The 72,089-nt window shown below is 30.8% G+C and overlaps 3 protein-coding genes, 2 long non-coding RNA genes and 1 pseudogene across 10 annotated transcripts in view; 3 read left to right on the plus strand and 3 right to left on the minus strand.

Annotated features, from left to right (window-relative positions):
* Nucleotides 1–27,036: 27,036 nt before the first annotated feature.
* On the plus strand, nt 27,037–31,494 carry LOC111311268 (sulfate transporter 1.3-like). The gene is made up of 14 exons (XM_022910641.2): nt 27,037–27,166; nt 27,491–27,826; nt 27,939–27,987; nt 28,092–28,299; nt 28,442–28,616; nt 28,774–28,839; nt 28,925–29,038; nt 29,163–29,279; nt 29,402–29,528; nt 29,838–30,124; nt 30,222–30,412; nt 30,964–31,049; nt 31,174–31,250; nt 31,348–31,494. Exons 2-14 carry the CDS (start codon nt 27,500–27,502, stop codon nt 31,492–31,494), a joined length of 1,971 nt encoding a protein of 656 aa, XP_022766376.2. The 5' UTR covers nt 27,037–27,166; nt 27,491–27,499.
* LOC149520548 (uncharacterized) lies at nt 28,774–31,461 on the minus strand. The gene is made up of 2 exons (XR_016344887.1): nt 31,323–31,461; nt 28,774–28,992 (listed from the first exon to the last, which is right to left on the minus strand). It is a non-coding gene; the product is annotated as an uncharacterized LOC149520548 (long non-coding RNA).
* Nucleotides 31,495–40,562: 9,068 nt separating the features above from the next.
* On the plus strand, nt 40,563–42,158 carry LOC111312362 (uncharacterized). 5 transcript variants are annotated; one of them, XR_016344897.1, is made up of 5 exons: nt 40,563–40,841; nt 41,201–41,448; nt 41,524–41,652; nt 41,737–41,822; nt 42,022–42,071. XR_016344897.1 is itself a non-coding variant. In XM_089765218.1 (3 exons), exons 1-3 carry the CDS (start codon nt 40,718–40,720, stop codon nt 42,031–42,033), a joined length of 384 nt encoding a protein of 127 aa, XP_089621344.1. In that variant the 5' UTR covers nt 40,566–40,717; the 3' UTR covers nt 42,034–42,148. The 5 variants fall into 5 exon arrangements, 3 of the variants coding, with proteins under 3 accessions (XP_089621344.1, XP_022768289.2, XP_089621338.1); XR_016344894.1 differs by lacking the exon at nt 42,022–42,071 and having other exon boundaries at nt 41,737–41,832; XM_089765218.1 differs by lacking the exons at nt 41,524–41,652; nt 41,737–41,822 and having other exon boundaries at nt 40,566–40,841; nt 42,022–42,148.
* Nucleotides 42,159–43,395: 1,237 nt separating this feature from the next.
* Nucleotides 43,396–48,000, plus strand: LOC111312361 (uncharacterized; annotated as a pseudogene). Its single transcript, XR_016344890.1, has 9 exons — nt 43,396–43,730; nt 44,376–44,872; nt 44,979–45,069; nt 45,183–45,325; nt 45,420–45,663; nt 45,767–45,874; nt 46,072–46,251; nt 46,376–46,580; nt 46,669–48,000. The product of XR_016344890.1 is annotated as an uncharacterized LOC111312361 (transcript).
* Nucleotides 48,001–48,175: 175 nt separating this feature from the next.
* Nucleotides 48,176–49,101, minus strand: LOC149520549 (uncharacterized). Its single transcript, XR_016344898.1, has 2 exons — nt 48,490–49,101; nt 48,176–48,402 (listed from the first exon to the last, which is right to left on the minus strand). It is a non-coding gene; the product is annotated as an uncharacterized LOC149520549 (long non-coding RNA).
* A 15,684-nt stretch (nt 49,102–64,785) lies between these two features.
* The window catches only part of LOC111312363 (acetyl-CoA carboxylase 1-like), a 13,533-nt gene continuing 6,229 nt past the window's right edge, over nt 64,786–72,089 (minus strand). The window contains exons 20-32 of the mRNA XM_022912555.2: nt 71,644–71,754; nt 71,452–71,538; nt 71,174–71,350; nt 70,844–70,921; nt 70,627–70,749; nt 70,174–70,443; nt 69,747–70,087; nt 69,164–69,401; nt 68,716–69,068; nt 68,397–68,610; nt 67,759–67,935; nt 65,486–67,639; nt 64,786–65,396 (exon numbers count right to left, since the gene is read on the minus strand). Coding sequence (XP_022768290.1) covers nt 65,340–65,396; nt 65,486–67,639; nt 67,759–67,935; nt 68,397–68,610; nt 68,716–69,068; nt 69,164–69,401; nt 69,747–70,087; nt 70,174–70,443; nt 70,627–70,749; nt 70,844–70,921; nt 71,174–71,350; nt 71,452–71,538; nt 71,644–71,754 — 4,380 coding nt within the window. The 3' untranslated portion in view covers nt 64,786–65,339. The remainder of the gene's footprint in view (nt 65,397–65,485; nt 67,640–67,758; nt 67,936–68,396; nt 68,611–68,715; nt 69,069–69,163; nt 69,402–69,746; nt 70,088–70,173; nt 70,444–70,626; nt 70,750–70,843; nt 70,922–71,173; nt 71,351–71,451; nt 71,539–71,643; nt 71,755–72,089) is intronic.

Here is a 72,089-nt window from a genome sequence, read left to right on the forward strand (position 1 = left end):
AAATAAAGTATACTTTTAAGCTACCAAGCGTAATTTATTTATTGATTGCCTACAGCGTCCAAGTCCCCCAACGATCCAAGACCAACACGATCACACTCATAACTTCCTTCACTCGAGAACACCCACCAAATCCACTAGGTACACCACCTTTACATTTAAACCCCACGCTTCCAACGAACATTTGGAACCACGTTCTTCCATATAAAGTTCAATCCGGCAAACAACTGATAACTCCCGTAACCATTCCCCACCTCATCTCTCACGTAGCGGCCATAATCAATTTCTAAATCCCTAAGCCAACCGGTAATTGTAGTGAAAGTAGTGGTAATATCCATTCCAAAAGGATGTGATGGCAGCAAGATTTCGAACACCTATCTCCGGTCTTCTCTAAGACAGTCCAACAAGAAATCTATTTTCAATTCTCATATGAGAAGCCAGATTATTTAGTCTTTTTAGAATTATTTCAAAATAAAAGAAAAATATTTTTTTGAAGAAGTACCCAACAGTTTAGCAACAGCCTCTTTGATAATAAACAACGATTTTGTTCCAAAAATGTAGTTTAAGTTTCAAAGTTTTTCCGAAGATAGTTGTTATTTAATAATATACAACTTTTTTAAAAAAAGAATTAAATATAAAAATGATTCTTAAACTATATAAGTTTTTTTAATTTGATACTTAAAAAAATAAAATTATTAGTTTAGAACTTCAATTTTTATTTTCATTATCACATTGATATCTTGGATTAATGTTATTAATCCAAAATACTGAAGTGATATGAATATTTAATAACATGCTGATATTTATCAAAAAGTTAAGCCAGTGTCATATTATTAATGCCACATCAACATTAAAAAATTTAAATTTTTTTAAAAAATTTAAAAACATTTCTTAAAATTTCTTAAATTTTTTTATAAAATTCTTAACATTTTTTCAAATTTTTTAAAAGATTTTTATTTTTTTAAATGTAAAAAAAAAAAGTCTCAAATTCCTTCCAAAAAATCATAAAAATTTTTTTAAACCTTTCAAAAAAGTTATAAAAATTTCTAAAAAAATTAAAAAATTCAAAATAATTATAAAAATACTAAAAATTTTAATAATTTCTAAAAATTTCTAAAAATATTGCACAAACTAAAAAAATTTTAAATTTTTTAAAAAATTAAAAAATGAAATATTATTAAAAATTATAAAATTATGATAACTAGATAAATTCAAAAATATATGAAAATTTTAACTCAAATTCAAAAAATTCAACAACAATGAAAATTTTAATTAAAATTAAAATTTCTTAAAATTTAAAAAAAAATTACAAAAATTAAAAAACTGAAAATTAAAAAAATCTAAATTTTTTTTGAAAACTTTTAAAATTTAAAAAAAATTAAAAATTTTTAGAAAATCTTAAAATTTTAAAAAAATTTTAAAATTTTTTGAAAAATTAAATAATTGCAAAAATCTAAAACATTAAAATATTTATAAAAAATATGAAAAATTAAATATAAAAAATTTTAAATTTTAGTAAAAATAAAAAATAAAAATCGTTAGATTAAAAAATCAACAATTTTTAGAATTTAAAAAAAATTTTACAATTTTTAAAATATTTTTATATCTTTAAAAACAATTTTAGATTTTTTTATTTTAAATAGTTTTAAGTTTTTGCAAATTTATTTAATTTTAAGCAAATTATATTTTTTTATTAAAATCTTCTTTTTTAGTTTTTTCAAAAATTGTTTGAAATTTTTTTATTTCTTTAAATTTTGAGATTGGTTGAAAATTTAAAAAAAAAAATTTGAGATTTTTTGAACATTTTAAAGTTTCCTTACTTTTTGAAAATTTTTAAGATTTTTAAAAAAATTTTAGAATTATTTAGAACTTTTAGAATTTTTAATTTTTTTTATAATTTAAAAAATAGATTTTTTAAAAAATTAAAAAAAATTTTTTTTTTAATGTTGATATAGCATTAATGATGTGGCATTGACTAGATTTTTAATACATATTATTATCTTATTAGATATTCATACACATTAACAAGTTGACTGACGGTGCCAGTCTTAATACCAAAGTAAATAGTGAAATGAAAGTTGGAGTACCAAACTAAAAATATTATTTTTTTGGTACCAAACTAACAAAAAGTGTATAGTTGATCAAATTGTACACAAATCCCTGTATTTTAATTAAATGATGGAATTAATCCCTCCACCTTAATATATTTAAATTAGATCCTAATATTTCAATTAATTGTTGAATTTAGTTAAATTGTTAATGGTTCAAACTTTTTTCGTTAAAATCAATGATATAGCATTTCAACTTTTTTGACGTGGTATTTTTGCTTACATGATAGTTTACTTACTGGCGTGAAAAGTTTATATGATCAAAGATGATGATGTAAAATTTTTTGACAAAGAATTAATTTTTTGCACTTACTGTCCTTAAATTGTATGGTTTATCTCTATATTTTAATTAAATGATAGAATTAATCATTCTACATTAATGTGTATTCAAATTTGATCCCTATACATCAATTAATTATTAAATTTAATATTTCACCTAAAATAATACATAAAAAACATAAATTATTAATTTGACCGTGATTTTTTTATATTTAGATATTTTTTTGAATATTTGAATAATTAATTGGACTTAATTTGATAAATTGGATTAATTTCAAATTAGATTATAAGCCCAATATAAATTAAATTATATATTTTCTTTATCTTTCTTTTATTTATTTATTTATTTTGATTTTAATTTTTTTATTTTTTGCTAATTTTTATTTTTTGCTAATTTTTATTTTCAATATTTTTGAAATATAAAAAATTAAAAATAGATTAAAAATTTTAAAAATGACAAAAACATAAAAATTAGATGAAGAAACCCATAATCACCAAACCTAACAAACCTAGATACATAATCAACAATAAAAGTAATTGTAAACATCCCATTTTGTTGAAAATTTTTTTTGATATTAAATAGGCTTTAAATTTCATCTCAACATTATGTTCTAAAATCTTTTTTGGATGAATTGGGGTTTCATTGTGAAATTGGATTTTAAGTCCAAAATAAAGACTTAAAAGTATTTTATATTATTATTTATTATGTTCTTTATTTATTAGTATTGTTTAGTTGATGAAAGTTAAGAAGAAAAAGTTAGAAAAAAGCAAAAAAAAAAAATTGAAATTGAAATTGAAAAAACAAGGAAAATATGAAAAGTTTTTGAAAAGATTGATTTAGAAAAAAATTGAGAATTCAACAGTAATCGACAAAGTAACATAATAAAAACAAAAACAACTAACAAAAACAATTAAAACCAATTTTTTTGTTGAGAAATTTTTTTAGAAGTTTCCCGGTTATAATTTTTAAGGCATTATGTTCATTTTTACTTTGAACGATGATACAAAATAATGATGTCAATGATTGATTTATGGGTATTAGGGGGTTTATAAGATAAATGTTTTTCTATAATCGTTGAATTTTTTGATCATTGGATTCTAGAAATCTCATTGAAATATGTGTTTATTGAATAAGACTTGTAGAGAGAAGCAAGACAAAAATGAGGTTGAAAGAGAGCAAAAAAGAGGGAAATTAAAAAAATTTGTTTTATAACAAGTTAAAACGAAGTCATTTTAAAAGACGGGTTTAGTATAACTCATATATTAACCCATGTATTGACTTTGTTATGAATCGATCTATTTGTATTGAAAAGTATTTTATTTTTAGTTTTATTTTATTTATTTTAGATTAAATCTTAAATTTGATAATTACTTTATGTATAAGATCAAATTTGAATACACATTAAGGTGGAAAGACTAATTCTACCATTTAATCAAAGTATTGAGATGAACCGTACAATTTGAAAAAAATTGATATGAAAATGTTGACGTGACAAAAAAATTTTTGTACATCATCATTTTTACCACGAAAATTTGACTCATTAATAAAATCAACGATAACATAAATAAAAATGTCACATCATTAATTTTAATAAAAAAATTTGAACAGCTAATAATTTGATTAAATTCAACAATTAATTGAAGTATTAAAATTTAATTTGAACACATTAAAATGGAAGGATTAATTTCACTATTTAACTAAAGTACATAAATTTATTATACAATTTGACTTGTATAATTTAGGAGCCATTTTACATTTAACTCTTTCTAAAACATTGTCTATATGAAACTTTTTTCAATGTATATTTTCAACATATATTACATTTTTCATCTTAAAAACATAATTTTTTTTTTAAATTATAGCATTTTAAAAAATAATTTTTCAAAATTCTATATTTTCAAATAGACTTCGTTTTTTACTTTAAAAACGTAGTGTATATGAAAACTAAAATTTAAAAAAAATAATTATTTTTATTTACTTTGTAATTTTAAAAAACTAGAAAGCATAAAATAATCTTAAAATGTAATTAAATAAATGTAAATGGAGCAAAAATTTTACTTTCCCTCGAAAATCCAAAAAAAATCTTGGGAAGAGAAAAGTTTTTTATTCCCCCAACTTTCTTCTTTTTTTTTGGGCAATGTTTGGAATTTTAGAAAACTTATGAAATCACATTTTGTAAATCAAACTAAAGAATTAAATAAGTAAGATTCAGGCCAAAAATTTTATTTTTTCCTAAAAGCAAATGCTCCTTAAAAGGAAATCCTAAACACCTTAAACCCTATCTTTAAACCTCTCGAACCATAAATACTAAACCATAAATCTTAAATGAACCCTAAACTCAAACTTTAAACTTTAAAACCTAAACTCTAATTCCTAAACAATAAATAATATAACTTTAAACCCTAAAACTTAAAATATAAAACTTGTATCCAAACCTTAAATTAAAATCCTAAACCAAACCTTAAAAGAAGAAGTGACAAAAGAAATTAAAGAACAGCAAGCAAAACACACACAATAGAGCAAAATTTTTGTGCAAGAAAAGTTTGAAAAAATGTTACTCTGGCTTCCCCAATTCCTTACCGTAAACATAAAATTTTGTTTGAATTAATTGCATTGAGTCTCTAGTTTCATTCGTAATTTTAATATCCGATTTGGGCCATTTGACCATTTCAATTGAATTTTGCACAAATTTAAGTCATTTGGGCCTAGTTAGGTCTGATCACATAAGTCAAAATTCAATTCCAGATTGCATGGGTTATTTGGGTTACAAAACCCAGAATCCAAGATTATTTGGGCTAGAAAACCCAACATCTAAAGTATTTATAGTAAAGACCCAAATTACGATCCACTAACATTTTATTAATTAAATAGTTTTTATTTTTTTTATTTTTTTAAATAAAAATGTAAAAAAACTTAAAAAAGAGATGAGTGGTGCTATACACAGATCCATACCTGCCTCCTACCCATTCCTATGCCAACCACCATGATCAGTTGATTTTTAGCTGCTCACCTCCGGTGCTAACCACGATCATGGAGATTTCAATCCCTGAAATTTAGGGATTTGATCTCCAAATTACTTTATAAATCACCCCTAAACACACAGACATGTGGGAAGAGGGAACTGAAGTCCTAAATTCTACCAAAAAGTTCCCAAGGCTATTGCCGCCATCATTAGTTCACCCATCACCAGCCCGACGCAACCGTTGCACACCCAAAAAAACCCAACCCATTGCCACACTCACAGCCACCATCACTAGGACCTGAAGCACCCACCCAGACCACTATTACCCTCAAACCAAACCCCTATCCATCATAGTAACAACCAAAAAAAAGAAGGCAATAATCGATCACAATGCACAACAACCATAATCCAAAAAAAAGATGAGCGAGAAACTTCCTTTCTCTTAGGTTCGGGTTTATGGTGTTTTAAGGGGATTTGGGAGTTAAAACTGGCGAGGAGTGATAGATGAAACGAAGGGACATAGTAGGAGATTGAAACCATCAGAGCCGCGAAGGTTAGCATTTTTGGGTTGCTTTGGCCATGAATTTCGGTGTAGATCTAGGCTTTGGGGGGTTTAGAACGGTGATTAAGAGGTAAAAGAGAGCTTATGATGAAATTTTGGAGCAAAAAGAAATGAAAATAAATTTTTCAAAAAAATTTGTAAAAAATAGTTCATATGTATCATGATCGTCAATGTGAATCCACAATGATGAGATTTCAATAAGATCAAGCAGTGATTTTCAAAATTTCCTAAACGAGGAAGAATTCTTAAATGTTTTCAAATTATTATAGCATTAAAGAAAATTTCAAAACAAAATATTTTCATTTACTTATTAAAAAAATATAAATTATGATTAAAAAAAAAGAGTTTGAAATAATAAAAGGAAAAAATTTTACTTTCAATAAAATACATTACACTTAAAAAAAAAAAAAAAAAACTACTTCACTCGTATGTATCAATCATAGCGCGATATTGCTTTCAATAAATTAAGATTTATCATGATCCCATTGGTGCAAACTTTCGATATTTTTCTTCCATTGATACCCCTATCTATTTTGGAATCCATCCGATGGGAAACGCACTTGCCTATTGTGCACATTATTTTGTACCAGTGCATAAAAATTTATATTTTAAGAAACTACTTGGCTCCATAAATTAAAAAAAAAAAAATTTGATTGATTTGATTGCAAGAATAGAATACTTAAATAGTAGTAATTAATAGACACCTGCAAAATGAAAGTTACTCTTTGGCTCATTAGCCATTTCAAGATACCACTGATTAACAATAAACAAGCAATTATCCATATATATTTATTTATAATATGAGACAAGTACTATTTATTTGATTTTATGTATTATATTCGTAATTATCGGGGCTTTGAGGCAGCAATCACCAAATTGAATTTTTTATGTAAGTCACTGGTTTTCACTCATTTAATAGTTGTATATATATTTTATGTCAAACTTTGATTAAACTTTATAACAAGAAAACATTATTAAACTTTATAACAAGAAAACATAGACCACATGCCATATATGAAATAATATAAAATGATAATGCAAACAACTACTTATCGTTTGCTATTAGTGTAGTAGGAGAGGATCTCATGTCATCATCTAACTATTTGTGTCGAGCTTTGATATTCTTAGAAAAATAAAAAAGAAAGACGGTTAAACAGAGAGTTTTTTTTTGTGTTTGTATTCTAATACGCAAGTAAGAATAAATGAGGTTAGAAATAGAGTAGTAAGAAGAATTAGGAGTATATCAAACTTGTTTTAATGATGCTTAGTTATTCATATTTATATGTGAGAGATAAGGGATTATTGGAGGACAATAAGGACATGGCTAAGTTAATGTGGTACTGAATATGTTATGTTGACTTAACATGTTAGGTCAACACAAATGTCGAAATTACCCATGGTTGTTTGCTGGAGGCTTCTAATAAGGAAAAATATTACTATATCTTTTTAACCACTAAATGCTCCCAACATTTTATACTTGCTTCAAGTAGTCTAAATATCAAACTGTTGGGTGTGTGGTTGATGCACTTCATGTAGGTCAGATAAGCAAGTGAGGATGATGTGAAATTTGATTCTTTGCAGCCGATATTACTATAAAGGTCAACATTGGAAAACAGTTAGTGTTAAGTCATAGTCCGATCTTATAGGGGTCTGATCTTACGTGTATATCTAGGGTTGAGTACATAGCCTGCTTGAGGGTCGTCGTGGTGTTAATTGTTCAAAGTGATCCGAGATTAGTATTGAAGTTCATCTAGTCAACGTGATACTTTATGCTTTATTTCAAAAGTTTGGATTGGAGTCTCTATTTTAAATTCTAACAACGAACTAGGTGTTAGATCTATCTATGAGAGTTATCCGATTTGATCAATTTGACTTGAGGTTCATCCACTTTGGTCAATTTGATAGCATTAAATGAGAAAAGAGGTAGTTTGAGCAAAAAAAATTTAAAAAGAAAGACGAAAGACGTCTTCCCATCTTTGCTCCAACATTAGCGTAATCTGTGTCATTCATCTGATATGAGAAGTGGCTATATAAATAGCCATTAGGGCTTTTATTTTCCATCTTTTTGTTTTTTTTGCTATCCATCTTATCTAAATTTTTCGACCTCAAAAGCTTTTTGACCTTAGAGTTATTTTTTTTATTGCTTATTTTTTTTTTTGCTTTTTTTGATATGTACTTTTAATTATATCTTCTAATTTTAATTCTAGGGAGGTTAAGAGTTTCAGCGTAGAACCTAAGAGGTCAACTCAAGTAAGACAATGATGACTTAATTTTGTTAGTTATCAGAAGTCGTGATTGTTAGAAGATGGCCTTCTGGTTCAACCCAATGTCTAAAGAAAGGCAGCAACAAAATGATGACAATGCTCGGGTAAGAGAAGAATGAGTTATGAGCACATAAAAACTGTGCACTCAAATAGATTTTGACCATTAGAATTCACCTTTTTTCCTATCTCTCAAGTCGGTTCATCTTCTATGACTAACCTTTTTTCATTTTCAACTATTCCCTCTTTTGGGGTCTAATTTCATCAATTTTCTTCTTCTTCTACTCTTCCACTTATAGATGCTCATATTATCATTTTTATTATTTCTCGATCAGTTCTTGTTGAGATTACTTCTTCTCCTGAAAGGTCTCCACCTTGTCATTTTTTTCTCGAAGTCATATTACTCTCAACTATGATTCAATCTCAGAATCTTACTCTTGCTCATCGTTGGAGTTTTTTGGCTCAAGAGTCAGAGTCTTCTGTTGGTGAAGATTCTGACAATGAGGAAGTTTTCGAGGAGGAACAAGGGAAATGGAATACCTTGACTGGGGAAAGTGAAGGCAATGAAGGAAATCTTGTGAAGTAGGATGAGTTGGTCGATGTTCCTGTATATACTTCTTATAATCTCAGTATAATCTCTAAAGATATGATGAAAGAACTAAAGGGTAGGGCTAATCTTAAAATTATCCTAACATATGTTTAGCTCATCACGTCCACTATCTGGAGATGACTTTTTTTTTCTTAGAAAAGGGTATAGCATATTAATGTCAAACTCTTCAGATCGTCTCTAATAAATTGTAGCTACATTGGCTCTATATATATTGGAATTCATTCCTGGCTGATCTGATATTTTAACTTTGTTTTTTACTTGTTTCAATTTTAAATTCTTATAATTAAACTACCACCCAGTTCACTTCTAACTCTATATAGTATATATTAGGTTTTATCATTCTTTGTTAACATCTAAATATTATTCCTGCTATTACTCTGTTCAGAAAATTTTTTCGTAAAAAAATACTTCAGTGATAATAGGTGGTATTACATAACAGCTCAACATAATAAAAAATTATTCGTTGATTACCCAAGATTTATAAAAAATTAGAAGTAGCTCTTCCTTTACTTTCAAAAGCAAAAAATAAACAAAATTGTTGAGACTAAAGTTGAGGCTGCTACTGAAGTTAACGCATGAGAGATAATAAATGGGCTTGACATTTTTGTAGATGCACCAATAGTTTTCTTTATCTTGGATCTATTAGATCAGGATAAAATAATGGAGTACACTTATAAAAGGGAGTTCATCATTGATGCCCACGAGCTAACCTCCTCCAAAGTAATAAATGAGATGAAGTACTGGGGTGATGTGAGGTAACCTTATAAGATTTTATATTAACCTAATTTTTATCTAATTGTTAGTTCGATTTTATAGAGATATCCATCAACAAAGACTTTAACTTATTTTTGTTTTAGCACGGATCCAAGCCTAAAAGGGTCCAGAGTAAAACAATTTAGCTCAAGGCTTTTTCTCACGAAAGGGATAAAGTCACCAACCCCTTGGCCTAACACTCCCCCGTAGATCGAAAGACGAAGTCCACAGTTCATTGGTAGCTTTTTACAGCACCTTTTCCTACCAAAAAATCGAGGGTCAAGGTCTCCTTTTCTACCTTGAAAAATCTTGAAGCAAGGGTGTTAAGGCCTAGCTCAGATAGGATTTGCACAAGTTTGGAGTATACTTCTATCGATAACCCCACTGAGAACCTTGATGTGGTGAAGAGGTTTTGCATGGTGGTGATTCCTTCCCTTGGTAAGTACTATTTGACTATAGCTCGACTTTTTGTTGTTATTCATTTTCCTAAGTCTGAGTTGATTCTATGTAGTTTAACAGAAGTTCTCACCTCAGTCCCCTAAACAATACCAGTCAAGCCTTCCACTATACTTATTTTGCTATGGCCCACCTACTCAAGGTTGAAAAGAATGTAGCTACCTTGATTGAAGAGCATAAAAAGAGCTCGAATGCTTTAGGCAATGTCAGGTCCAACTTTAATACATTTCATAAGAAAAGAGGTTGAATAGAGAAAGAGGAATGATGAGGTGATAGTGAAGTTAGAAGCCATCTTAATTGAGAAAGCCTTTATCGATTCTACAAAAAAATAGGTTGAGCTCAAGTTTAATGATGCTCAGGTCAAGATAGCAAGGCTAAAAAAGAGAGAAAAAAAGATATGAAAAAGAAAGTTGTTAAGAATTTCAAGGCTTTTAGCAAATTCATCTAGCTTTAAGTGGAGTTCTCCAGGGCCAACGTGCTCGATGCCTTTGATTTGACCAATGACGAGATATAATTCAAATTTACCAACCTCAACCTTGATCTCTTTGATATTGATATCAATAATATCATATCAAGGCCTGATTCATGTCAACTCAAGAAAGAGAAAGAGGAAGAGAATGATGATATGGCCATGGATGTCAAACTCGAGGTAGCTTTGGGGGTCAAACATAAGGTGGATGAGGCTTAAGAGGTTGAGGTCATTGCTGTTTCTCCTACTGATAAAAGTGCTATTGCTACTATCGATGTAGCTGATACATAATTTTTATTTTTTTATTTTTTGTAATTTTTTAAAAAAATGTTGACGTTTGAGGTTGATTTTTATGGTAACCTTGAATAGGAATCTTTGGCTGATAATCTTTTAGCTAATAATTTTTGTATCAGTCATATTAATAAAGAATACATATTTTGTTCATTTTATTTAAGTTTTAGTTTAGTTCTATTATTATTTTTTCTTTATTTGTAGTAGTTTAAGCTCGGTTAATCATAGTAACATGAGTGCTATGGATTTGTGATAATAAGTTTAAGTTAGGGGTTTGATTTGATTGAAGTTAATTCTATCAAGATTGATTAAGTGGGCTAAGGATTTACCTGGTCGGTTAAGAATATCTTGAATTAATTAACTTGAGAATCTCAGTTTCAAGTCAAATTTTGTTAGATCAGTTAGGATATAAGCTTAGTTTAAGGGTAAGCGTAATCAGGTGAGCGTAATTTGATTTTTATATTCAAGTACTTTATATGAGTGTGAGCTTAGTTTAGTTCATGTTACTGGTAATAAGCTTTTAAGTTATTCATATTTCATGTCCTTGGAATGATGTTGCCATTTATATTCTGTAGCTTATAAGTCATATCATAGATGATCTCTTTGACTACATATGATCCTTCCCAAGTCATAGCTAATTTACTACCTCGATCATCTATTCTTAAAACTTTAACTTTTTTAAGCATTAGATCATCTTTTTTGATATGTTTACATTAGATTCTTTTGTTATAATTATTGGACACCATTTGTTTGTAAGCTGCTATTTATGTTAAAGCTACATCTTTTTATTCTTTAACGAGATCCAGGTCAATCCTTAAGCTTTTTCATTTTCTTTTTTTGACCCTAATTTGACCCTTAAGCTCTAAAAATTGATCTTAACAGGCACTATAGCCTCTGTTCTAAATGCTAAATGGAACGGAGTTTCGCTTGTTGGTACCTTAGTGGTTATCTTCAAACCTATAACACCCTTGGTAATTTGTTGGCCCACTTCCCATTTGCTTTGCTAGTCTCTTTTTTAAGGCTTCTAATATTATTTTGCTCGTTACTTTAGCCTATCCATTGGACTAAGGGTCAGCAACCGTCGTGAATCTCAAGTTTATGTGAAGGTTTGAAAATTATTCTTTGAATCTCATATTTTTAAAATTATTTACCATTATTTGTTATTATGGATCGAGGTAAGTTGAATCTACAAACTATATTTTTTCATACAAATTTCTCAACTTAGGCTTCTATCGTAGTGACCAAGGCCTCAGCTTCGAGCCATTTTGTGAAGTAATTTGCTACTATAAATACAAATTTCCTTTGACCCATGGTTGGGGTTAATGGTCCAAAGACATCCATTCTCCATTACATGAAGGACCACTGGCTGATGATAAGAGTAAGCTTAGTTAAAGAAAAATATTACATGTGAGCAAACCTCTGACATTTATCGTATCTCTTAACCAGTTCAATGGCATCTTTTCTGATGGTGGACCAATAGTAACCTTGCTTAAACAGTTTATAGGCTAATGGTCGAGGTTTGAAGTGATTTTCATTTTTTTTTTTTATGGATTTCTCAATGACGTAGTCTATTTTTTTTCTCATCAACATATCTTAGATAAGACAGGTTAAAAGATATTTTGTATAATTTTTCCTTAATAATCATGTACCAAAGAGCTTTCCTTATCAATGCTTTAGCTCAAATCCTATCTTTAAGTAACATATTCATGGTCAAATATATTTTGATTGGTGTCATCCACATTGTTTTTATTTTCATGATTTTCCATACAAACTTTTTCTCGATGCTTTTATGCTCCAATTCTTCTACTAGGGCTTGATTTGATCTTTTTATCATCATTCCTAAAGCCAACTTAGATAAGGAATCTATTAGTGAATTTTTGAATCTTAGTATATTTTTTACCTCGACCTTTATAAAACTAGCCATCAAGGTCAATGTTTTATCTAGATATTTTTAAATTCCTTCTTCCCAAGCTTTGAACTTCTTATTTATTTGATCGATCACTAATTGAAAGTCACTATATATGATTATATATTAAACAATCAGCTCAGTTGCCAATCCTAAATCAGCTATCAATGCTTTATATTTCGTCTCATTGTTAGATACCTTAACTTAAATCTTAAAGCATATGGATATTGCAATCATTCCGGGTTGATTAGAATAAGGCCAACTCCTCCACCATGATTTGTGACCAATTCATCAACAAAAATCTTTCAACTTTCCTGGTCTAGGGTTTGCTCATTTTCCTTGAGTTGTCTTTCAATGTAAACCGAGGTGAGCTCTACAATGAAATCTGTTAGCACTTGAGATTTCAAGGTCAACCTGGGTAGTATATGCAAGTCAAACTAATTGAACTTTACTGCCTACTTGATTAACCTTCCTAACATTTTTAGCTTTTATAATACCTATTTCAGTGGTTGATCGACCAATACATCGATCATATAGGCTTAAAAATAAAATCTGAGTTTTCTGGCCAAAATGACAATCGCATAAACTAATTTTTTTATACTACTGTAGTTAATTTTTAGCCTATCAATTCTTTACTCATAAAATAGATCAATCTTTGCTTTTCATCTTTTTCTTGGACCAGTATCGAACTGATGGCCTAGTCCGTTATGGCCATGTATAAGTTTAAGATTTCACCGGGTTGTGGCTTAGACAAGATAGGTGGAGAGGATAATAACTCTTTGATTTCTTTATAGGCTTTTTGGTACTAAATGATCCACCTGAAGTCAAAAATATTTATGAAAATTTTGAAAAATGACAGACATTATTCTATCAAATTGGATATGAATTGGTTTAGGGCGATTATTCTTCTAGTTAGCTTTTGTACTTATTTTATCGAGGTCGGTGCCTTTATATTTAGGATTGCCTAATCTTTTTTTGGGTTTTCCTTTATCCCTCTCTTATTAATCATGTAATCAAGAAACTTATCTGACATGACTCCGAAAGCACATTTGCTTAGGTTAAGCCTTATATTATACTTTTTTAGGGTGTTAAAAGTCTCTTTGAGGCTTTTTAAGTGCTTAGTCAAGCTTTTGCTTTTAACTATCATGTCATCTAATATACTTCCATGTTGCAGTCGATCTAGTTTTCAAATGCCTTATTGACTAGCCTTTGTTAGGTCATCCTTACATTTTTCAATCCGAGGGGCATCATTTTATAATAGTAAAGGCTTTTTTAGTAATAAAAGCTATTTTTTCCTTATTGTTCTTTAGTATTTTGATTTGATTGTAACTAGAATAGGCATCTATAAAGTTAAGAAGGTCGTGTTTGACACTATGATCCACTAACGAATCTATGCTAGGGAAGAAAAAGTTATCTTTTAGGCATGCTTTATTTAGGTCCATAAATTCAATACACATCTTTCATTTTTCAATATGCATTTTGACCATGACTATATTGGTTATCTATGATAAAGCCTGCTTGTAATAATCTATCACCTCTTCATTGATAACCCTTTATCTTTCTAGAGTAAAAGTTTTTTTCTTTTATAGAACTGATTTTACCTCAAGATTAGTAAACAGTTTATGAACCAACATCTTGGTATCAATTCTAGGTATATCAAATGGTGTCTAGGTGAATAGGTCGACATTATTTCTCAAAAGTTGAATTGAATGATCCTAGAATGGTATAGCTACAAGATCTTCAATCAGTTTAGGTTAATATTCATCTGAGTCTAGTCTTTGGTCAATTATCTCTTTTTGTTCGGTTAGGTGGAGACCATTTTCTACAAAGATAGATTCTGAATTTATGATTAGTATGTTATTGGTGACTTACTAAAATACATGGTTGAATTGGTACGTATTTTTCATTTCAAACTATATTTTGGTTGGTGTATTAGCTCGGTCTAAATGACATGTAACTGTTTATGTCCACTTAAGAGCTCAGTCATATTTAGAGTTACTTCAAAAATTTTAAAAATGAAACAAAAGATGTCTTTTTGTTAGAGCTTAAAAGCTCAGAGCGATTTAAGAGCATGCTTCCATCGGGTTGGTCTCACGTTATATATTTTTGCTTATGGTTTCCTATTTCTTTTTTGTTATGCTATTTGCCATTCCTCAGTGCTCTCGGTTTCGGTCAAACTATCAATTTATTTTCTAGTATTTTCTTTCATTATTGTGATATAACATTATCGTGTCATAGAATGATCTCCCATAACCTTTCCAACCCTATTGGGTGTTAAAAATTTTACTTTTAGATGGGGAGTTAAACCTATGAGTTGCATAATCTAATATCATATTATAGGTAGATGGGACATCCACAACCATAAATTCCATGACCAATGTGATAGTTTTTTATTCTGTTTTCAAAGAGATTAGTAACTTGATGGTTTTTTTCATTGGTACCTACTCATTCCCAAATCCCACTAGTGTTGTAGTGATCACTGATTCCTATTTTCTTCATGGTGCCATAGTTCATGTCATCAGTCGAGCTTCCATTATCGAACAAGATTTTTTTAACCACATAATTATTACTATAGTTGTGATTACTATGGCATCATCATTTATGTGTTGGATTCCTTCCAAGTCTTCTAGGTTAAACAAGATTTGTTCATCTTTTTAGTCTTTTTTTTTCTTTGTCGAAGTGCCCATAGCCATGATCATGCTTGGATTGAACTTTTTTTTAGTTGAGGTTAAGTTACCTCTTGTAATCATATTAATCACTCTAGCAATCGGCCTATTGTTATCAATTCGATCTTTTTCTCATATCTTTTCAAACTTTTTTTTTCATTTTTTGGTCTTCATTTCTCGTCTTAAATGGGCTTTTTTCGTTCTAGTCTATAATCTGTTTTAGGTTGACTTTGTCTTCATTGTTCTACAAATCTCCTCAATTGGCCTCTCCTAATCAAAGCTTCAATTTTATTTTTTTAGGTCAACACAGTTTTCAGTATTATAGCATATGTCCTTATAAAAAGCATATCTTTTAGTTAGATCTTTTTTTATGTTCTATCTTAGTGGCTTCGACCATCTAAGGTTGGAATTTCTTTCAATTTGCATCAAAATCCTCTCTTATGAAGTATTCAGTGTAGTGTAGTTCTTTTCTCCACTAGGGCTTCTAGCCCTATATTGTCTCTCTCTTAAAAGAGGATCGTAGAAATTATTTCCTTTCTTACAATTGAAAAGGGGAATAAACCACTCTCACCTCAGTTATTTCTTATTGTAGCTTCAACGTTTATATATTTTTTAACTATTAATAAGATGTTAGCCAGAGTTTTAAATGGTTTTAGTGAAAAGGTTAACTTCATGAGATGCTTTCTATCATTAAGTCCACTTTTTAAGGCAGTTATAACAGTATTTTGCTCCATTTTTTTACCTGCAGAGCTTCTATGTTAAAATGCGTGACATGTGTGACATAGCTCTTCAAAGATTCATTGCGACCTTGGTGGATCGACATCAAACTCAAAGTTATCTTTTTCATTCTTCAGCTATTTACAAATCAAGACAAAAAACAGTGGCTAAGTTCTTTGAACATTGCAATTGACCTTGGTTTCAGGCTATCGTACTAAGATCAAGCTGTACCATTTAGAGTGGTAGTAAGGCCCTTACACATCAAAGCTTCATCTGTACCCTGCACATCATGTTAGTCTTATAAAGTTTCAAATGATTGAAGGGGTGAAAGTATCATCGTAAGTTTTTAAGGTCAGCATTTTAAACCATTTAGGAGGCATAACTCTCTTAATCCTTTTAGTAAATGGTGAAGTCTTAAGAAATTTAAGTTTATCCTCGAATGCCACTGCCTTTATTTTTAGCTTTTTTTCTATGACCTGTATCTAAGCTTCTATGTCCTTGTTTGGTTAAGGTTCAAAGTTTGTCTATTTGGATTTTTTGGTCATAGCATGTGTTAAATTGGGATTGGATTAGTGGCGAACTAGGGTATTGTGCTTCTTTTCTTTAGAGGCCGAAAAGGCTTCTATCTCTTTATAACTTGGTTGTCTTACTATGGCTCATTGGCTATGAGTGATTAGGTCAGGCATTTTTAAGCTTGTGGTGGGGTTATGGTTTGTAACATTTGTTTGATGGCCTATATCTACTTAGTCAAAGCCCAGAATTGTTCTATGGTTAGATCGATTTCTAGTGGGGCAAGTTAGTTTAAGTATTAGCTATTGTGCATTTTCATCCCAATCGGGATAGAGGTCTTTCCTTTGTTTCATGCCCAGCTAGTGCATGAAAGAGGTCCCCTACCTGGCATGTCAAATGTTTGTGTCGAGCTCCCATATTAGGGTATTCTTGGAAAGATAGAAAAAAAAGATGGTTAAAGGTAAAGGTAAGAAGTGTTCTCTACGTTTGCACTTTGATATGCAAGTTAGAATGAATGAGGTCGAAAGAAGAGTAGTTAGAAAAATTAAGAGTAGATGAACATGTCTTAATGATGCCTAGACATTCATATTTATAAATGAGAGATAGGAGGCCATCGGTGATAATAAAGACATAGCTGAGTTGATGTGGCACCGAATATGTTCAGGTTGGCACAAATGTCAAAATTACCCTTGACTATTTATTGAAAGCTTATAATAAGAAAAAAGATCACTATACTCTTTTGATCATCAAATGCCCCTAACATTAACCAAAGAAATTTGCCACTCTTATTATTGGTTCCTTTTGCATTTTAAAATATAAATTACAAAATTTGACAATTAGTAACCAAAATTTTATGTAATTAAGTGAGGTATTATAAATTGCCTATGTTACAAAAACTATCCATAACAATTTTAATTTTATATTTTAGTGTGGTTAAATTATACAATTAGTCTCTGTACTTATAAGAGATTTGAACTTTAGTTCTTATATAATAATTTGCAAAAATTATAGTCTTGTACTAATTTAATTTAATAATGTTGTTCAAATTAATGACACTGTTACTTGATCTCCGTTAACTAATTAACGTGATCATTGACCATATTGACATGATCTTCATGACAATTAGGATTGATGAAATCAATTGTTAAATTATGCAAATAGTTTCTATACTCAAACAAAATTTAAAATTTAGTCCCTATACTCGTATAAAATTTGAAATTTAATCTATGTACTCATATGAAATTTGAAATTTAATCCTTCTAATATAAAAAATACTTTGAAATTTTTTAGTTTTTTTCAAAATTTTAAATTTTAAAAATATTTTAATTCCTCCAATATATTAGTTTTTATTATATATAACTAATTATTAATAATATCATCTTAATATTATTATTATCATTTATATTAATCAATTATATTATTAATAATTTAAATTAATGTATCAAAGTTAATATTATTTTAATTAGCATAAATATATCATAATAAGAACTTTCAATTTTTTTGGTTTTCGTAAAAAAAAAAACTTATTTAAATAATTAAGTTTAAATCTAATTTAATAATTTTTTTAACAAAACTGAGAACATGAAATTAATATAGTAAAAATATATTAAAATAAGTAAAAATTAATTAAAAATAATATAACTAAAATTTATATAATTTATAAATAAACACACCAAATATTGGTTGAAAATAATTTTTGAAAAAATTAAAAAAAATTTTCTAATTCTAAAATTTTCGCATTTTGTGAGCATTTAACTTATTTTAAGTCACAAAATCTCTAATATCTCACAATTTTTAGTGACAAGGGAAAGCATGAATTAAAAATAAAATTGTAATACTACAATTTTGAATTTTATTTTGGTAAAAATGACTTTCAAAAGTTTAGGTTTTGTAAATAAAAAATTTGCAAATTATCATAAATAAATTTAAACCAATCTTATTCTTCTTATTAAAAAGCTACAATTAGGGTGAACAAGATGAGGATGTTTATTATCCAGCTGAGCAATCCGAGAAAATCAATTCCAATGTTGTGCCATTGAAGTCTTCTTCTCTTCTCTCTTTTTTCAATTGTAATCATAAAGCTATTGATATTTTTCTCTTTAGCTTCAAGATGTTTTTGTTAATAGATTCTCTAAGGGATCGATTTTGTGAATAGGTTTCGTCACAAGAGTTTGTGCCTTTGCTTGTATGAGTTTGTTAGTGAACTGCAATTTGCAATTGAGTCTTTTGGTTTCATTCTATTTAGAATCATTTTAAGACAAAGGAATAGTTTTCATCTCACTATTTTTATAAATATTCATTTTTCTTTCTTTCTTAATCTAATACGAGGGGGATAAATACGTTTATATGCGATAATATCATTAGACAGGTCAATCAGTGACGTGGTAGGAAGCACCTTAGCTAATTTTTTTTCTTTTTCGTCAATTTCATTTTATACTCATATTGGTTATTAATTTTTTTTTTATTTTGTGAATAATTTTTATTTTGACCAAAAAATTTTATAAGCATTATTATATTTGGGCACATAAGTGATAATATATTTTATGCATATAGACAATTTGTGTAGTCAATATCTTATAAAATAGAAAAAAAAAAAAAAGACAAGCCAAATTTGATAAGCTTCAAAACAAAATGCCTTGAAATATATTCCTGATAACTTATAAGATCACACTCATAACGAATCATTTAATATTTCACAAGCTATACAACTAAATGTTAATTTGAGAGCAATTATGTTTGTTCAATGTTTAGCAAAAACTACATGTAACATATATTCATATAAATTAAGACTCTCTTGCATTATTATAAAAAAAAATAATAATAATAAAAAAAACATTCACATTCATTAGCACGTAATAAGATAATAAATTTATTGGCATATAATTGTAAATAATTGACTCGTTGTAAAGATAAAACCTCTACCTAATTGATTGACCCTTCATTTTAAAAATTTTTAAAATTGAATTTACATGTATATTTAGTGTTATTTAACTTTTAAAATTGAATGTATTTCATATTTAGTGTTATTTAACTTTTAATATTTTGAGTCTAAATTTATAGTTACTATTGAGTAATATAAATAATCATGAATCAAACTTAAATTAAATGAATCTAATTGATCACATAAATTTATATTCATGGATTTATGAGATCTATGAACCTAATTAATTTTGGATAAATGTACTTGGCTATTAGTGTAATTTAAGTTTAAGATATCTATTAGATAATACAAATACCTATGAATTAAATTTAGATTGTTATATTTTAATTTTATTTTTTCTTGTTTGAATATATTGTAAAAATATAAAGTTATTGGTTTTTATTATTAGAAACTAAGTTTTAATTTTTAATTTATGCTTCAATTGAGTTTCTTGTTCATACTGAACAAAATTACCTCTGCAACGAAGTTGGGTAAATTCTTCTATTAGTAATCTAAAAAATGCTTATGAAGAATTTTAAACACCAAAAATTTAGTAAAAATATTTTGATTAACTAAATTAAATATTTAATTGGTTAAATAAATTTACCTGTGTGAAACTCATTTAATGTCCAATTACATTATAGTTAGTTTGGCCCAAAACCATCGTCCCTATGTTAAAGGCGTAAATAATATATCAGTACTCGTAAGTTATTTAGATTCGACCTAGATAAAATTTGAATTCACTTCTATTATTGTTGAGTTGAGTTTGAGCTCAAATAATTCGACTTATCGAGCGATCCAAACTCAACCTTCTTAATGTCTAGTTCGAGTAGCTTGCAAACCTAATTGATTTTTTATATTTTAATATATTTTTTATTATTTTAATTAAAAAATTACTATTTTACTCATATATATATATAAATTTGAGCTTAAGTTCGAACACAAATATTTGAGCTTGAAGTTGAGTATGAAAATCAAAAGCATTTTTTTATTTGATAAATGAGTCTAATTAAATGAACTTAAGTAACTTGACTTTTATCTCGAGTTGAGTTCGAATTTAAAATTTAAAACTCGATTTAACTCGAATTAAGTTTCAAATAACGAATTTTGAGTAAAATTAAAATATGAATTTCTCATTGTATCGACTAAGTTCGGTTCAATTACACCCCTACCTTATACTACACATATAGAGTTACCAAAATCTTAAATCATTTCTATATAAAGGAATCACGACTCAATTATCAACCAAATTCCAAAGAAGAGAAACCTCAGCTCCTTAGAGATTCTCAAGTCTTAAATATTTACTTGGAACAAGGAGTCTCGATGATTGTTTCTTTGAAGATTTATCAAGCCTTTTCAAATCCAAACAACAATTAAGGAATTATAAGCTTTTAACCATTTTGTTAAAGGTATGTTCACTTTTACCTTTTTGTAATCAAGTTTTCATCTACGAAAATAGCTTAAGTTTCTTTTCTATGATATAAAGACGTATTCGTTTTAAAGATTTACCAATCGCTTTATTCAAGATTAAGCTGTTAAGATCAAATTAAAAAATTATTTTTTTTGTGCAAAAAATATTAAAATTATATTCAATATTAGATTTAATAAAATTAAATTTTGACACTTTATTTCTTCCTTAATTTCAAGGCACTAAATTATGTGTACAAACACTTGTTAAATGATAATGTTATAAGAGTAAATATATATGTATGAAAAAAGAATTTTGCTAATGAGTTCACTACAAGCACTCTTTAGAGTTACTATATTAGAAAAATATTATTTTTCACATTAAAATTATTATATTAACTATCTATTACTCTATTAAAATGCAAAGATATTACATAGAAACTATGTTAACTAGCATTAAAAGAATTCTCTTAGATCACTGGTTAGCAAAACCTAAAAAAAAAAAATGCATGGCATCCTGTCCTTACAAGAATTTTCACCTACTCAAATTGTTGGTAATTGTGGGCTGTTGATTGCCAATGACCCACTAAAATAGACGTTAGTGGAGATAGTAAAAAGAGTAAAAGAATATTCATAAAAAAAAATGTAAAAGGAATATTAACGTAGCCCCAAACCCAATAAATTCAAATCACCACAGTCCAAATAAATATAGAGAAAAAAGTGTACCAAACCTTAGAATTCTTAAAAAGTGAAGTTACCCTTCAAGTCATCCAAGTTCAACCATTTCAGTCTACATTTGCAGCCATGTCAACCTCAAAAGGAAATCAAAATTTTTTTTCTTCGTGGTGTGAAACGTTTGACAAAGACTGGAAAACTAGTTAAAGTAGAGGCCATGGCTTCATCTCTGACTTTTTGGGTAACAAACAAACAAACGTGGAAATTATATTGCAGTTCTATAAATATCCCTATATTTGGCTTTGTTTCTAACTTTTGGAACTTTCAAACTAACATTAGTTACAGCTCAACAACCTAAATTGAAGTTAAATCAAAGGTTTGCCCTACCTAGGCTCATTCCATAAGATATTGTCTAAGAAGAAGTTAACAGTATTGTGAATATGCTTCTCTTTTGACCACCACGTTTGGTTGCCTGGAAAGGTTGAAGCCGTTAATTTTGTTGAGAAATCAATATGTACATACAGTATCCACATACAAAATAATAAGTTTAAATCAAAAATAAAATATATAAATATATTTATTTTGATCTAATTGAAAACGGTTTACTTTAAACATAATTTACTAACTAATAAATTTTTACAATTGTGAGACTTTTAGAACGAGAAAAATTTTTAAAAATTTCTTATTCAAAACTTAACCAAAAATTCAATTACACCCTTTTAATAGTTTATTCACCTAGCTATTCTCTTGATGTTTAACTATTTGGGACTACCAAACTAAAACTAAAATATCTTATTTATAAAGGTAAAACCCCTTATAACTTTACTAAACTCCTAATGTAGGATACAAAATAAACTCAAACTCACTTAACTTTCGATGTGGAATTATAAGATTCAAGACAAATCTCAACAAATCCTTCCTTAACTTGAATCTCCAAATAATTCAACAGCATCTGCAAAGCTGACACGCTTGCCTTTCTTCTTTTCTTTCATCATAGGAATCCCAGCAACTGAGTTTTCATCAAGCATATATAAGTGATTTTTGACCCTATTTTCTTGTAAAATCACACTACCATTCTTGTACATTTTCAATGAATCATTATTATCATAATATATGTACCTTCGAGAAGTTAACTCACCCAAAGCAATCAAATTGTAGCTATAACTTGGTGCATACCTTACATGATGAAGTATCCTAACAACATCATTATGAAATCTAAGGTGAACACTCCCAATACCTTGAATCTGCACCTTTTTGTTGTTAGGAACCACAATATCCTCATACTTTTCATTCTCATCCAACTCCACAAAGCAACTTCTATCATTGTAAATATGAACTGTAGCAGTTGAACTAAAACCCAACTTTTATCACCTTTCAAAGTCTGAGTTTCATTCATACAAGTTGTCAAAACAACATCATCATCATCAGACATAATGGCAGCAGCATCACTCTTTTCTTCATTTGATTTCTTCTCATCATTCGCCCTTTTGAAAGCAAATATATTCCTTTTCAGCTTCCTGCAGTGCACTTAGATATGTCTCTTTTCACTATAGTAAAACATTTTATGTCACTGTAATCTCTATCTCTTGACTTGGATATTTTTCTTGATCCATCAATTCTCTTTTGAGTCTTCATTCGATCAAAATCCTCTACAGCTAGTGTACTCCCCCCAAGTGATGAGTTCTGAGCTTCCATAAACCTTTCGTTCTGACGCAACAGGACGTCACATCATCCAACTTCAAAATAGACTTACTCACCAATAAAGTCTGAACTAAAGGCTTATAAGACTTGGATAAAAATGATAGCAAAATTAGAGCCTTCTCTTCATCTTTTAACTCATCAACAGAAATCGTCAACAATTAAGAAATCGATTTATTAAACTCATTCAGGTGATTATGAAGACTCGTACCTTTTTTCATCTTTAGATAATACAAATTCATCTTCAAACATAATCTATTAGTCAACTGCTTCAAAGTATAAATACCTTCAAGCTTATCCCATAAACTCTTCGGAGTACTCTCAATCAACACACTATACTTTACTTTTGGAGCTAGCGTCAATCTAATAGTATCAACAGCTTTCTTTTAAATTCTATTCCAATAACTGTCAGATATTCCCTCAGACTTACTACTCTCTAATGCTTGATCCAACCCTTGTTGTACTAACAAATCTTGAATCGTACTTTGCCATAACATAAAATTACTCTTTTCATCAAATAACAAAATCTCAAACTTAAGCATGGGCATACTAGACATACTTTCTTCAGATATCTTGAAATATTGCTTCATAATCTTTTGGGCCTATGAACCTTCACAATCTCTTGGGCCCACGAACTTTAAACCTTGAATCTCGCTCTTATATCACTTGTTAAGCTAAAAAGTCTCAATTCAATCAAGCCAACGAAAGTGAAATCAAACAATCAACTAATTAAACAATCACACAAAAAATAATAATTTAACATGGTTCGATCCAACTAACCTATATCCACAGATGAGAAACAAGATCCACTAGTTGTAGAGAATTATAAACATACATCAAAATATATCAACCACTCAATAATCAATACCAATAGACTTTCTTAATCTCCTCTAGTCCACTCACAAACAAACATACACACCTATAAGATGTAAAGTCACAGTACTCCTATTGGGTGTCTATCTCACAAAATTCTACAACTCTTTTATATCTTTTTCTCATATCTAATGTTGTAAAGACTTCACCTATTTATAGCCATACAAATTTGCCTATTAAGAATCTTTTTCTTCTTAAAATTCTTCTCCTGCAAGTTAAACTTACCTATTAAGAATCATCTTTCTCTTAGAATTCTTATTTTGCAAGTCTTTTTATCCATCAAGCACTATCTGGCCAATTTTTAAAAAAATTTCTTATGGGATTTGAGTTATTATTCTCAATAATCTCCATCTTGACCCAAATTTCATCAAATTATCTGTCTTTCTACTAGACATGCTTGGCTCCACTGTAATAAAAATCTCATAATCATCTTCTCCTGTATGCCTTCACACTTCATGCAAATCAATCTTCAAAATACGAACTCAAACTTCTTCATTGAATTGAGCTTCTCTAAATTTGCCTCTTCCCATGTGTCAAACCATGCTCTTTCCACGTCTTAAACATTCAGCTTTTCTCATGTCTCGAACCTTCGACTTTGATACCATTTGTTGAAAAATCAACACACACACACAGTACCTACATACAAAATAATAAGCTCAAATCAATAATAAAAACACACAGATATATTTATTTCGGCTTAACTCAAAATGGTTTACTCCAAACATAATCTACTAACAAATAAATCTTTACAACTATAAGACTTTTAGAATGAGAAAAGTCTCCAAAAATTCTTTGCTCAAAACTTAACCCAAAACTCAATTATACCTTTTTAATAGCCTACTCATATAGCTATTCTCTTGATGTCTAACTATTTGAGATTACCAAATTAAAATTAAAATATCGTATTTATAAGTGTGAACCTCCTTATAACTTTATTAAACTCCCGATGTGAGATACAAAACAAACTCAAACTCACTTAACTTTCGATGTGAGATTATAATATTCAAGTCAAATCTCAATAAATTTACTAAGAAAATGAAAGCATAACTTAAACTTCTTTTTTTTTGTAGTAGTAGTGGTTTATTTATTCCGTTCCTATTTTTTTTGGAAAAAAATTAAAAGAAAAAACCAAGAAAATGAGCAATTAGCGAGTAAAAAAACAATGTTGGGTTCATTGAACCTGGACGAGTTTTGAGTTCTTTCCTGGCGATCTTCTGTGGGAATATTAAAAATGCAGAGAAAGATGAAGACCATCAACTGTGGGCAGCCAAAAGTTGAACTTTTGAACTGATTTTGAGCACTTGTTTTTTGCATGAATTACATATTTCCTTTTTTTTGGCTTTTCTTTTTGTTATTTATTGTTCATTCTACACCCTTTTTTTGTGTGTTTCTGGGAGCCGACAGATTCTATTTGAAGTAAAGCTTTGGCCTTTGAAGATTCAATCTTGGGACGGTGTATTCCACTATCAATGGCTCCAATGTGAAGCATATGAAAGGAGGTGAAATAGACGCGCTAGATTAGCCTTCATTCTCCCTCCTTAAAATGACAGGCAATTTGGAAAATTTATGCTCTTTGGTATTTAAGGGGTAGTTTGGTATTATTGGGTGTTTTATATTTTATGTTTTATATTTTTAAAAGTTTTGTTTTTTTTTATTTTTAATTTATTTAATTTAAAAATATATTTAGTTAGAAAATTTTTTTTAAATGTGAAAATAAAAATATGCAAGAAAAAGTGATTAAAATTTTTAGCTCCATTTGTTATTAATAGTATATTAATAAATATTATTATATTTATTATATAAATAATATTATATTAATAATATAATATATTATTTATTAATATAATATTTATAAAATAAAATTATTATTTTATTAATATAATTATAACATCACTGCAAAGATTTAATTATAATTTCGTGAATATTATTTTTATGTTAACAGTGTCAAATTATTTTCAAAAAAATTGAAAACATATATATTTTTTGTTGTCAACAATTTTCAAAATTTTTCAACAATTTATTTTCAGATTTTAAAAATAAAAAATAAAAACAATTTATCAAACATGTTTTGTTTTTAATTTTCAAAAAAACTGAAAACAAACTACCTATTATCTGATTTTTTTTGGTGGATTAAAAAATAAGAATATTAATTATTCCTAAGCAAAATGCTGCTACTGATGCAAATCAAGTTTTTAAGCATATGGAACTACTTATTGATGCATTTAATCAGTTGACTATCGAAATGATTAATCATGAATTGTATTCTTTTGATATGGTCAAGTCACCTTTTTTATTTTCCAAAGCGGCATCATTGGATTTTTGGGACCTTTTTAAAAGGACTTTAGTATCTAATTCTCTTTTAATTAAATCCTTTCTGGCTTGTGTTTAAGGGATTGTGATTTTTTTTTTTTTTTTTCAAAATGGAACCCTTTATAATACATCAGAAGACGTACTTTATTCTAATAAAACTGAAAAATTATCTTCTTAGTGGCTGGTTGTGATTGACAGAAGCTACATTTCCCCCCCCCCCCCCCCCCTTTTTTTTTACTTTTCAGATTAGCAGATACGCCGTGTATAAGAGGTTCTTTCTGCTTGTATTTATTCGTACAAACTTTTCATAACCAAAATATACATCAAAAGGCACACAGAAAGAGGCAGCTAAAGTGTCTGGAGTTTTGCCAGCTGCCACCTATGCATATACGTCAGCAGGTTCCCGAACTGCATATTTAATCAATAAGCACCAAAATTATGGAAATGATGATCATTTGCTTACATCAATGGCTAGGTATTGAATAATCTCTTTGTGTGGGTTGGCTGTAATATTAAAAGTTGGTACCACTTGATTGTCTGTCACGTTTGTGACTTGTATGAGATCCAGATTCATCAATTATTGATCTTTAATTCTCTTATTTCAGCTTGTAAAGTTTGACCTGAAATCCTTTCAGTACTTAAATAAGCAAGATCTTCCCAAGCTTCTTTACAAGTTCAACGAGTCTTTGCAGTTTCTAAATCTCACCCGCCGATTAACTGCATCCACTTTCTTTGGTTAGCTTCTATTAATTCCTTGGTTTGTTTAAGCATCTTCCTTCCATTTCAATGCCATGAATTAATTCATTTACTACAGATGGCTTTGGCATTTCATGAACTATGAACCTGATTTTCTGTTCTGTTCTTTAATGTCAAAGCTCTGCTAGTACATCTTCGGGCAACAGTCACATGTTAAAGCATCTAAAAAACTGAAATATTAGTATGATATATGTTTCTCATGGTTTGCATGGGTCATGCTTTTGCTACATCACTCGGTATTAATGTTCAGCAGGAATCAGAAGTGCCCTCTTTTTGATCAGGCTTACTTTTCCTGTGCTACAGATAAGTGACATGGCTTCAAAATCTCATTCAAATGATGAGATGGACATTAGAAGCCTGTCATCCTCTCGCTGCCATGTACACAACACACAGTATCTCCACAAGGTGGGAGTTCCCCCTAAGCAAAATCTCTTCAGGGAATTCACTGCCACTGTGAAAGAAACATTCTTTGCTGATGATCCTCTGCGTCCCTTCAGGGATCAACCAAGTTCTCAAAAGCTTATCCTAGGTGCCCAGGCCATCTTCCCGATTCTTGAATGGGGAAGGAGTTACAGTTGGAGAAAATTTAGAGGTGATATCATTGCTGGACTGACTATAGCGAGTCTCTGCATTCCTCAGGTAAAGTCACAAATCACTATACTTCAAAAACATACATAGAGAGGCTTGGGAACCTCCAATAATTTTCATACGCAGTCAGATTTATTTATTCAGTTTAATTACTATGAAACAGGACATTGGTTATGCAAAACTAGCAAACTTGGATCCACAGTATGGACTTTGTAAGTTTCCATGTTATTTATCATCGCCTTACATTATTAAATTGGCCTTTTTGTTGGATATGTCTTAAGGTTTTTGTGAGTATTATTTTTTTTAACCATTACAGACTCTAGCTTTATTCCACCATTAGTTTATGCCTTCATGGGAAGTTCAAGAGATATCGCCATTGGACCAGTTGCTGTGGTATCTCTTTTACTAGGGACTATGCTTTCAAGTGAGATTGACCCTTCCAAAAATGCAGTTGAGTATCGGAGGCTTGCATTTACGGCTACCTTTTTTGCTGGGATCACTCAAGCAACCCTTGGTTTTCTCAGGTAATTCTGTATTTTACTCGTGGAAGTCTGATAATAGCCGCCCATAGTACTTTTTTCTATTAACTTTGTGCTGCTCATATTTTTATGGATCCTTTACTGCTTCTAGCATTCACTAAACTAACTTTTGAAAACAAATAATTAGGTTGGGTTTCTTGATTGACTTCTTGTCTCATGCTGCCATCGTCGGTTTTATGGGTGGAGCTGCTGTTACAATTGCCCTCCAACAGCTTAAGGGTCTTCTTGGTATAAAAGAATTTACGAAGAAACCAGATATTGTTTCTGTAATGCACTCTGTATGGGGCAACGTTCATCATGGAGTAAGCAGTCCTCTATCCTCTCCTTTTCAAAAAAAAATTTGCTTTTCGATTCTCTTCTTTAGGAGTCATAGCCTACAACCCGAAGAATTCCCAACCAATATCAATGTTATCATTCACTACATTCCAGTTACTAAATTTATGTAATACTACTTTGCAGTGGAACTGGCAAACTATACTCATTGGAGTTATCTTTTTGTCCTTCCTTCTGTTTGCGAAGTACATTGTAAGAGCTTCTATGTCTTATTTCTGTTTACAAACTATAACAGGCTTGTGAGCATTTGCTAACTTTTATATGCTTTGAGAAATAGGGAAAAAGGAACAGGAAATTTTTCTGGGTGCCCTCGATAGCTCCATTGATATCCGTTGTTCTCTCCACCTTTTTCGTTTACGTAACACATGCAGAAAAAAAAGGAGTTCAGATTGTAAGCATCTTTTCTTTAACCACCAACAGTATTTTAGTGCAATATTGCAATTTAATAGTTCAGAAATTGTAGTAGTTTTGGTAAGAGTAATGAAAGCAGAACCACTTTTCTTTAATCTGTGCAGGTGAGGAATATTGAGAAAGGAATCAATCCCTCATCTGTGAATCAAATTTATTTCAGTGGTGAATATCTTCTTAAAGGTTTGAAGATTGGTGCTGTGGCTGGTATGATAGCATTGATGGTAAGCTGTTTTTTTTTTTTTTCTATCCATCTTCACTAACCAAGGAAATTATTTATGATATTGCATCTTAATAGACCTTTTACGTTTCCATTTTTTTCTTCTTTGATGGGTTGATTTAACAGGAAGCTGTAGCAATTGGAAGAACTTTTGCTTCGATGAAAGACTATCAAATAGATGGAAACAAAGAAATGGTGGCCCTAGGAGTCATGAATGTTGTTGGTTCAATGACTTCTTGCTATGTGGCCACAGGTAAGAAGTGAGAAAATGTTTATTTACGACAAAATACTCTTTTGCAATCAAAGTTCATACTACTTAAACATTAAAAAAAAAAAAATCATATGTACTGTCTAAAAATATCAGCCAATCTGTTTTTCTTGCACTACAAGTTAAATCATGTATGGAAAATATAAAAAATCTCAAACATTTTTCATTTTCATCTTATTAGATCTTTTGATTATTTGTCAATATGAAACCGATATAAAATGTAGACGTGCACATACAGAGTCACATAATTCTATTGTTATATAACTGATGATGTTTTTCCTTCATTACTTGCAGGTTCATTTTCTCGATCAGCAGTAAATTTTATGGCTGGCTGTGAAACTGCTGTCTCTAATATCATTATGTCCTGTGTTGTATTTCTAACCTTAGAATTCATAACACCTCTTTTCAAGTACACCCCAAATGCCGTTCTTGCTGCCATCATTATATCTGCTGTGGTTGGGCTCTTCGATGTTCAGGCAGCAATTTTGATATGGAAGATTGATAAATTGGATTTTGTTGCATGCCTGGGAGCCTTTCTTGGAGTGGTCTTTGCATCAGTTGAGATAGGCCTCCTAGTTGCTGTAAGAACTTAGATGTCTACTACCTATAATTCCTGAAGATGAATTACACTCTATTATGTGTTTTGCTTAATTCTTTTGTCACTGAACTCAATGGCAGGTCACAATATCCTTTGCTAAAATCCTCTTACAAGTTACTAGGCCTCGAACTGCTATTCTTGGGAAGCTCCCTAGGAGTTCTGTGTACAGAAATATCCAACAATATCCAGAAGCAGCTAAAGTTCCAGGGATTCTGATCGTGATGGTTGATTCTGCTATTTACTTTTCCAACTCTAATTATGTCAAGGAGAGGTATACATTCTTCTTAGCCTCTCTCATATATAAGTTTTCATTTACAAGAAGTTATTCTATAACTCATAATCAGTATCTAGTCAATTCCTGGAAATTCCTAATCTCCTGGGAACCAGATTTAAAGGTCTGGTTTTGGCTGAAACTGGTAAAGCTATTACATAAATTCTTGAGTTGTGGCTAAAAGAATAAAACTTAGCATGTCAGTGATAAATCATTTGAGGAGAAATATAGCGATGGCAGTGGCATGCAAGAGACCAATCAAACTTCTAATTATACTAGAGACAACAGGGGATGTGGATTATCTTTCTCTGGGTAAAAGTTAACTATTTTCACTTGGTACAAGGCTGAAAGTGTTGGATGGTACAAATTCATTTCTCAATACTCGTTGTTTCAAAACCTGTTGTGAAATTTTTCTAATCATAACCTTAAAAGTGTACTTTAGTATGTTAGAATAATTGTGATAGGTTTTGATGTTTTAAAATTTGGCCAAACGACAAAGTTTCTATTAGAATTCAAGACGCTTAAAGTCATGAACACGGACATCCTTGCAGGATATTGAGATGGTTGATGGATGAAGAAGAGCGAGTAAAAGCTGCATGCCAGCCAACAATCCAGTCTTTGATAGTTGAGATGTCACGTAAGAATAATTCTCCACTGGTGTTTTTAAGAATCCGTTGTCTTATTATCTAGCTTACTGTCTTTGTTAATTTGTTTGAAGTTTAAGCTCACTTTCCTAGTTTCCTGTGTAAATATATGTGCAGCTGTAACTGACATTGATACCAGTGGCATCCATGCCTTGGAAGAATTACACAGGAGTCTTCAGAAAAAAGGTGTTCAGGTAAATAAATGATGGATCAAATAATTATATGATGCAACAAAATCTACCTTTAGCTAGAGACTACGTGGTTACCTGAGGTTTCTGCAATTTTGCACAGTTTATTCTGGCGAATCCTGGACCGGTGGTGATTGAGAAGCTTTACGCATCAAATTTTGAAAATTTAAACGGTGAAGACAAGATCTTCCTGACTGTCGCAGATGCAGTGTCATCATGTGCTCCAAAACAACTGGTGGAAGAAGTATGAACAATGAAAAATGTGGTCGTTGTATGACAGAAATGAGAGCAAAAATGCACATGTCCAGTGTGGGAAGAGAGGGAGGGAAGGAGGCGGGGATGGATCTCAGATGCAGCTTAGCCTAGTAATGAGGGGGCTCAATTATAAAGGTGGTTTAAGTGGGAAGTGGCTGAGATCATACTCCAAAAGGCCAAAACAGAAATGTACACTGTGTTTGGGGATAAGATTAGGTTTTGAATTTGCAAAAGTTTGTTGTTTGTTTTTCTTTTTTATTTCCTTTAATTTGTTAACCTAGGGAATCACTTAACAGAATCCAAGTGTTTTGTGCTTTTCAGGAATTTTGGTTACCTACACACTTTTATCACTTCCATCAAGAAAAAAAGAAAAAAAAAGAAATGAATTGCAAAAGAGTGAATTCACTTCAATTTTCTTGTTTCTGTAATGGCAAATGAATTAGTGTTTTATTGGGATATATAGGAGCCGGCATGATCCTCGCCATTCTTTATCACAAAACATACTGCATTTCAGTAAAATAAGTGACCAAACTTTTTCAAACCCACTTTATAGAGCAAAACTCCAATCATATTCACTAATTATTTATTTTAAATTGGTGATGAAATCAACAGGTTTTTTTTTTCTTAGGTACAATAATTGCAGGCAACGGGATGAACATAGACATAAGGGCAGCTAGATTCATTTAGAACCCAACCCCACGTTCAGATGTTCGTATAAAAAAGCTTGACCTAATTGAAGACGTAAGATTCTAGCAGGCGATATTGTTTATTTATTTCTTTTTAAATCCATTGCGCACATTTGATGATAAGATTCTGCCATTGGCAGAGAGTAGTGATCACACGTCATAGATTTCTTTCAGGAATTTCCAATTTCCTGAGCCACTTTGGTAAACTGGCTTTGATTTTAATTATTTTAATTTACGGAAGAAGTATTTTTTTTTGGTAAAAAAATTTAAGATAAATAGATTGATAAGGTTTTTAGGTTAAAACAAGATATGTTATACTTGATAATTTAAAATAGATGATTGCAGGTAGTACATTTGAAATGATTTTAACAAATAATTATCGACAAAATTCGAACGAGTCTTAACCGATACAATCAATCACTTGTTGATACAAATGAAGTAATTGGTTATTGTTTGAGAAGATTTTTGGCATTAGCACGTGTTAATTATGTGTTAATAATTGATATATTGTTAGTATAAAATTTTAATAACATAAGCATAATTAAAAAAATGATAGATATATTTTAAAAAAATAAAAAATCTAATCAAAAAAATAAAATCTATGTTACTTTTTTAATCTCACTTTAATAATTAAAATTTTATATTAAAATATATCAAATATTAATTCTTTAATTATTATAATAAATAATAATCTTTTTAGGGTTGAAATACATATAAATATTTTTTTTAATATAAGCAACAACTGTGTAATTTATAAGTAAATATTTAATTTCTAATAGCATCAAATATTAAAAAATATTAGTGTGAAAAAAAAAACTATAGTTTTAATAAAAAAGGTTGGTCTATTTATAATTCTATGAGTTATGAAGTTGTCAAAGATAAGGACATGAGTAATACCCAAATTTAACCATCAAAGTTTGACCCATAAACACTTTTAGAGTAGAAGAAAAAGAAGTGAAAAATTACATATCTGCCATTTGTGAGATCATCCCCTTCTTCCTAAATCTTCAGTTTAAGATTATATGTTTGGATAGTTACTCAATTAAAAATCTCAATTTTAATTTGGTTTAATTTAGAATATAATATTTTTGAATTTGTTCAAATAAAAACTAAATTACAATTACAGCTTATACGCACCATTAAGTCCACTTTTTGTTAACATTTTTCATTAAAACCATTAACTCCAAATTAAAAAAAAAAAAACACACAAATTAGGTATAATAGAAATTGATAATCAAGACAAAGACAATAAGCAAAATTAAGCACAATAATTAGCCTCAAACAATCAAGCAACGAAGGTCAAATAGTAGTAATTCACATTTATAAGTCAATGAAAAACAAGAAATTTGGATAAAATTTTTTAGTCTTCGAAGGGGCAAAAAATGCACAGTAAAACAATTGTTTTAAAAAGCTTTTTGAGTTAAGGAAAATTTTTTTGTTAGCCAATCAACAAAGCAAATTCATCAATAAGATCATTAATCAACAATTAGCCTCGATTAATCAATTTATCGAACAAAAGGGTTTCAATACACGGAAGCAGCCATAGTAGCAAGATTTAAAAATTCTTCATTAAGGACTTTTCCTGGGTTTGATTCTTTTTTAAAATTTTTGGATTTTAAGACAATGTTAAAAAAAGAAAGAAAAGGTGTTGATCGATGGTAGCACAATAAATGATGAATGCCATCGAATTTTAACTATAAGATTTTATGATTTTTGAGCTTTTTATTTTTTAAATTGTCGTTGGATTCTAATTTAAGGATTTAGAGAGAGAAAAACCAGAAGATGGGTTAAACCTAAGATTTTGGTTTCAATCATGAAAAGCTATGTTGTTGGTGAATAATAAAAATCAATATTGGCGACAAGATTGATGAAAAAGAGGTTGATTTTTGATAATGTAGAGTTTATTTAAGAAGAAAAGTTAGAAAATGGAGAGTTTTTGGCTATTTTTACTATTTATTATGTTGCAGAACAGTGATTCACATTATTTTTTGCATGTATAAGTTACAATCATAACAACAAGTCTTTATTTATACAAATTTAAAAATGTTATATTTTATATTGAACTAAATTAAAATTGAAATCTTTAATTGAAAATCACATAAAAGGTAGATAGCATTTAGCCTACCAGTCATGTTGATGAGTATGGCATCATTTTAAATTTTCAAAGGAATTTATTGAAGTGTAGTTTTGTTAAAAAAAAAAAAGACTTAAAAAAGAAAAATCTTTGTTAGCTAGTGTCGTGTTTTTGTTATTGGAGTTGGGACTTGGGATATGGATAGGAAAGTTCTCATTTTTATTTTATTTGTTTTATGTTTTAAATTTTTAGTTGTGCCTTAAGAATCAAATAATAGTTTTACAGTGGAATAACGGCCATAAAATTACGATAACGCCATCATCTGCCACTGTTATTAGAGAAAATATGGTTGAAAAATTCATTCATACTCGAAATAGTGTGTAACAGCCGCAAGAAAATAACGTAACAAGGAATAATGGCAATAATGGTTTGTTATTGCCATTATCCCTATTTTCCTCCTCACAAATCACCAATTCAAGTTATAAAAAAATAAAAACTTTCAACACTACCAAGAATCATAATAAAGTAACAAAACTGCAAAAGTAAAAGCAAAAGCAAAAGCAAAAAAATAACTCAGAACCTTAGTTTCAAAATCAATCTAAAAAAAGTTAGAAAATAATATCAAATCATTTTTCAACCATTTAATCGACAGCAACAACCCTAGCGTAATCCACGAATTACCTAAATTCAAATCAGCCTCAAATTTTCAATCAACAATCAAGATCAAATAAGGTAAGAAAAAAAAGTTAAATTACATTTTTTTATGCAAAATTTTTGTAAAACAAGGTCTATCTTTGTGAGAATTTGAGAGAGACGAGCGAGGTACTCTGTAGGCACTAGGCAGGTGACAGTGATGAGGAGATGAGAGAAAAAGTGAGAGATGAATGGAAAAAGAAGAAAATGCCTGAGCCAAGGCATGAAAAAGAAGAATAGAAAAAAATGTGAGGTGCGAACTGGGAATTAGGTAGCCAAATTTTGGGAATATTTGGGGATATGTGGGTGGAGTAAGAAAGGAATGTAGGGTGGGGTGGGTAGGTTTTTTATTTAATTTTGTAATTAATTTTATTAAAATATAAATTTAAAAATTTTTAATTTTTAAAATTTTTTAGATAAAATATAATTAGAGGGATTGAAGATTTATAATTTAAAAAAAAAATTAAGAAATTAATAATTTAATATGATATATATAGAGATTTTAGACGAAAAATTTTGATAAGTTTTTTTGTATAAGTTAGATGAAAAGTAATTAAAATTAAATATTATACTTTGATTTTGTTATATGTTAATTTATGATTTTACATTTAAAATTTAATAATTTTTTTGTTATTTTGGTATTTATATTATTGTCAATTCTTTTGATATTAGATTAATTCTTATTATTTTTGTATAATTATTGAAGATTCTATTTATTATATAATTATTGAAAGTAATTTGTGATTAAAAAAATTTATATCAATTAGTGTATCAAAAAAATTAAGTTACTTAATAAATTTAGCGTTTTATAATTTATTACTCTTAAGATTAAAAACTAAAAATTAAAAAATATATATTATTAAAATATAAGTTTGAAATTTTTTACTTTTTGAAATTTTTTTAGATAAAATCTAATTACAGCGATTGAAGATTAATAATTTAATATGATATATATAGAGATTTTAAATGAAAAATTTTGATTAGTTTTTTTTTTTGTATAAGTTAGATGAAAAGTAATTAAAATTAAATATTATTCTTTGATTTTGTTCTATATTAATTTATGATTTTGTATTTAAAATTTAATAAATTTTTTTGTTGTTTTGGTATTTATATTGTTGTCAATTATTTTGATATTAGATTAATTCTTATTATTTTTGTATAATTATTGAAAATTCTATTTATTATATAACTATTGAAAGTAATTTACGATAAAAAAATTTATATCAATTAGTGTATTAAAAAGATTAAATTACTTAATAAATTTAGCATTTTATGATCTATTACTCTTAAAATTAAAAAATATAAGTTTGAAAATTTTATTAAAATATAAGTTTCAAAATTTTTAATTTTTGAAATTTTTATAGATAAAATCTAATTAGAGGAATTGAGGATTTATAGTTGAAAAAATTAAAGGATTAATAATTTAATATTATATATATAGAGATTTTAAATGAAAAACTTTGATAATTTTTTTTTGTATAAGTTAGATAAAAAATAATTAAAATTAAATATTATATTTTAATTTTTTATATATTAATTTATGATTTTGTATTTGAAATTTAATAATTTTTTTGTTGTTTTGGTATTTATATTGTTGTCAATTATTTTGATATTAGATTAATTCTTATTATTTTTGTGTAATTATTAAATATCTATTTATTATATAATTATTGAAAGTAATTTGTGATAAAAAAATTTATATCAATTAATATATCAAAAAGATTATGTTACTTAATAAATTTAGTAGTTTATGATTTATTATTCTTAAGATTAAAAACTAAAAATTAAAAAAATTTAATGCAAATTTAATTTTTAATGATGGAATAAGTAACATTAATATTTCTAAATATAAGTTTATTTTATTTTTATACAAAATCGTAAGCATGTTACCACGTGAAGAATTCCCAAGTAAAGGAGTAGAGGATGCGCCATGTGATGATATAGGTTGGCATTTTGGAACACCTGTGTCAAATACAAAAAAAAATATTTTATGCAAACTTTGTGGTAAAGTTATAAAAAGAAAAATAAGACGTTTCAAGGAATACATTACTTATAAAATTGAAAATGTTGCACCATGCTCCAATGTTACTAATATGTTATGTTTTTATAATTCCTTTGAAAATATTATTGTTAATTTTTCAATAAAAATTATAACATTACATAAGCATGTACAACTAATTTTCTCCATTTTTCTTAACTATATTATTAATAGGTATAATAAGAGAAAGTATGATAAAACTCTTTCAAAAAAAGAAATAAAAAAAACTGACAACAAAAAGAGAAAAAATAAATGTTTATCACAGTTAAGAGAGGAAGATGATTATAAAAGATTTATTGATGAAGACACCGCTACTAGACAAGCCATGTGAGATAGTATCCAATCACAACATGAATAGCACAGAAAATAAGAATTCAGATAAAGAATTAGTGGTTAGAGTCATATATATGAAGAGGGACGAAGCTCTCATGGCTCAGTTATTGAATATTTTAAAGAAAGAATAAAGAAATCAACTCCAAAATGAGTTTAAATTTTCATTATAAAGAGCTATACTTAAATTGGTTAGAAGTAAAAGTTCAAAGCAACAAAAAATAAGTAATTCATTTTTAAAGATATTAAAAAAGAAGATGGGTGAATCAATATCAAAATTTTTTATATATGATTGACTTATTTTTCAGTTAGCAAACTCTTCATGGTTGCATAATTTGATTTATGTGGTAGCAAAAGTTGGCTAACAGGTAAACCTTTCAACACCTTATGAGATGTCAAATGTGTATTTAGAGTCTGAGTATCAATAAATTCATGAATAAGCTAATGAATTAAAAGCTCATTACAATGAATTGGGTGTCAGTTTGATGTGTGATGGTTCGACTAACAGTTTGAATCAAATGTGTATAATTAATTTCCTAGTTTACTATAGTAAAAGGATCATTTTTTGAAAATCTATAGAAGTCTTAAATATTCATAGTAGAGATTCAAACTTTTACTATAGATTATTAGATGAAGTTGTGAAAAAATTAGGAAAAAATACATTGTTCAAATAGTCACTGATAATGAGGTAGCACTTAAGGCCGTAGGAAAAAGGCTAATGGAAAAGAAAAAATATTTATATTGGACAACATGTTTAGCTCATTGTTTGGACTTGTGCCTTGAAGATATTGGCAAGAAAAAAATGTGGCAAAGGTTTTGGATGATGCAAAAAGAGTGACTTGTTTATAGACAATCACATTTAGACTATTAATTTAATGAAGAAATATACACAAAAAAAGCAAATACTTTATCTTGCTCTTACCCGATTTGCCATTCATTTCATACAGTTAGAAAAAATAACAAGGTAAAAATAAGATTTAAGAGAGATGTTTAATTCAAAGGTTAGTACTTAGTAATTAGTATAATTGTTTAAATCTAGTATCTTTTTATGATATTATTGTTTAAAATATTAATTTAAAATATATTACTTTAAAATTTTATTAATGACTATATAGAAATTTAAAGAATCAAAATAGGGATAACAAAAATTAGGGCCTATTTATGAAGCCAGAAAAATCATTTTGAAAAAAAAATTTTGGAAAAAAATAAGCAATATAATAAAAGTTTATGAGTCTTTGACAAAAGTGTTACATCTTATGGATGATGATGAAAAACCAACAATGAGCTTTATTTACGAGGTTGCAGATAGAGCTAAACAAGCAATTTAGTAAAATTATCGTTATTCTACTAAATATGAAAAGATTATTGATAATAGATGGAGTTTCATGCACTCTGACTTGCATTCAGCTGGTAAGTAAACCAAGAATATAGATGATATTTAAAAAATATATTTATTTTTTATACTTAAATTACTTATATACTTATTTTTTATTACTTTAATATAATATTGTTATAAATTATATTTAGGTTACTATCTAAATCCACAATTTCAATTTTGAGTGAAATATTCTGCAAATGTATTTAAAAAAATATTAGAAGGTACAAAAGTAATTATTAAAATATTAAAATCTTTTATCGACACTCAAATCAGAATGATTAATCAAATTAGTATTTATTACTATTTTATGACTTTGATATTTATTTTATGTATTAAAAATAGAATTATTTTTTATTTATTCATTTATAATTATATTTTCAATTGATGTAATTATTATTATTTTGAAACAAGCATAAAACATACAGTACTTTACAAGCATAAAGAGCTTGAAAGCAAATGAATTCAAGTAAATAGTAAATTAAATAATTATAATTTATTTATATTATTTAATTGTATAGCATATTTAAATTTAATTTAAATAATTTTATATAGTTGAGTGGTGAATGATATATGGTACTTCTGTTCCTAAATTACAAAAACTAACAATCAAAGTGCTTAATCAAACAACATCTGCATCAAATTGTGAATGTAATTGGAGCACATTTAACTATATTAACACCAAAGCAAGAAATAGATTGAAGTTTGAAAGACTTCAAAAACTTGTATATACCTATTATAACATAAGGTTAAGAATGAGACATAAAAAAAAAAAGAGAGCATTGGCGAGATATATAATAGTTTTAATCTTATAAGCCTTGATCATATTTTTGAAGATGATGATCCACTAATAGAATGACTATAAGAAAAAAAAATCTTTTGTTAGATGGCAAAACTATAATTGATTGTCTGCAAATAATTCTGATAATGAAATGAATGTTGAACAATCACGCTAATCTCAAGAAAGGAATGTGTCTCATTTAAGTTCAAGTCCAACACCAAGTCGGAGTAATGATGGTGAGGGTTTAAATCTAGATGATGATGATGGTGATGGTGCAAATTTTGGTGATATATGGATGCAAATCGACCTTACAGCCCATTTGAAAGAGAATTTGGGCTTGCTGCTACTGGTGAACTATGCATTAACATGGTAAATATGGTGTAAATCTATCTACTAAATCTAGTAAGGGTCAAAGTGCACGTATAACTTGGTCAAAAGGAAAAGCCAAAAAGCACCACTATCATATTTCTAGAGGTTCTTCATCTTCATGTAAGAGATCAAATTCTAATAATTTTGAGTATAGTGAATAATTTGCTAGTACTCAAGGTCATTACTATCCATCTAAACAACCTAATTTTTAACATCTTCATGGTTATCCACCTCTGTATGATTATTATCCACCACAAATATATCCTCCACCTTAAATGTATCTTTCACACAAACGTATCCCCCACCACAAATATATTATCCTCAAATATATCTTTCACCTCAAATGTATCAAGAACAAATGTCACAGGGATGAGGATGGAGTCAACTTGGATCTCAAAGTGAAGATAAAGAATTTGATTCTTTTCGTCCTTTTACCATGTGGTAAAATTTGAAATATATATCAATAATTGTAGTTAATAGAATTTGAAATTATTATATTTTTAAGTTTGTAATTTTATTAAATATAGATGCTTGGTATTTAATATATTATATTTTGTTAATATTTGATTTGTCTAAAATTAATATTGAATATAAACTTGGCTTAAAAAAATTGATAGATAAACCAAATATGAATATTTTATTATAATTTAAATAAAATTATGAATAATTTTTTTAAAAAATAAAAAAATAAATTATTATAAATTATTTTTAAAAATATTAAATAAGTATTTTTATAATTATAAGTATTATATTTTATAATAAATTATGTAAAAATAAAAAAAATTTACGACCCATAATGACAATGATGACAGTGATATCTGTTATATTCAAAAATATGATCACCACCGTTATTTAAATCCTTGGCTGTGCCAATGCTGGCTCCTAAATCATATACTCGTGAAGATGTGGTCGAGAACCAGCGCCATCGGAATGATGTGTGTATGCGTCGTGTGTTGAAGGCTTGTTTAGGAGCTGGAGCCAGGGTTGCTGAACCAGGTTGGATTTGGCTTGTTATGTAAAATTTTCTGCGACTTTTTGACTCTTAGATAAAAATTTTCTGTGGTTATTGCATCTTTTGTCAAAACGTTTCCTCATCTTGTGTTTTCTCGCCCTGTTTTTAGGCGAGTTTACCCTCCGTGCTAAATGGTCGTTTAGTTCTTTCCCAAACTTAAAATGTTGGAAAACTAATTTCAGCTAAGTCTGTTGCTGCCGATGATGCAGCTATGGCAGGAATTCAGGCGTGTTTCACCTTTAGAATTCTGCCTTTTTTTACCTTGGAATTTTCCATAGTGCTTTTATTTGAAATTTGGTTTTCTGTGTGATTAACAACACTCATGAACTTAGCTGTTTGACAGGGGGGCTTCTCTTCTTTAGTCAGATCATTGAGATGATAGTGCATGAGTTGCTTACTGAGATAGAGGCTCGTTTAGATTTTAAGGATGAGATGCCATCACTAGATTTCAACCTAATTATTGATAGAATACATGCCATGTCATCACTAGATTTCAACCTAATTATTGATAGAATACATGCCATGTCACAAGATGTAGAGCATGCGCTGGAGACTGCCAATTATGACAAGCTTCTCCAATCAGGATTGCAGGTACAACCTCCAATGAATCAGAGATCTTCGAATGTGTATGGAGTGGAAAATTTATTTTAGTGAGTTCAATTGCAGAAAGCTGATTTCTTGTGTAATTCATATTTTATACCCCAAAGATATCAGAAAAGCAACAGAGCAGTTTCCAACTTTTGATCATTCAGTTGGATCTTACCATATGTACCAGTCATTCATTGTTCTTTGATAGTAAGATACATGGAGCTGTTGGTCTTTACATGTTTGGAGATAGTATATGCATTGTAACTTTAAGGTTAATTATTAATGATGCAGTCGCCTCTATTTTCAAAATCTTGCATATGGAAATTGTTGGCTGTCCAAATGTTGGAAAGTCAAGCCTCTTTAATGCATGGAGCAAAGTACGTTGTTATCTCCCCTTTCTTCATATTGCATAATTTATTTATATGGCCATTACTCAGTTTTGATCTGGTTCATGTCTGTGTCACATCATCTAAACAATTTGTATGACATATGAACTCTTAGTCCTTTTACCTGCTTACTGGTACTTTCACATGGACATGGCATGGCATCTATTTCAACGCCATGTCTTACTTTTAGCGTGCAGAGTGAGAGGGCAATAGTTAAAGAGATTGCAGGAATCATTAGGGATGCGGTGGAAGCCAGTGTTACTGTTTCAGGTGTCCCTGTAATGCTTCTTGATACTGCAGGCATCAGGGAAACTAATGCTGTTGTGGAGAAGATTGGTAAGATTTTTCTCCTTGCCTGACTCTAATTCCAAAAATGGCTCATGTTAATTTACAAGCATCTAGTAGGAGGATGCCAAGTTGATAATTATACTAGATTATGCTTTTTGAATAAGAAAGTTGGTTCCTCTAAATATATCTTTGATTCAATTGTCAGTCTGTAAAACACATAGATAATGAAATTTTTACTCTGCTTCCCATTGGAAATTCAATGAATAAGCCTCTCCTTTGGTGTTCAGAAGACTAGGTTATACTTTGTAGTTTGTCATTTCCTATCATGAAACCTCCAAATAACTAGCAAAGATGTGAATTGATTCTTATATCTCTTCTTTGTGCTGCATAGAGATATCATCTAAACTTGGGGGCACCTTTTGTCTTATCCGTTATTCTTGGGGGATTATGAAGCTCGATGTTACCACGTTGCTGGTAATGCCATGCAAGATACAATTTAGCTTGATTTCTATGAAATGTATAGATGCTCAATCATTTTCCTTTCATTGAGTGAAGAAATTTGGTGTATTTAGTTTTACACTCTGTATAGCACGTAGGAAGTGTTTGAAGATACAGTCATCGCCTCTTCAAAGCAGTTGATTAAGTGTTATTTGAATAGTTTTATTTACAATTGGAAGTTAATTTTATTCTTTATGTTTCTTGTTTATATGTCAATAATTATTTAGATTTGTATGACTGTTTTGTTCTAGGTGTGGAGCGATCTGAAGCAGTTGCTATGGATGCTAATGTCATTGTCATGACAGTGAGTGCACTTGATGAATGGACTATGGCAGATACCAAACTTCTTGAGAGGATTCAATCCATCATGGTAAGCCATTGGCATTGTGGTTAATATCTACCAATCTTGCTGGCTTTTCCATTTTATAAGTACTTTATCCAATGAATTAAGGCCATGTTTGATGCATAGGATAATGGATAGAATAGGATGATTCATTCTATTCCATGTTTAGTTTGTATCTAAAGAGAGGGATAGAATTGTTAGAAGGATTAATCATCCTTTTGGCATAGGATGATTCAATCCTCCCAATTTCCAATGTAGAGAGGATTACTTTTAATCCATAAGATTGAACTTATATGTTTTATTATATTTTTAAAAATTACATCAATAATTTAAATCATCTAAACTTTGAAATGGATAATTTTGACCAATAAATAAAATTTTCTATCACAATCATTGCGCACATCAAACACAATATAGGATGACATTATTTAATTTAATTTTATTTATAATATCATCTTATCCTATCCTATCCTATCATAATCTTGTACACTAAACGCATCCTAAGCTTCTTGGGGTATATATTGTAATTGGTTGTGATTTTGTGGTTTAAGAGATCAACACCCATCCCAATGTGTCTAGTGATCAATAAAATAGACTGTGCTTCATCTGCTTGCTCTGATTGGGTGGATAGAGAAGCCAAGTCTTTCAGTAAGCATGTCTTTACATGTGCCATCACTGGACAAGGGATACAAGATTTGGAGAAATCAATCTTAAGAGATAGTTGGCCTAACCGAGATTCCTAGAGGAGGATGTAGATGGACTTGAACCAGGTTAGCATTTTAAAACTGCCTGTTCAGCTTTTTTTTGCTTTTATAGCGACCATAGTTCCATTTTCTCTTCCCGGATTTGAGGGATTTATAGCTGCTCCTTGTGGAATATTTTCTTGTGATTTCTCAGAGACAGTGTGAACATCTCATGTGTCTCAGGGGGCTCTTATTAGTTGAAATCATCAATAAAAAAGGAACTCCCTCTTGATACTTGGGCAATTGATTTAAAGGATGCTACATTGGCCCTTGGCCAGACCTTGGAGGAGATTTTATCCAATATTTTTGGCAAGTTCTGTATTGGAAAATAGTTCTTTGTGAAGTAGCTCAAGTAAAGCACAAAATTTTGTTTATTTGCACTTCAAAAGTCTTGCTGTCATTTTATTTTTTATACAATTTCCTTAGTTCACCAACTTGCTAATTTTTATTTTTTTTTAAGAAAGAAACGAGTTCATGTTGATAATATTCTGATGAGTTTGATTCCTGGGTTCTTGCTTCATTTCCAAAACCATATTGTTTCATAATCTATTTAATGACTCTCTTGAAAGTGTGGATAAAATTTTGTTTCTATAATATTGTATCACACTAATTAAATAAAATTGTCCAAGTTCCCACTTTTCTAAACTTTTTTTTTTGTTTTTATTTTTACAGAATTAATTCTGGTGTTTGCAATATAATAATACAACGATGGGTAGAACATTGGTTTCCTCAGTGGGATTTGTGCTTCTCTGCTGCCATGCATCAATCACAGAAGCAAAGAAAACAGCAACGGTGGGAGTGAAAGGAGGTAAGCACCACGCCAAATATAGAGATCCAAAACAGCCGACTAAGGTCAGGATTCAGGACTTCTTGGGTAAAATGACCCTGGAAAAAAGGGTTGGACAGATGGCGCAGCTTGAACGTCAAAACCTGACTTCAGATATCATAAAGAATTACTTTATTGGCAGTGTTTTAAGTGGTGGAGGTAGTACACCCGGGAAGAATGCTAGCGTAAAAGAATGGTTGAATATGGTGAATAATTTTCAACAGCGTGCTCTTGCCACTCGTCTTGGGATTCCAATGATCTATGGAATTGATGCTGTTCATGGCCATAACAATGTTGTCAATGCCACCCTTGTCCCACATAATGTTGGCCTTGGAGTAACTAGGTAAGGCTCCTAATTGGCTAAGTGCCAACTTATCTAATCTTATAATTAACCTGATACTTCGATTTCGTGATCGCTATGTACCTTATTTTCTTAATTGATCTACCAGGGTCCCTCTTCTTGTTAAAAAGATTGGAGCTGCAACTGTACTCAAAGTTCGAGCAACCGGCATTCCTTACGCTTTTGCACCATGCATTGTAGTATGTGTTCTTGCAAAATGCGCATGGTTAATTAATTGACATTTCATGCTGTTATAAATTTCTCGTCATTCCTCTTTACATGTTTATATATATATATTTATATATAAATGTAGGTTTGCAGAGATGCTAGATGGGGGCGATGTCACGAGAGCTTTAGTGAGGACCACGTCATTGTACAAGAGATGACTCTAACCATCGAAGGGCTACAAGGAGAAGTTAAAGCCGACATGGAGGGCATGCCATATGTTAATGGAAAGTAAGAATTGAATCGAATTACATTTTAATTATATATATATATATATATTGTCCCTTGATATCAATAATTTGATTATCCCTTGTGTTTGATGTAGAACAAAGGTGGCAGGTTGTGCCAAACACTACGTTGGTGATGACGGCACGCTCAAGGGCATTAATGTAAACAACAACATTGTCGACCAGGCGGGCTTGTTTGGCATCCACATGCCTGCTTACCTTAATTCGCAGGCGAAGGGTGTTGCCACCGTCATGGCTTCTTATTCAAGTATTAATGGAGTTAAGATGCATGCTAATCACGACTTGCTTACCGGCTTCCTTAAGGACAAACTTGGTTTCAAGGTAAATTTTAATTTGCAGATTGCCTAGAAATTTGTTAGCAAATTGCTTTTCAGAAAAAGAAAAATTGGTAGCATATTTACTAAGTAAAGATTTTATTTTACAGGGTTTCATCATATCTGATTGGGAATTAAGGAATCGACAGGATCCCTATCCTTCTCATTCAAGCTACATTTATTCAATTCAAGCTTCAATAATGGCTGCTGATGACATGGTCAGTTCGAGGCGTTGCTTCTTATTCCTTGTTCTTACTCAAAGATTTCTTTAAGATGTGACCCTTAAACCTGAAGTATTAACTCAGCAACCACTTGACTCTCTTCTTCCTTTTCTCATCCTACGCAAATTAGAAATATAGTTAGAATTATTGTTTAAGTTGACAGATGAAATAATGCAGGCTTGCTGATTTTCCAGGTGATGGTTCCTTACAACTACAATGAATTCATCAATGGCTCGATTGATTTGGTTAAGAAAAATGTCATTCCAATGAGCTGAATTGATGATGCCGTGACAAGCCTGCGTGTCAAGTTTGCCATGGGCCTCTTTGAAAATCCCCTAGGCGATTACAGTCCAAATGACGAGGTTGGGTCCAAGGTGAGTTCTTGCAAAAACTAAAATTGGTTTAATTTTCTCTTGCTGTTTTAAACCCCGCCTCAAAATGACCCAAGAAGTAAAACGAACTCTTTTGACTACTAAAGTTGGATTCTTCTGACAACAGAAGCATAGAGAATTGGCAATGGAAGCTGTAAGGAAAACACTTGTATTATTGACGAATGGCAAGACTGGAGTGCCACCTGTTTTGCCTCTCCCAAAGAATGCCAACAAGATTCTTGTTGCAGGAACCCATGCTCATACTTTGGGCTATCGGTGTGGTGGCTGGACTATTGAATGGCAAAGAGTCAGTGGGAACAACTGGACTGCAGGTAATTATTAACCAAATTCTACATTTCAATTGTATCATGGAGATCTTGACATTTTCATTTGAACAAAACTTATCAATTGTTTGATTAGGCACCACCATCCTCAACGCCATCAAAGCCACTGTCGATAAAATCACCAAAGTGACCTGCAGGAAGAATCCTGGGTTTAACAAGTACAACTCCGACTACGCCATCGTGGTGGTTGGCGATGTTCCTTATGCAGAGACAAGGGGTGACAGCCAAAACTTGACTATCCCAGATCCAGGTCCAAAAATAATCCTGAACGCTTGTAAGGCTATCAAATGCGTTGTTGTCCTCATTTCAGGGCGTCCCATTGTAATTGAGCCATATCTTGCAACAAAGGACGCCCTGGTGGCCGCATGGCTCCCTGGAAGTGAAGGCCAAGGCGTGGCTGATTCAATACATTTTCCATACATTTTCCATACATTTTCTTTGCACACTTGGATAAAGGGATAAAGACTTTATTTCTAGTCAATGTGGCTTAAAACAATGATCGATTGCATCATAAAATTTGATCCAATAGTGGTGCAACTAACTTTTAATCATAAACAGAGAATTATGACTATATTTAACATAAACTTATAATTTCAGGATAGTCCCACCAATTGATTATTTCAATACATTTATCACCTAAATATTTACATTTTGAGAGCAATATTACTCTAATTTCAAAAAGGCTAGACCATTTCTGAGTCAAAAAGATGCAATTATTGCTTATTGTATGTTTTTCTCAGTCTGTACTTTTTTTTCTTGACTTTTATGGTCATGCCAACATTATATAGAGATGGAAAGTTGGTTGGAATTTTCAACACGGAACGACACGGAAGCTATGAAAGACGACTTTGACCTTAATTCAATTTTTAAGAAACAAATTGTTATAAAGAACTTCTAAACCATATTTATTTATTCAGATGATAGTAGTGATAAGAAAGAAATAGCCCAAAACCAAAATCTGGATTGCATATATCGATCTTTGAAAAGATAAGAGAGATGGTTCTGATTTACCTACCCAGACTGTATATCAGTTGCATCATATGCCCCCAGAAAAATGAGCAGAAGGAGATGCAAAAGGAAAAAAAGAAAACCATGGAATTAGAGAGAAGGAAAAGGGAAGAGAGAGAGAGGAAGAAGAAGAAACAATTAGCAATGGAAGAGCAGCAGAAGAAGAAGAAACAATTAGAGCAGAAGAAGAAGAAATGATCAAGAAAATATTAAAAAGAAGTTTCGAGTGCTGTTACCATATATATCTGCTTTTGTCATGTTCTTCTCACTCTTCAGTTTTCAATTTTATAAAAATAAAATCATTTAGAATTTTCAATATGCCCCCCTGCCGCCTGGCTGCTCCATATTTCTGTACTTGCATATATATATATATATATAATTGAAATTGATTTAGTTTAAATACTTATAAAATAGCTTTTGCTTGTATAAAAATTAAGCGTCGGAGTGTTTCATTTGCTTTAACCAATTAATGAAAAAAAAAAAAAGAAATAATCCTTTTGAACAAATGTTTAGGTAAATGGGGGAGAAATTAATGGCTTATAGTTGGATATATTGTTGGTATCTAACTTGAGATGTAAGACACCACAAATCCAAAACTTACTAAGATGAATAATTTCTTCATTTACAAATACAATGATTCTGAAACTTATAAACTCAATTTACCAACCTAGCTTAAGTTGAAACTGCCAGTACTTTGCCTACCAAGATGTTTTTCAGCATCAGAATCGAAAGAATTGCATGGAGTCAAAAAGTGAGACATTGCCACGACTGGCCGTTGGACGGCAATGGGTAATTAATATTACTACGATAGAAACAATGAATATTAGAAACCAACAAAGTAGACGCCTTTACCACTCTTTAAAAACCCTAAAATTTTCCACTAACCAACCTTGTATAAATATCATTCATATTTGAGAAAATTAAAGAGTAGCAGCAAATCTTACAACCGGCTGAAATGTGCTTCAACGTCAGAAGAGAACTCACCAGAGAAGAATTGAAAGAGATAGAAAAGAGAAAGAAAGCAAAGGAGAAGGAGAAAAAGAGAAAAGAGGAGGAGAAGAGGGCCAAGCAGAAGGAGAGAAGGAAGAGAAAAGAAGAGGAAGAGAGGAAAAAGAGGGAAAAGAAGGAGAAAGAGATGAAGAATCGACTTCGAGAGGAAATGAAGAGGAAAGAAGAAAAAAAAAAAAGAAAGAAACAAAAATTGAAAAGGAAAGAAAGAAAGAAGAACTTTGTCACAAGATGAAAAAATGATCATCATTCGTCTTGTAATTTTTTTTTTCTTTTCACTTTGCTAGCAATAGAATATAAAAATTTATTTATTTTTTAATAAATATGGAGCATATGTATTCATTTTGAAAATAAAACAATTTATAAAGTCTTATTATGAAAAAAACAAAATGAAAAAAAAAAAAAAAAAACTCCTTGTTAGTCTTCCACTTAATCTTTCACTATTATGGCTCTCCCTCTTTTTCACATTTTATAATGGCTCTTTTATGCAAGTTAAATATTGCTAACATACATAGCTTATACAAGTTGGAGGTAAATAATAAATTTGAAGTATCAAATTAATCTAATCTTTACAAAATAAATTTTGGTTTGATTTGAATTATTATCCAAATCACAATACAATATTTTGGATTCAAACATAGAAGTGAGTGGACCAAGATCATTTCAAAAATAGGATTGAAATATGCAATTTATTACCAACAGAATTGGTTAAGTTTTCGCTTGCTAAATTCATTAACGAAGAACAAAAACTTAATTGAATCTATTTTTGTCAGTTTAAAAAAAAATTTCATATTTACGAATTTATATATATATATATATAATAATAATAATTAAGGAAGAAATCTTAATACGTCACTTGTTTGTTAAAAAATAATATTTTCGAATGATAGTGTGCCAAACAGCGAAATAAACCAAGAAAGAGATTAAATATTCTTTCTACGTGCGGATTTTTCCTTTTTGAGTGCCCAAAGAATCGGAAGACTTAACGCTAGAGAGGATTAACCAACGATAAAAAGAGGATTTTAACATTCCGTGTCAACACGTAGGCCTTCATCTCTTTCTCTACGTTTAGCTCACAAAATGGAATAGAAGCAATGGAAGGGGCTTTCTAAATACACCACAAAAATTTTTTCATATATTTAAAATTTTTTAAAATATTCACATAACAAATATCAATTTTAACATTTAATAAATGACAAAAATATTTTTAATAGTTTATACACTCAACCCTTTTTCTTAATTTAACAATGGGAAGAATTATTTTATATTTTTGAAAATAAATTTTTGAGAATACAATATAATTCTTCAAAATCTATTTTTGAGAGTGCAATATAATTCTCAAAAATTTATTTTTGAGAATTATGTTGTATTTTCAAAATTTATTTTCAAAATTTACATTGTACTCTCGAAAATCTAATTTCAAAAATACATAAATTTTTGTTTCAATATATATTTAATTATAAACTATTGATAATAATTAATTTTAGTTTAAATAAATAAATTTAATCTTAAAATAAATAATACAAATGTGAAAATATTAGAAACAAGTTCTCAAGCAAGCATGGGTAAGAGGAGTCAGGTCATATGTGCCCATGCTTTCTTGATCTATGTGCGAATGTAAAAGACATATTAGTTCTCAAGTATGCATAGGCATAAAGACAATTTTGTCTTGAGATTAGAAAATCAAAAATATCCTTTTGCCCATGCAAAACCAAAAAAATAAATAAAAAGTATTTTTTAATTTTTTGAAGTCTCAAGAGAAAGAATAAGTTTGTAACATTCATGCTTGTAAACATTTATTTCAGTTCCATTCACACGCATGATCAAGTAAATGAGTCCATCGACCCATATATTTTCAATTAAATCATTCTTGAACAACTCATGGGATATGGATTTGCATCTAGTGATTAAAGGTAAGAAATCTACTTTTGGAAGTTTTTAAAAGTTTTTTTAAATGAAAATCTGATAAACTTTTAAGATTTTTTAAAAATTTATTTTCAAGAAGCTTCAATGATTATTGGAAATGGATATCCGATAAGTTTTAGAACTTCTCAAAAATGGATATCCTAAAATCATTGAAGTTTTTTGAAAATGAATTTTAAAAAAATCTTAAAATTTATCGGATATTCATTTCTAAAAAATTCGATTTCACCTAAATCTTATCACAAATCTTAACCTATATTCACATGATTTTAACCACAATTCAACCAAAATCAATCAAAAACAAAGTAGGAATCTTAGCTTTAATCATTGGAACATTAAAAAACACAGGTAATTTGGGGTTAATTTGATGGATTTAGGTTTTTTTGGATTAAAAAGTAAAGAGAGAAGAATAGAAAAAGGGTATAAATGAAAAATAAAAGAGAAGAGCGGAGATGCATTTAGTAGAAATAAAAAATTAAATTTTGAATTTGAGATATATTTAAAAATGAAGTGTATAAAATAATAAATTAGGTGTCCAAAAAAGAGAATAACAATTCTTAACAACCAAATATTGCCTCCTGCAGCACAATGTCAGTGAGTAATTGGAGCCTCCCCCAAAGATTTTGAAACCCTCTAAGGCCAATGAAAGGATCAGTCAAACGAGCAACTAAAAAACACCGTGGTAGAAGAATAAAAGCGGTTACAGTGTGTGTGTCTATATATATATATATATATATATATATATATATATATATATATATATAAAGTTTAGAGATGACAGCTATAATTGTCTCTCATATTAAAATTGTTATTTATTAATTTTATTATTTTCATCTTTATCCTAATTTTATATCTTATAATTTAGGAGGAATTAAAATCAATTTGTTACTTACCTATTTATTATATCCAAAATTATTATTCATAAACTCTTAAAAATAATAGATTTGTAACGCATTCATGTAAATTAAAAAAACTAGATTAACCTTTTAGTTTTCTTAACAAAGTTTAAAGCCTTCAACCAAGTATTAAACGTGTGCTATTTTTTTAGACGTTGTATTTATCTTCTCTTTTTTTTTTTTGGTATTTTTAATTTTTTTTTGTTTGATAAAATCTCAAATGAATTATGTTTCATTGATCAGATTTTTCATTTTTCTTAAAATATTTATATTTGATACATATGCGACAAACGTGAAAATGAAAGTAAGACGATCCAAATTTTTTAAAAAATGAGCAGATTTATATTGGACACTACCACATTAACACTCTTGAATCCAAGTAACATAACAAATAAAAATATATATAATTTTAATTGATCCCCAAAAATCATTTTTCAAAATTTGCCACTACTTCTGCACACCATAAAATAAGAGCGGAATTATGGTTAATAACAGCTCCACTGTATTAAAAAAAATTTTTGATTTTTCAAAAATTGAATGGAAATCGAATCAAGTATGTATAAAAACTAAACAGATTACTCAGACTAAATTCCATCATTTATTTTGTTTATTTTTTAAATGAAAAGAATTTTATTTTATTTTTTACGTTATTTTTTATTTACTTAAATTTATAAATAAAACATATTTTATTACATAAAAAATATATAAAATAATATAAAATTAATAAAAAAATATAATTAAAATTGATTCAGATAATTTCAATTTTTACATTATGAATAAAATATCAAATTGAATAGAGATTTTTATAATCGGAATCAAATCTAAATTAATTAAATAAACACAAATTAAAATCAAATCGAATACTATGACTCAAATTGATTTTCAATATTTTTTCTCTCAACCTTAGGCGGAATGGTTATTCTAATATGCCGAACCAACATGTTGTCATTAATTTGATACAGCCAAGACGGCATTATGATCACTCTTAACGTTCCAGTCTTACATGAAAAAAAAAATAATAATAATTTGGAGGTAAACATACGGAAAGACACAAATCTTTGTAAATACTCTAATTGATCCGGGCCTAAACCTATTGGGCCTGACTCAATAAGGCCCAGGGTATTAGGTCTAATTGGCCTTTTTTTTCTTTGACTTTTATTTTTATTTTATTTTATTTTTCGGTTTCTTATTTATCTTTAATTTTTTTTGTTGATTTATCTACTTATTTATTGAATTTATCAGGAGTTTTTTTAGGAGATAATAAATTTGGATGTGGTTAGTGGTAGAATGGTGAAAGGACTCAATCAACATGGGATAAGTTGTGAAATCCCATATGTGGACTCAATCTCTACAAGATAAAGGTTGAAGGGGAAGTCACGGATAAGTGAGAATTCTTCTGATTTTCATAATAAATATAGGATCAGAAACACACATGAAGGATCAGGGAAGATCAAATAGGTAGAAACACAATGGGAGACAAAATCCCACCATTCACAGATACATTGCCAGAACCATAAAGCTTACAATCGTCCCTCTTTCCAGCCTAGTTTCCACCTTAAAATTCGTCAACCAAACTTGCCAAAACCAAAGTCACTCGCATTCCCACCTGCACTAAAACAATCTTAAAAAACCCCACAATCGATCTTGATCGAAACCTATAGCACTCAACTGCCAGCAATCAAACCCCAAAGCCATATATAGAAAATAATTCCACCATCACTGTTTAACCACCTTTAATTTCCCTAACCAACCATTCAGCAATTAGAGTCCCAAATTAAATCAATTTCCAAAAAGTGAAACACAATTCCCAACAGGCCTCAATTATCAACAACAAACCCAACATAAGACATTTTACAATTTTCAGCAAAACGATCCACAACCCAGATCCATTCAGTTGCACCCAACACTGTCAATGCTAATTCAAAGAAGAAACGAAGCAAAGTAAAAAAACTAAAGGAGATCAAAAACAGAAGAGAAAAGATGAAAACAAAAGGGAAACCCGAAACCTCCCTGGTGTTGGCGGTGACAGGCGACGGTCAGCGTGATCTCTAAAAGATTTGAGCGGTGAAGACGTAGAGCTTGACGAAAGAAATCACATACTGAAAGTTGGTGAAGATCAGACGGTGGAAGAGGCTGACACAGAAGAAAGAAAAAATCGTAACTTACACGTTAGATCTACGTCTTTAGGGAAAGATTTACAAAAAAACAAGCCCATATTCGTGACAAAGAGAGTAAGAAGCAGCGATGGGGAGAATTTTGGCTTGATCTGTGGTCGGACGGTGGTGAAGTACAGTGACGTCGGTGACGGATCACAATGGCATAGGTGATGAAACCTGGAAACCTTTGAAGTTTTCTACCTAGGTTCTTCTGTCCTTAGAGAAAGAGGGAGAGAAAGTTGAGTGTAGAGAGAGAAGAAGAAACGATAAAATGAAGAGAAAAGCTTAAGAGTAGGCTTTTATAGGATCAATAAAACGGTGTCATTTTGGTCAAAAAAATCGGGTTCCTTTTAACCCGTTTCAAGGATCCGCACGTCATACATTAGGTGATCTGACCTAGTCACTCAGCCCGATCTTCTGTTCCAGTCCAACTTCACACCATTTGAGCTCCAAGCTGAGCCATTTTCTTGTGTGAAGCCGAGCTGCGATGATTTTCTGGAGCTAAGCCGCAAATTGTTTTGGGTAATCTTTGTCCATTTTTGTCATTCTGCCCATTATTTGTCATTTTTTTTTTGAATGAGTAAAAAGGGATAAATGAATAAAGAAAAACATTTACAAAAATAGTTTGAAGGAAAAGTTGAAAGTATCAATTTTTTTTAAAAATAAAATTTAAAAAAAAAAATCCATTTCTTGAGGAAAAGTTGGAAGTACTAATTTTTCTTAAAAATAAAACTTAAAGAAAAATATTTTTAAAGGAAAAGTTGAAAGTATCAATTTTTCTTAAAAATAAATTTTTTAAAATAAAAATTTCCAAAAGCATTTTGAGGAAAAGTTGAAAATATCAATTTTTCTTAAAATTAAAATTTCAAAAAAAATATTTTTGAGGAAAAGTTAGAAGTATCAATTTTTCTTAAAAATAAAAATTATCAAGAAAAACATTTTTAAGGAAAAGTTGAAGATATCAATTTTTTTTAAAACAAAAAATCTCCAAATGCTTTAAGGAAAAGTTGAAAGTATCAATTTTTCTTATATAAAAGCATGAGTTTTTTTTTTTAAATATGTATTAATCATTATGCTTTACTTTTTTTTAAAAATAATGTTAAATAATCCGACGATGGAGTCTCTACAAGTGAAACAATAGTTTTTTTGTATACTCTTGAGGTGAGAAAATTTTTTTAATTTTCTGCCAAAAGTATTGGAGTTAATTAAGAATAATTTTCAATAATTAATTACTTGATAAATTTTTTAAAGCTTATCGGATAACATGAAATTAAGCTAGTACCATCTTTCGATGGGCATTGTGAGGGTGCTATAACCTTTTTCATACGTAATTATACTCCTGAACCCTATTCTAGTTAATAGACTCGAATTTATTCTTTTAGGGACCCTTAAACTTAGGTGTTCCTTGAAAGGATAGATTCTTTAGGTGGTCAATCGCATCTAAATAAAAAATATTGATGGCGATTCTTTAAGTCAATGTCTAGCAATAGGTCTACGGATCTAAACGTTATGACAGTTTGATAACTCCACTGAGAAAATGTCAAGAGTCAGGCTAGCAAATAAATTTGTGTTATCTAAAAACTTAATAAAATTAAATTTTTTAAAAAGATTTTTATGCATTCATTTTGTTTATTTGTTCGATAATTATGTCATTCATATGCATGTGCATGACATGAGTTTTATACCCAAACTTTGTTCCTCTAGGACGAAGTAAAGTACCTATGCTTTCGTGAAGTTTTAATGCCTCCGCAGTGGCTAGCGAAATATTTCCACTCAAATTGAACCTTTTTCGCTTGTAACTTGTAATGGGTGAGGATTGGGATGCCTTACTAGTCTGTGACGGGCAATGATGTAAGGAACAATTTGAGAACCTTTAGATTTTAGCCTTGAACCATATATAGTGAACCTTATAAGTGCCTAACCCTAAGATAAAACCCTTCATACCCAATGATAAATATATACAAGAAGGAATAAGTTGTGTTGATCTAACCATTTTGATTGTTTGACTTTGTGCATTTGCATTATTATGTCATGCATCATTTTTATTGTTATATGTAACATTGTGCATCTGCATCATTTTCATATTAGATTTCATCCATGAAAATCTACATTTCATTCATGCATCAACATATTATACATAAAGCATAGCATAACATTTCTAATCATAATTATGGTGTCAAAAGTTTAAGGATAGCTCCACCAAGTAACCTCACTCACTAATACAATATAAAAGCTCGAGCCAGACAGATGGAACAAAAAAATTTTAATCGTCTTGAGAGGATAGAGAAAGCCCAAGAAAAGCTAAAAAGGGAGTTGAATAGGATTTTGGAGGCTTTGAACAAGTTAAGCAAAGGGAAAGGTATAAAAGAAAGCACTAGTCAACAAGACCATCCATCACAAGAGGTGGATGACCCATAATACCATCCTGGTTTTGGGCCACATCAAGCCCAACCCGTACAAGATCCATCGTCCCAGCAGTTCACATATCCTATAGGGTACACATACCCTGAAATGCCATCAATTTCAAATCCACCACAGTACCAAAGCTACATCAATCATGTCTTTACTGAAAATGTAGTATAACCAATATCAGTCCCTAATTTGGATGATCTAGAGGATAAAGAAAAATTGAGGCCCAAAGAGAATGAGACTTTAGAAGCCTCAAAAGCTGAACAAAAAATAAACCTATTAGAGGAAAAGCTTCGAGCAGTGGAAGGAGTTGGTTTTTATAGTTCAGTGGATACAGCTAGGCTTTGTTTTGTCTCGAATGTTGTTATTCCTTCGAAGTTTAAAGTACCAGAGTTTGAAAAATATGATAGTACAAATGTTTGAAGACCCACATTATCATGTACTGTCAAAAAATGGTTGTCCATGCTAATAATGAAAAGCTATTAATGCATATATTTCACGACAGCCTCATGGGTTCTGCTGCTAGGTGGTATATTCAGTTAGACAGGATCCACATTCATTTTTGAAGCGATATGACCCATGCCTTCATTAATCAATATCAACATATTATAAACTTAGCCCCTGATTACCTTTCTTTATAGAATATAGAAAAGAAAGTAACCGAATCATTCAAAGAATATGTCCAGAAATAGAGGGACATAACCTCTCAAGTGCAACCTCTGTTAACTGAAAAAGAGACCATTGTATTGTTTGTCAGACTTTGAAAGCTCTCTATTATGAAAAGATGATAAGGAATGTCACGGAAAATTTCATCGACATGATAATCTCAGAAAAAATCATTGAGAATGTCATTAAAAATGACAAGTTGAAAGGAAATGAAACCAAAAAGGTATAAAAAAAAGAGACTGAAGCTCAAGTCACAAGCCTTGATAGACAGTTCAGAGGATATCAACTTTATCCACCATAAGGTTACGCCTCATACTATCCTGCTATGAATAATATCTCACCTTATCCTTACCAACCATATCCATAACTAGCTTACTTACCAACTTACCAATCAGCCTTTCAAGTACCTACATATGATTCTAGACATATCACTGCATTAGCTTTAAAGCCTAACAATCAAGCAAGTTGTTTAAAGAGATCTCGGGATAACCAAGAAAGAGCATAAATTGACCATATCCCTATGACCTATACTAAGTTATTCCCAAAACTCGTTAAGAACAACTTAGTTTCTCCAGTTATTCTAGAACCATTTAAGCCACATTATCCAAAGTGGTATGATGCTAGTGCAACGTGCGATTATCACAATGGAAGCATAGGTCATTTTATTAAAACCTGCCTTGCTTTTAAACACAAAGTGCAAAGTTTCATCCAAAAATGCTTAGTGAGCTTCGATGAATTAAAGAGGCAAGATGTCAATAAGAATCCTTTACCTGATTGCACAGAGGCATGATTTTAGAAAAGGATGTCAAGGCTGGTTGAAAGCTACTTATCATTTTAAGATTTTTTTTATAGTAATGTTAGGAATTCTTTTTTGCAATATGATTTCACTTGTTATCATTTCAATAAAAGGTAAGTTAATGCATTTTGTTACATTTTCTTTTTCATTCAACTATTGTTCCATGCTTTGTCACCTTTCATAACTTTACATTTCCATTCTTGAATTCCAAACGATGAATGTTTAGACAATGATAGCAATAATTTTGGGATTTAATTTTGAGAACTCATTCACATTGATTTAAGGAGATTATTTGAGCAAAAGAAGCCAGCTATTAGCAAATGTGAAATTAATATGACTTGAAGAGGGTAGTCTCTTATAAAGATTCATGAGCTTATTTTTGTTCAATAGATGATGTTCAAAGAAAGCATTCACATTTGAGATGAAAAATAACCATATTTCTTTTACCATTTGAAAAAATGTTCATCGTTATCCCTTTGATCCTGTTATGATTTTTTTTTCTTAAAAGAACCCTATTCAAGGATCACCCTTTACACTAAGGGATAATTTTTTTAAAAAAAAAGAGCCCAAAGATCATAAAAGGTCTCCAAAAAAAAGTAAAAAGAAAGAAAAAAAGAAAAAAAATGAATGCCACAAAAAAGTAGGGTAAAACAATGAGAATATTTTTGTGAGGAATGAGATGAAAAAAGAAAAAGTAGTGAAATGATGTAAAGTGGGGTAAAATGCCAAGCTACATCAAGTGATGATCCTTTGGTTTTAAATCCTTTAAACACATATTTTGAGCCTATTTTATCTATTTCTTTCATGACCCCTCACCATAACCTACGTTATAACCTTTAAAAGTCCATTTGGATCAAATATAAGTACTCGAATTAAACCATTATATGTTAGGCTAAGGTATGCTCGTGATGAAATAATGGAATCAAGCTATATTGCTCTAGAGATTAATGTGTGAAATACATCAACAATGGGTCAAAGATGAGAGAAAAAAATTAAAAAAAAATGAAAAATGAAAGAGAATGAAAATGAAAATGAAAATGAAAATGAAAATGAAAATGAAAAATGAAAGAATGAAAGAAAAGAAAGAAAAGAAAAAGAAAGACTCAAATTGAAAACCCGAAAGGACAATTTGGGTAGACGAATCTCTGAGCTCAAAGTTGGATGAACAATTCAAATATATAGAAGATCAAAACATCTAAAGATCCCCTAAAGCTGGAGCAAAGTTTGATGAGCTCACAATGATTTCAACAGTCAATGGAATAAGTCTTTGAAAAAAAATGGAATTAATGTTCAAAATTGTCTGAATATTCATTTGTCTCAATAACATACATCCAACTTGTTTCTTTCCCCCATTTACTATTGTACCAAAACTCACTCCTCATTGATTATTTTCTTTCAGTGCACCTTGTGCTCTTTTATTCTCACATCCTTAGAATGAATCAAGAAAAGATATGATTGCCACAATTTGAAATGATAACAAATGAATGAATATGTGCTTAGAAGATTCTTGCATTCCTTTGAAAAGAAATCTAAGATACAAAGATGGTAGGAACATAAAAAAAGATGATTTGAGAAAAGTGGTATGGCCAAGTGATGAATATGAAGATGAATTGATCAACATAGCCTATCAATGATGATCAAATAATGAACATAGTGTGGATCAGAGGATAAAGTTTATTCTAAGATGGCTAGTGCTGAGAAGCCTATGAATAGTGGTGACAATAGTGTGGGTCAATGGATGAAATTTATGCTAAAATTACCAATACTAAGAAGCCTGTAAGTGGTGATTAAACGATATGAGGCAATGGATGAAACTTATATTGGAATTGTTAGTACTAAAAAGCCTATGAATGGTGATCAAGTGATGAAAATAATGATGATCAGTTGATGAAACTTGTTCCAAAGTGTTAAGAAGCTAAACAAGGAGAAAATGTGAGATGATGGAGTTTTGAGAACCATATTACCATATTTTGATTAGAATTTCATGACTTTGAAACCCACATTACATGTATTACATTAGCATTATTTTTTTAAAAAAATGTTTAAAACTTTGGTTTGGATATGCATTTGCATCATGGCATGGTGAGAATCTAGATTGTAGCATTTGCATTATTGAGAAAACATTTACATATTTGATCATGACATTCATTGTATGCATAATTTTAAGTCACTTGAAAAAGAACTTATGAATCTTTTGATAAGGAATCCTCGAACTCAAATAAGGATTTTTTAGTTTCAAATGAGAATCTTTGAGTATGAAACCCAAAATTTATCGAATGTTAATCTTCAAATTCAAATGAGAATTTTTTAATTTCAAATAAGAATATTTGAGATGTGAAACCCAAAATTTGTCAAATGTGAATCTTCAAATTCAAATGAAAATTTTTGAATTTCAAATGAGAATCTTTGATATGTAAAACCCTAAAGATTTCTTGGATGTGAATCTCCAAAATTCTAATGAAAAGCTTTAAACTTTTTTTGGATGTGAATCCCAAATTTTGGTGAACTTTTGAATTTGAATGAGAAGCTTCGAATGAGAATCTCTGAAATTTGAATGAAAATCTTTAAATATTAGATATGAGTCTTGCAATTTGCAAATACGAATCTTGCAAATTTAAATTTTTGTATGTCTGAAATCTTATGAATTAAATTCTTATTAAACTAAAATTTTGAGAATCAAATTTTAGTGAATTCTTGAGAAGCTGAAAGGTTCTTACGAATCTGAACATTTGATTTTCAAACTCAAATTATGAATTGTTGAGTTTCCATTACAAATTTTATTTGATTTGATCTATAACTTCTTTGGACATGATTGTCAATGAGCATTTTACTTTCAAAGTTGTAGAACCTCTGTTTAAAAGAGCCTTATTTATTTTTTTTTTCAAAAGTCATTGAGCCTCTGTTTAAAGGAGCCTTGTTTATTTTTTCACAAGTTGTTGAACCTCTGTTTAGAAGAGCTTTGTTTATTTTTTTCAAAGTCATTGAGCCTCTATTTAGAGGAGTTTTGTTTAAAAAAAATAAAAATAAAAACAAGAGAAGTGTCGAGTTGAGTCTTAATTTGGTGTCTATGTCTTTGCATAATTTATGTTTCACAAAAAATGTGCAAAAAGGGGTAATGTAAACACTCTAATTGGTCTGGACCCAAGCCTATTGGGCTTGGCTCAATAAAGCCCAGGGTATTAAGCTCAATTGGCCATTTTTTTCTTTCATTTTCATTTTTATTTTATTTTATTTTTTTGTTTCTTATTTATCTTTATTTTTTGGTTGATTTATCAGATTATTTATTGAATTTATTAGTAGTTTTTTTAGGAGATAATAAATTTGGCCATGGTTGGAGTGGTAGAATGGTGGAAAGACTCAATCAACATGGGATAAGTTATGAAATCCCATCTGTGAACTCAATCTCTACAAGAAGGGAAAGTCACGGATAAGTTGGAATTCTTCTGATTTTCATAATAAATATAGGATCAGAAGCACACATGAGGGATCAAGGAAGATCAGATAGGTAGAAACATAGTGGGAGACAAAATACCACCATTAACATATGCATTGCCAAAACCATAAAGCTTACAATCGTCCCTCTTCCCAGCCTAGTTTCTGCCTCAAAATTCGTCAGCCAAACTTACCAGAACCAAAGTCACTCACATTCCCACCTGCACTAAAACAATATTAAAAAACCCCACAATCGATCTTGATCGAAACCTACAGCACCCAACTACCAGCAATCAGACCCCAAAGCCATATATAGAAAATAATTCCACCATCACTGTTTAACCACCTTTAATTTCCCTAACCAACCATTCAGCAATCAGAGTCCCAAATTAAATCAATTTCCAGAAAGCGAAACATAATTCCCAGCAAGCCTCAATTATCAACAACAAACCCAACACAAGACATTTTACAATTTCCAGCAAAACGATCCACAACCCAAATCCATTCAGTCGCACCCAACACTGTCAATGCTAATTCAAAGAAAAAAATGAAGCAAAGTTAAAAAACTAAAGTAAAAAAAAGAAGAGAAAATACGAGAAAAAAAAGAAACCAAAACCTTCATGGTGGTGGCAATGACAGGCGATGGTCGATGTGATCTCTAAAAGATCTGAATGGTGAAGACGTAGAGCTTGACGAAAGAAATCACATACTGAAAGTTGGTGAAGATCCGACGGTGAGAGAGGCTGAAACAGAAGAAAGAAAAAATCGTAACTTAAACGTCAAATCTACGCCTTTAGGGAGTGATTTATGGAAAAACAAGCCTATATTTGTGACATGGAAAGTAAAAAGCAGCGATGGAGAGAATTTTGGCTTGATCGGTGGTCGGACAATGGTAGAGTATGGTGGTGCCGGTGACGGATCACAGCGGCGTCGGTGGCGAAACCTGAAAACCTTTGAAGTCTTTGACTTGGGTTTTTTTGTCCTTAAAGATAGAGGGAGAGAAAGCTAAGTGTAGAGAGAGAGGAAGAAACGGTAAAATGAAGAAAAAAGCTTAAGAGTAGGCTTTTATAGAATCAATAAAATGGTGTCGTTTTGGCCAAGGAAACCAGGTTCATTTTGACCTGTTTCAAGGATCCACACATCATACATTGGGTGATTCGACCCAATCGCTCAGCCTGATCTTTTGTTCCAGTCTAGCTTCGCACCATTTGAACTCCAAGCCGAGTCGTTTGCTTGTGTAAAGCCGAGCCTGGTGATTTTCTAGAGCCAAGCTGCGAATTATTTTGGGTAATCTTTGTCCATTTTTGTCATTTTGCCCATTATTTGTCAATTTTTTTTGAATGAGTAAAAAAGGATAAATGAATAAAGAAAAACATTTTAAAAAAATATTTTTAAAAAAAAGTTGAAAAAATCAATTTTTCTTAAAAATAAAATTTAAAAAAAAAAAAGCATTTCTTGAGGAAAAGTTGGAAGTATCAATTTTTTTAAAAAATAGAACTTAAAGAAACGTATTTTTAAAGGAAAAGTTGAAAGTATCAATTTTTCTTAAAAATATCAATTTTTCTTAAAAATAAAATTTCTAAAATAAAAATTTTCAAAAGTATTTTGAGAAAAAATTGAAAATATCAATTTTTCTTGAAATTAAAATTTCAAAAAAATATATTTTTAAGGAAAAGTTGAAAGTATCAATTTTTCTTAAAACAAAAAACCTCCAAATATTTTAAAGAAAAGTTGAAAATATAAATTTCCTTTGTATAAAAGCATGAGTTTTTTTTTGTTTTTTAAAAATCTATATTAATCATTATGCTTTACTTTTTTTAAAATAATGTTAAATAATCCGACGATGGAGTCTCTATAAGTGAAACAGTAGTTTTCTTGCATATTCTTGAGGTGAAAGAATTTTCTTAATTTTCTTCCAAAAGTATTGGAATTAATTAAGAATAATTTGTAATAATTAATTACTTGATAAAATTTTTAAGGCTTATTGGATAACATGAAATTAAGCTGATACCATCTTTCGATGGGCATTGTGAGGGTGCTATAACCTTATGTAACCATACTCCTGAACCCTGTTCTGGTCAATAGACTCGAACCTATTCTGTTAGGAAACTTTAAACTTAGGTGTTTCTTAAAATAATAGATTATTTATATAGTCAATGATACCTAAATAAAAAATATTGGTGACGATTTCTTAAATTAATGTCTAACGATAGATCTACGGATCTAAACGTTATGATAACATTTTTCATGCATTTTCTTTGCACACTTGGATAAAGAGATAAAGACTTTATTTCTAGTCAATGTGGCTTAAAACAATGATCGATTGCATCGTAAAATTTGATCCAATAGTGGTGCAACTAACTTTTAATCATAAACAGAGAATTAGGACTATATTTAACATAAAATTATAATTTCAGGATAGCGATACTATAACTAATTTAAAGAACAATTCTCCCACCAATTGATTATTTCAATACATTTATCACCTAAATATTTACATTTTTGAGAGCAATATTACTCTAATTTCAAAAAGGCTAGACCATTTCTGAGTCAATATGATGCAATTTTTGCTTATTGTATATTTTTCTCAGTCTGTACTTTTTTTTCTTGACTTTTATGGTCATTGCAACATTATATAGAGATGGAAAGTTGGTTTGAATTTTCAACATGGAACAACACGGAAGCTATGAAAGACGACGTTGACCTTAGGTCAATTTTTAAGAAACAAATTGTTATAAAGAACTTCTAAACCATATTTATATATTCAGATGATAGTAGTGATAAGAAAGAAATAGCCCAAAACCAAAATTTGGATTGCATATATCGATCTTTGAAAAGATAAGAGAGATGTTTCTGATTTGCGTACCCAAACTGTATATCAACTGCATCATATCCCCCAAGAAAAAAGAGGAAAAAGAGAAAGCCATGGAATTAGAGAGAAGGAAAAGGGAAGAGAGAGAGAGAAAGGAGAAGAAGAAGAAGAAGAAACAATTAGCAATGGAATTAGAGAGAAGGAAAAGGGAAGAGAGAGAGAGGAAGAAGAAGAAACAATTAGCAATGGAATTAGAGAGAAGGAAAAGGGAAGAGAGAGAGAGGAAGAAGAAGAAACAATTAGCAATGGAAGAGCAGCAGAAGAAGAAGAAACAATTAGAGCAGAAGAAGAAGAAATGATCAAGAAAATATTAAAAAGAAGTTTCGAGTGCTGTTACCATATATATCTGCTTTTGTCATGTTCTTCTCACTCTTTTCAGTTTTCAATTTTATAAAAATAAAATCATTTAGAATTTTCAATATGCCCCCCTGCCGCCTGGCTGCTCCATATTTCTGTACTTGCATATATATATATATATATATAATTGGAATTGATTTAGTTTAAATACTTATAAAATAGCTTTTGCTTGTATAAAAATTAAGCGTCGGAGTGTTTCATTTGCTTTAACCAATTAATGAAAAAAAAAAAAGAAATAAACCTTTTGAACAAATCTTTAGGTAAATGGGGGAGAAATTAATGGCTTATAGTTGGATATATTGTTGGTATCCAACTTGAGATGTAAGACACCACAAATCCAAAACTTACTAAGATGAATAATTTCTTCATTTACAAATACAATGATTCTGAAACTTATAAACTCAATTTACCAACCTAGCTTAAGTTGAAACTGCCAGTACTTTGCCTACAAAGATGTTTTTCAGCATCAAAAGAGGATTAATGAAGGAAATATTGAAAGAGAAATAACTGAGTAGAGCCAGCCTAAAAGAAAAGGAGATGAAGGCCAAAGAAAAGACAAGAACCCAAGAGATAGCTAAAGAATTTATGAAGTCTGCCTTAGGTTGAGTTTCTGATTTGCATTGAATCTGTAAGAACAACAAAATAGTTAAAATGTGTTAAACATGCCACCTTAAACAAAAATAGCAATATATTATATTTCAACTGGTCAAGGATGAATGTGGCATAGATAACAATAGGAACATTTACTTGCCAAACATATTGTCTATGATACAGAATGTCGCAGCCAAATCAGCAATGAGGTAAAACAACCATCGCCACAATACCCTCAGAAGCCTAATGAATTTGCATTCACAAATAGACTTCGCTAGACATTATTACAAGAATTAATAATATGAGCAAAGTTTCATGAGATCGTTAGCAAACCCATCAAACTGGGACTGCCAATGCCCAATGATTTACTAGAGACACTAAAAATTTAATAGTCTATCAACTTGGACCAGCTAAATTTACACCTGTGAAAACTACAGACTAGGCCAAGTCTGCCACCACCTCCACTTTTCAAGAAGCTTCATGTAGCCAACAGAATCACCACTGTAAATAGTAGGTGAATTGTTGCAGAAGATCCACGCCAGGCATGGTATCAAGTTTCCAAAATTTTAATGCAAGTAGCACAAGAATGAGAAAATTGCAGGACCTTAATCGCATGAATTACCAACTTCTTAATCAACCAAGCACCTTACGAAGTTCATCAACTATTTGTTTTCTGCTTGATGGCTCCATCTGCATTGGATTAAAACAATCATCCTTAGGTTCCAAGAGATATAGACAAGAATGCTGTAAAAGCAAGAAAGGATAGTTGGATGGTTTACCTTGTTTAGAAGGGCAGCAAGACCTTGAGGTAGAGCTTGCATATCTGAAGCTGAATGGCCAATATTTGTAAGCTGAAGCAATACCTTTTGGACCCGCAGCTCTTGTAGCTTCTCACTATAATTTCTCAGATCATCCTTCCATGAAAAGAAAGCTTCATCATTAACCCAAGCATCCTCTCTTCCCTTTGCAACATTGGAATCCAAAAACCATTTCTTGATCAAGTCCATTGCAGATTTATCTGACAGTTGGTCACCAGCAGCATCTTTTACAATTTTGACCATAGAACTCTCAGCAATTCTCCGGTGCAATCTTCTATAGAAGAAAGAGCGTGAACGATCCCAGTCAACAACTTCTTTTATCACCCCTTTTGCTGCCATCCTCAGAGAAGTATCATGAAGTTCTGCAAATTTAGTGGCTATCTGGGTGTATACTGGCAAAAGCTGCTTCTCACGTGATCTTATCTGCTGCTGCAGAGAATCCACCAGTGCATGGGCTCCATTGCTCTTCGCTTCCTGAAGTTTTGCCTTCAAACTTATAAGTTGTTGGTCGAGCCTGCCCATGCACTCCAGTAGCTCCTTTGTCCTAAACTTGATTTCAATCATTCCTTCCGGCTCAAGTACATTACCCTTAGCAGTGCGCTCAGCATACATTTCAATATGGTCTGAATTTATCCGGCTGTCCACAACAACCCATGCCCCACCACGAAGCTCACCCATCATGGGAATGTACACAAAAACAGGTTGTTTGTACATTCTAAGATTCTCAACGATGGTTGATCCAGCCTGAAGGATACCCTCAAAAAGATCCCTTTGCCCACCAGAGAAGCCTCTCCAATTGGCAAGAATAAAAAGTGGAAGCTCTTCCCTATTGAAATCCATTATTGCCTGAGCCGTCTTTGTAGCAGAATCTGGAAACCATACCTGTCCAGCTTGAGGGACAACCCTCTCATGGGAATCAAGTTGTCCTGGATCAGCGGGGATAACCTGCATTACTGTCTGTGTCTCAACAGCAACTATTCCTACAGGGATTCCTCCAAGCTTTGCCCTTCCTGTCACTACTGTTCTAGCCCAACCTTCCAGTGTCTCCACAAAGCTATCCCTGTCAAAAATACCTCCCTTCCAGTTCCCACTGCCATCTAAAGCACCACAAATAGCTGCACGAGGATCACATGAATTTTCTGGGAAGTAATCCACAGGTCTTTCAGGAGGATCTGAAGGACTCAAAATGGGAAGTGGACCACCTATATGAGGAGGAATGCAACTTAGCCAGTTCAAAATAGCTGACACCCCTTCAAGATCATCTGAGACGGTGAGATGGACAACCCCATTTGTTGCCATGATTTTAGGTCCACCAAGTTGCATGTGGGAGCTGTACACCTCACGACCAAGAAGTTTATTCAATGCAGAGAAACCAGTCAAAATAATGGGTTGATCAAGTCTCTGTATGCACCGCATGCCAAGACGAGCAAGATAAGCACCAATTCCCACAGTTCTACCAGTCACATATGTTAGGGTAAAGGTTTCCTTGTATGCTCTAGAGTATGCACCAGCAATGGCCCCACTACCAGTTAAGTTCTCAACCCCCAAACCATCTTCCTTCCCAACAATAGTATCTATAACCCACCTGCTCTCTCCACACTCCAGCTTTATCTCATGTGCAATGACAGATGATCCAATTCTAGCATAATCCTCAGGAGTTAAGTAAACATACTGAAAACCACGCTCAGGGCTGTATTCATCAGACCAACCAACTTTAAAGCAGGCTTTGACTTCCTCAGCTACCCCGATACGGGCACCAGAGTTAGCAGCCAAATAAATTAAGGGCAGTTTCTTAGTGCAGGCAAGATCAGTTACAGCAAGAAAGAATGCATCCTCTCTTGGGCCAAAAGAACCAGCTTTGAAGGTCACATCATTCGCAACTATCAAAATTGTTCTTCCAGAAGGGAACTCAGGAGTAGACATTTCCATGCACCAGGCTACCATGCCAACATCATTTAGTCCGGGCTGGCGCTCGACAGGAACAAGAGGAGTGCCCCAGTTACCTTTTTGGTCAGCAAATACAAGCTCCGTGACCTTAGGAAGAAGTTTATCTTTGGGTTTTTTAATACCTGGGAACTGAGATGTCCATGACTGTTGCAAGGCAGTCTCAAATGCCTACAAGTAGCATCATAGTCAGTAATATAGCTTTTATCTGCTATCGATTTTAGAGCATAAAAAAGGAAAAGAACAAGAAAGTAGCCAATATGGCAATATGCCCATAGCACTGTGCTTACCAATGGAAAGTCATAGCAATAAGTGGTATTGTTCTTCCTTGCCATTAGTCGTTTACGGTCAATAACACCCAAAGGCCGATAGTGAGCATTAAGTGGTACACCATGCAGAGGACCCCTTACAGAAAGCGAATGGTACACAACTCTGTGTTGGCTAGTATCTTCTAGTTCTCGGTATATCTGAAAGTACAATACAGCCATAATATTTTATTTTAGCTATATTCGTCGAAACTCCATTTTCATTTAGCTTAAGGTTTAGACGGGTTGTAGTTGGACAGTTAAATATAATTCTCAGACCGTACAGCTAACTTGCATTCTGCTAACCAATTTAGCGAAAAAGTGATGGATTTTTTTTTTTTTCTGAAACTACATAGCTCAATATATAACTAAATCAGTAAGAGTGCTACATAAAAAAATCAAAAGACAATGTAACACTTATGGTCTATGGTTCCTCTCAATTTAACCATTTTTGCTGGTCATTAGGATTTGTATAGTATGGCGTATAATGTCTTGGCAAACCAAAAAAGTTGCTGGTTGGAGAAAACTTTTCCATTTTTTTTCTTACTTCTATAGGAAAGCACTACAACTAGGTCCTGGTGGAGAATTTTTGAAGCACTACTATTTACCGGATAGATACTTACATGTACAGTGCATGTCTGGCCAGTCACATTTGTCACCACAACTCTCCAAGCACCATTTGCTTGTCCAGAAGATTCCATCCAGAGCTTCACTTCCCACTCACAAACACCTAACTTATGCATTCTTACACCAACAAATGCATGAATTTCCTGAGCCAGTTCTTCTAAGATTGACTCTACTGCAGCTTCTTCTTGTACAGCTTCTAGGTCAACTCTCCTGGTTAAATATCTCAAATGTAAGAAGATATATAAAATATTCACTGACCATACAGAATGTAGTGGAAAAAAAGAACAAGAAAAATAATAATATGGGCTTAATTACTTGGGATAAGGCACAAGGTCATTTATCTGTTGCTCTCGTAAGATACAAAGATACATATGTGCATGGTCAGATTTTAGAGTAGCATTGTGAACGTTAAGCTCCAACTCCTCCATTGCAGTCATTAAGGACCTCAAAATGCTCCTTGAAGTAGAAGATGTAGCCCATTGACTATGCATCATGTCAAAATCAAGTCCCCTATATGCTGTAAGCCCATCATCTGTCGTAGGCTGCCTGACTAGCGTTCTGAGAAACATCCTCTGAATTGGCAGTGGCTTGTCCACAACAGTGTATAAGTGCCATTGACGGTCACGAGATGGCATATACTGTATATTCTGGTAACCTTTAAGCTTATCCTGGATTAAGAGTTAATAAATATCAGATCAAAGGTGCATGGTAATATTTTTTTTCTTAGAAGGAAAACAATGGAGCATAAGTAAAAATAACAGACCAATTCAAGGTATATGGATAGAGGAGGTTCTAGATGACGCAAAAGAGGTTCTTCCTCGTAATAGAGCTTTTCAGTTGACCAATGAAATGAGTGCCTCATAGGTGTTCGCCCTTCATCTCTCTGTATGATACAGCTAATGACCCCAACACCTGCAGAATGTAGACTTGACCCCACCTCTTTATCTTTAAGTATTTTTGCTAACTTATTGATTCTCTCTTGAGCTTGATCCTCATCGCCACTGCAAAGAGTAAAAGTAGAATGCTGATTAAGAAAATCAGTGATTCTGTCCCTACATTCAGTTAGAAGCTTATTGTTTTGGCAAACATCTTTTATGGGAAAAAAAAAAAATAAAAGCAGACCAATTCAATGTAAGATTATCAATAGTTTGAATTTATATAAAACCAAAATCCATCCATCCTAGTAATATCAGATTTGAAATAAACATATATACACTTGCCTAAGGATTTTATTAAGTTGTATAATTTTATGTACTATAAATGACATTGAAAGCTCAACCCTTCACAAGAAAATTGTCAGTTCAGCAACAAATTTCAACCCAAGCAGAAGTTCAGAAGATGTATACCTATCCTGAAGTAAACTCATCTGATTGTTGATGCCCACCAGTGCAATATGCATCATATTACCAAAGGTAGTTGGTTCTACAGATCCTTTTAGAGTTACTCCATGAAGGCTATGAGTTGTTTCCCTCAATGCTGCATTAATAATTGCAGGCAAAAGTTGGAGAGATTTAATTATAACCATGGCTCCCCAATTCCTCTCACTATGTTTCTCAACTAATGGTTTATCAGACATTTGTTCATCAGACACATTCTTTTTCTCAATATGCTCTTCCAAGAACTCCCAGGAAGCAATAAGACCAGATCTATGCCACTGCATCCGGACACTTCCCTTTACAAGATAAGGCTGATGACAAATACAAACAGTTAAATGATGATGTGATAGTCCCAAAATAACATAAACTGAAGGTTGTGAGAGTTAAGCCCTAATACCTGGTATAGCCTCCGAACATAAGTCTCTACAACCCGCCTCTGAAGGGTGTGATCACTATGATCAAACAGACCTACAAGAGCATCTTCAACAGCTAAAGGAGCACCAACGAGATCCTCCATTCTTTCATTAATGGCACTTTTTCTCTTGGGAGTGTCCATAGTTTCACCATCCTCAGTAAACATTTCTAATTCAGAAAGGTTTCTAGCAATGGTGGAGCGAAGTTCACTTAATTTGGTTTGTTCCAGTAATTGACTTGCCTTCAATGCCAACTACACACACAAATTCGAAAATAAGCCTCTGAGGGAAACAATCAAATATCTCCTCCAAGGCAGAATTAAGTGAATTTTGGAAAGCCAAAATGATGAATATGAAGAACACAATATTAAAAACTTATTATTGTAAACTTATTACTTAGTAGATGCTCAGATGAGTAACTTAGTGCAATAGCAAACCTCAGAATAACTTGTATGGTTTAATGAAGAGAATCGGATTAGTTGATCTCTATAAGCAGCAGGGTTAGGATAAACGAGTTGTTCCAAGAGTCTGAGTATCAATTTATTTTTACTCTTGACACCCTGCAAGCCAAAAAACTTGTATTGCATGAGTATGGAATAATTTACAATAGCAAAAATATATAAAAATAAAAGGCCAGTGTTAAAAGTTTGATACCTGATGAGATAGCACAATGTCCACAACCTTTAAAAGATCTTTCTTATACTGAAGTCGAAGACGTTCAATCACATCAGCCTGCAATATGACATTGAAAGACTATTTTAAACATGCAAACAAACTAACAAACACTCGAAAGCTAGAAGACTGTAACTGGACTTAGAATTGAAAATATGATCTTCAAGATTTATGAATCTCAATTGATGTCTTGATACTTTAGAAAAGGGTAAATCAGATTGGTCTTGTCAATACAAACAATATGAGAAAGATATATATACACTGGTGTATTAACAATATGAAGAACATGTGTTCTTTTGCTACAAAAGTTACCTGGATGTTGTCACTGAATAACTCTTCAACAGATAGATACTCTTCAAAAAGGGACCGCACGATAACACGGGCATGGCTCTCTCTTCCACCATCATAAGACTTCACGAGACTCATCAATGGCTCAATAAGCCTTTCTAGGGATCCTCTTTCTTTTTCAGGACAAGAGGATAGATAGGACTGCAACCAAAGTGGGTGCCCAAGTGTTTACTTTCCAGTTGGACAAAAATAGACACAAAAAGTGGACTTCAAAATGAGGACTGTGGGAAAACGAAACTCACTTCTAGGACTCCTTTCAATAACTTGGCAGGAAAGTCAATATTCAGGGAGCTTGAAATTGCTTCAAACCCTTTACACTTTGACTCCAGCTGATACAACGGCAATAATAAAAGTAAAATCAGATGAAAGATACAATGTCTAAAGCCGCTACCAGAGCACCAAAGCAGAGATAAATCCAGAGGATATATATTTACCTCATTTTTAAGATTTTTGGGAAGCCTGGTTGCCAGAACAGACATGCATTCTTGCCATTGGAGGAAAGGCAGCTCAGGACTGTCAAGACAATTTAGCAGGCTTTGAACTACCTGTAACACAAGTAAAACCAACCGATATCATGAATCCAATTTCAAGAATATCTAAGAAAGTCTCAGACCGACTCAGACCGAGAATCTGAGCCTTTTCTATGTCTTTAGTGTGGAAAAAGAATGATCTCCAAGACAAGAATTTATCTCTTACTTGAATGTTTTAACTTTTTCATTGTTATTTTAAAAGACATTACTAAGACCTTTCAACCATTTTCAATCTTTGCTAATTTCTTTTAATATTTAATTTTTATTATGTCTAGTAAAAATTGTTGAAAGCAAATAAGTAGAGTTCCAAATCAAAATTCATTTTGTTCTCCAAACATTCTTTAAAGTTT

Source organism: Durio zibethinus, chromosome 1 (assembly GCF_047325235.1).
Source record: "Durio zibethinus cultivar Kanyao isolate XHJ-2024 chromosome 1, ASM4732523v1, whole genome shotgun sequence".
Taxonomy (NCBI): domain Eukaryota; kingdom Viridiplantae; phylum Streptophyta; class Magnoliopsida; order Malvales; family Malvaceae; genus Durio; species Durio zibethinus.

Excerpts from the sequence above, each read along its gene's own strand:
- LOC111312362 (XM_089765212.1), top strand. The coding sequence starts at position 40,718 with ATGCTGGCTCCTAAATCATATACTCGTGAAGATGTGGTCGAGAACCAG. Across the intron at positions 40,842-41,200 it reads AGCCAGGGTTGCTGAACCAG|GGGGGCTTCTCTTCTTTAGT; the intron begins GTTGGATTTGGC and ends GCTGTTTGACAG. Across the intron at positions 41,449-41,736 it reads TTCTCCAATCAGGATTGCAG|TCGCCTCTATTTTCAAAATC; the intron begins GTACAACCTCCA and ends TTAATGATGCAG.
- LOC111311268 (XM_022910641.2), top strand. The coding sequence starts at position 27,500 with ATGGCTTCAAAATCTCATTCAAATGATGAGATGGACATTAGAAGCCTG. Across the intron at positions 28,617-28,773 it reads GGGGCAACGTTCATCATGGA|TGGAACTGGCAAACTATACT; the intron begins GTAAGCAGTCCT and ends ACTACTTTGCAG. Across the intron at positions 28,840-28,924 it reads TTCTGTTTGCGAAGTACATT|GGAAAAAGGAACAGGAAATT; the intron begins GTAAGAGCTTCT and ends TTTGAGAAATAG.